The sequence below is a fragment of the Ciconia boyciana genome, chromosome 12, assembly GCF_034638445.1.
Source record: "Ciconia boyciana chromosome 12, ASM3463844v1, whole genome shotgun sequence".
NCBI lineage: Eukaryota > Metazoa > Chordata > Aves > Ciconiiformes > Ciconiidae > Ciconia > Ciconia boyciana.
Window position 1 is genome coordinate 2,547,040 of NC_132945.1, and position 72,089 is coordinate 2,619,128.

The 72,089-nt window shown below is 43.4% G+C and overlaps 1 protein-coding gene across 1 annotated transcript; it reads left to right on the plus strand.

Annotated features, from left to right (window-relative positions):
• Positions 1-684: 684 nt before the first annotated feature.
• On the plus strand, positions 685-16,670 carry LOC140658760 (transmembrane protein 182-like). Its single transcript, XM_072877544.1, has 5 exons — positions 685-852; positions 3,419-3,536; positions 5,597-5,695; positions 8,438-8,575; positions 16,441-16,670. Exons 1-5 carry the CDS (start codon positions 700-702, stop codon positions 16,668-16,670), a joined length of 738 nt encoding a protein of 245 aa, XP_072733645.1. The 5' UTR covers positions 685-699.
• The last annotated feature ends 55,419 nt before the right edge of the window (positions 16,671-72,089 follow it).

Genomic DNA, 72,089 nt, shown 5'->3' on the forward strand with positions numbered 1-72,089 from the left:
CCTGATTTAAACGTGTTTGCATGGGTTGATTGCATCATTTCTGAGAGCACCAAGATATGTAAAAGATCACCAATGTTTTAATGTTATTGCTTGGATCTTTGCGGATTGCAGTGCGAAAGCTGCATTAGCATTTTGTTCAGAGGAAGCAGGAGCTGAAGGAGACGCATTTTCCAGAAGTGCCACTTCTATACTGCACTTGCGAGAACACGGCTAAAGGCATCTCAGAGCAATGGCTGCGGAAACTGCGGACTCCATGACATGGTAAAGATCTGTGAGTTCAGATCTGCTCAAGCCCTGCACAGCCTCTCTGCTGATCTCCTGCACAAACAGGGTTTTACAAACTTGCCAGTGTCCTGGGCAGTTCTGTGTCGTAATCACCTGTGACCTGCAGACGCTGCCTGAGCGGCCGAGGCTAAGGGCTCTCGGCACTGCTCTTCTGAAATGAACAGCCATGTGCTTATTTGGAAACCTTCCTGCTCTGTCTCAATAGCTATTTGTCATGTTCCTTAATGCCGCAGCTGTTTGGTTACACCAGGTCATCTGCTTTTATTAGTCCTGTTCCCACCACCCACTGAAACTCACACCAGCCAGGAGAAGATTATTATCTGTCTCCAAAAATAGCACTTCTCTCGTCCCCCTCGAAACTTCAGTGTTTTTCTGCTTTTCTGATCTCCAAGTCTGCTGCCTACCTGCTGCCCCATGAAGGCTGGAGTAGCCGCCCTCACAGCCGGGATCCTCGGCGGCACCGGCGTGTTGCTCTTTCTCATCGCTTTCGGGACGGATTACTGGCTTCTAGCTACGGAGACCTGCGGCGTCTTCCAGCATGGGAATAGCACTCTGCGGACCGGGGAGGTAAACTCTGAAATCTCGTCTTATTTCGGAAGAATTGACTTATTTAAATCATTTAAAATTTTAAAGTTTTAAAGTTTTAAATCTGTGATCATCTTTATGGTCATTGAAAGTGACCTGCTAATGTAAAACATCTGCCTGAGCTAACTTTAAAATCCAAACCAGCATTTCCATAGTATCTAGCATTTTGACTGAAGTAAAGTGCATCTAGGAAACATTCAGACAGCACCTCTGTAATCTGGCAGATATGAACATTAAGGAATGAAAGGCAAAAATGTAAAAGCTTTACTTGTTGACAGCATTTGCCTCTAAAGACAAAAGATATCTCCTGATATTTGCCATTAAAAGATTTCTCCCTCTGTAGTTTCTTCGTTTAAAAATAGTTCATGTTTTAAAGTGTAGGACTTGGCAATCATTTACATCTGGAGTGAAATGACTACAGCACAGACAAAACAAAAGTGAACATCAGATACAGAACAGAGTAGACAAGAATTCCTGCCCGTCTAACAAGAAGAGGCCTATATATTTTAAAATTAAAATGTATATAGGATTTTAGTTAGCAGGAAATGTAATTTTCAAAGGACAATTTCGTATTTTAGTGCTGACTACTGGTATCACTTGTTTATAGATCCTTTCGAAAGTTTGTTTCAGCTGGCCTTGCTATTGTTTAACTCTTCGATGAAATAACAACCAGATCAGTTCCCCGAGCCACCCACTCTTCAAAAATGTTTTTGCGCCGATCAATGTGTGGTTTCAATTACAAAATGACAGGAAGATCCTTGTTGTGTGCAGACTTTTTGTTACTTCAAAGTTCAATCCAATTAGGTTTGATTTTTTTTTTCTGGTGTGGTGAGTCACACCGGGTAAGCATCATGATGCCAGCAAGAAATATTTTCTTTCATTTCAGAATCCCATAATCAAATGTAGGACACCGTTTGCTTGAGTCACGTTTCCAGATGACTTTCTCTATTGAAAAAAAAAACCCAAAAAGTCAGAAAAACTGACACTTTCTTTACTGTTTAAAGCAGTGCAGTAAAGGCCTGGAGATGGCAGGGAGTCATGGACGGAGGAGTGCTGCTCAGTTTTTGTGCACTTGGGAAATGACAATATTAATTCTTTCAGATTTTTGTTTGTGCTGTTGTCTTTTAAAGTGGAGAGACTAGAGACGTTGCACTGCATGACATGAATAAGCATCTCAAACATTTCAGATACGCTCTTGGCCATGTGTTAGTGTGCCTGTCACTAAGGCAGAGCGACTTCAAAAGCGCCAGGCAGAAATAGGAACTGCTCTTACTCTTTCCTCTGAGCTATTTTATTTCTATTTCAGACACTTTTTCTATTATTTCTATTTCAGTTACCAGTTGTGTACAACGGGCTGTGTTTTTACCTTCTCTGCCCTTTCTTAAACTGGCAAATCCTGTCTCTTGCAGATAAAGATGGTCTCGAGTATCTGCCAAACAGCGATTAAATGTGCCGTAGATGCACTAAGTCAGCAGCCATCCACCTGACGAATTTTGAGGGCTGCAGGTTACCATTGTCATAGTTAGTATTTTATCCTGAAAGGAAACGGAGAATCAGGGCAGAGCTCTGGAATCGGTCATAACTTGACGCATAAAAACCTCGAGGCAAGGGAAGTATCTTCTAGCTCCTCCCCGTTGAGTCCTGTCTCCTTTCTCCAGTTCACAGGGTCCAATCCTGTATGGAGTTTCTCCATCCACCACAACATGTAGTTTTGTAACAGTCACGTCTCCTTTACCAAATTGTATGTGATAAAGGCAAAATTGATTTTGGCTATAGTTTTAATAAGTTTTTTGGTAAATAGTCCATGACTCAACTTTGCAATATCCTTCCTTCTGGAAAAACCTAAACCTTGTGCTCGCAGGTCTGGTCTGGGGGTTCGAGCAGACTCACCAAAAAAGGAAAAATTGTCAACATCCTGGTCTATGAGAAGACTGGTGTGGGCAAAGAGCGATTTCTGCCTCATGTAGGTTTAGCATAACTTCTACTGGGCTCAGCAGAGGGAGAGAAAGAAGAAAACCTTTGGGCTGGTGATTGGAAGAGGCTCAATGGGAGTGGTAGAGTTGGGCTGTCTTCTGGGGTGAAGCCAGACCTTACGTGGATCCTGCAGAGTAGCAAGGATATCTGAACTGTTGCATTGGGTCACCCCTAAAATTGCTTACCTGGTAATCAACCTGCTTCCAACTGGTTACCACAGCAGTAAAATTTACTTAAGGAGAGTATTTAAGGAGTAGAATACACCCAGAATGCTCTGCTGCCTGGCATACCTGTCCAGTTCTGGCAATCAGCGGTTTAAAGATATTAGAGAGAGAAGAAACTGTTTTGTGAAGATCTGCAGGATGATTTGTTATCGAAACATTTTGTAGCTGTGATACAGTGGAAGGTCAAGGACAGCAGCTGCCTCTGTGTGGCCCAAACCCTCCAAACCCAAACCAAACAGCAACAAATGAAAATCCTAATAAAAAATGAAAGCAACAACTGTCTAAGCAAAAAATACACACTTCCCACCATGATCATCCCCGTATCAGCCTGGGCTTTCATTCCTCCACAGGCTGAAATGCTGACAGAGGTCAGGAAGGAGATCCTCACTTTCCATCATGAGGGCTTCTTCTGGCGGTGCTGGTTCTTTGGCGAGGGCCACCCGGAGACCATCTGGACCTTCTGGTACAGTGAGTATGATGCCACCGCACCACATTCACAGCATTCGCTCACAGTTTGAATTGCAGACAAGCACAACAAGGGCTCCCAGGAACGAGGAGCCAGTTGTCTTTATTTTATTTCTTTTTCTTTTTTCATTCTCATCGTCTCTCTATCAAAAGCAAACTTGGCTCACCCTTTCTGTGCTCTTTTTTTGACTTGGATTTTGCTCTCAGAGGGTTGTTCACAGAAATGTAGGAACCTCTTGATGCCGTTTAATATATCACCTACAAAGTCTTATGGAGGGGTGGCTTCCACGAACAAGGACAACTCTCGCCCCATATCTCTTGATGTTTGTGTTCAGCTAAGGTCTGCAAAATTTGAGCCCATGCCTTTCCTGGCCCTTGGCATTGCTCTTCTGTTAGTGTTTTCAGCCATCGGAGTGTTCCCACCTCCCCCTGATTTCAGCACGGGGAAGGCTGGATGCGCACGTGTGTTGTCTCCCTGGGTGCTCAGGACCTCTAGCAGTGGGCAGTGGTGGGCCATAGAGAGCTGTAACCACATGTGTTCATGCTCCTAAGCACACAAGACCTTTATTTTAAGGTCTTGCCTGTTTTACTTTTTAAGGTCATTGAAATTACACGTGTGAATAAACAGCAACAGTTGCAAAATACTTTTTTTTCCGCAAGCTCATTCACTCTTCAAAAAAAATTGAAGGAGAAGGTGAAACCTGTTCTGAGACACCAGTTGGTGCTGACTGGTGGCCCACGTGCAGTGAAGTGTGGGGTCTTGGCCCAGTGAACCAGGTGCTCCCACCAGAAAGAGCGAAGGAGTGAAACCACCCCAGAAGACGCCTGGCACCAGCCTCGCCGGCGGCCGAGCCAGCAACCAGCTCGCCTGCATTAGTGCACAGTGGGTAATTAGAGGACAGCCTTTCCCTGGGATGCTGCAAGCCTAGAGAAGTATTGGGAATTAAAAAAAGAAATTTTAAATGAGTTCTGCAAAGCTTTTAAACACTGCAAAAGCCTTGACCCTGCACTCGCTGGTGCTTCGGTCCGCTCAAAGATGCTTACGTGCCTGCGGGGCAGCGCGATCGCCTCGTAGGGCATTTGGCTGCAAATAATGCAGGTTCCCACAATAAATTTACTCTGCAGTGATTAAAATTTCAGATGACTTTGCTGTCCCCTAGTCCCTGACCTGTGTTTCCTGTAAAATCTTGCAGGAACCATTACTGCCGCTGTTCCACTGAACAACATGAGATTTCTCACACAGGAATTTTTTGATAAAAAAGGACAGGCTTGAGAGAGGGAGTTTGCTATCTAATTACATTATATGGAAAAACATGATATAATATAATGTTACCTGAAGTAAAATGACTCTTTCTGATAACTGGCAAATTTGTGTTACTTCTTTAGGTATTTATTATAATAGGATTGATCATGGCAAATTAATTTGCTGCTCTCGTGGATGTAATAATTAATTCAATAGGTATTCCATAGTCAATTTAGCATGAACTAATGTCCACCTATTATAAAGTGTTCCTTTGAGCTGGGGAACATATTTAAATAAGTGGCCAACCATTAATTAATTCATTTAACATTCATTCTATTACCGTTAATCATGATAAGCCTCAGTGGTATTAATATTGATGGGGCACTTCCATTCTAATTGTGCTTTCCCTTCTCACAAACTGGAGGTCTTGTAAGGTAGCTTGTGCTGGTATCCAAATACCTTTGCCCCTTCCAGGCGATCTGACACATTTTCTGGAGGAAAATAGCAATGGGAATATTTACAGTAATTTGATTTGCTCCATCTTTCATGATTTATGTCCACCTCAGACTCAGGTTATGAAGATGAGAAGATGTACGGGTAGCAGTCTCAGATCCTGTTATGTCTCCCCTCTCTCATCAGTCTTCTTTTTCTTTTTTCTTTCTAGCCAGGATTTACTATCCTTCTTTACTCCCCAGCCTTCTGCCTTCAGTGAGGGTTTTGTAGGTTTTGCAGACGAGGGCATTGCCCTCTGAATGCTATAGCTGTGATCCTGCAGAAAATAAAAGCAAATGGTTTTTTTGTTGTTGTTGTTCTTTTTCAGCCAGCCAAGCACACCCCAAGTTCTGCATGCATGGCTACCTCTTTCCCATGCCCATTGCTCTCGGACCTTTCCCCCATCCTTCCTACGACACGACCGCAGGTGGGTTTCTTTCCTGCTCCCCAGGCGACCGGGCAGAGATTTACGATGTGTGTCAGCGCTGTGCTTCTCCCATTGCAAATGCATGTGGCCAAGCATGACCAAGACTTTTGGAAAGCTCCTTTACAAAATGGCCTTGCTTAGTTGACTGCCCCAGGCTGTGAGCACATCGAGATGTTCTCCCATGTCTTCTCCTGAGACAGCCGTGCCCGGCCATGAGCCGTGCACCCTCCCGCTGGGTGCTCTGTGCCTACTCCTATGAGCAAGGGAGGACGCTAAATCCATCCTCTCCCTTCTCCCACCTCCTCGCTCGCTGCGGGGAGCTGGAAGCAAAGGGTTTCTGCCCCATGGCCAAATCCAGACCCTGTGGGCAAGCAACACAAATAATTTCTCCTGCGCTGCAGGCTTGTGGCAGTCCAACGCTGACTCATTCCCAGCGTCTGGCTTCCTGGGAGAGCTCTAGTGTTGATTTGTTGCAAGGCAAAATAAACAAGCACTGGAAAAATCAGTTAAAGACCAACTTGTTAGAAGATCCACGGAAGTGACTGGCTTATTTTTAATACACCAAATACGACACAGTTGGAGAGCTCTCCTTTCAACTGGTTCCCTTTTTATTTATGTTTCTCTATATTTTCAGAGTTCTTTAATGAATCAGCTGCTGTTAGGAATTTTAATTTGCTAAATTGGTGACAGCAGCTAGAATTAATTCAATGATCTTTTTTGAAATGAATTGATTTCTTTAAATAGTGTGCATCACTCTGCGTTGCCTCCGGGGATCCAGGGCAGGCATACTGCACAAACAAACATCTTGACCTTTTCCTTAGCCTTTAGCAGTACCTTTTTTATTTTTATATTTTTTTTATGAGGAATTAATTAAAAAAACCCCCCAACATTTGTCAGTAGGAGCATGTGAGGGAGAGCAGCTAGTTTCTTTTGCTGTGCTGTGCAGGATTCCTGCCTCGGGGAACACGCCGCAGTGTAAAATGGATATAAGGGACCTGTCGATGGTAGAAGGAGGAGCCCGTTGCAGGCTGCGTGCAGCCAACATGCGGGTTAAGCAGTGGGATTTTTTCAGCTTAGGAGAGGCAGGCATGACGTCTAGTTTCTGAATGATCTCGCTGATAAACACACTATTTTTTCCGCACTAAATAAAGGGCCCTGGCGGCATCTGTCCCTGCCTGTCAGCCCTTGCTGTGAAACCCTCTTCAGCTGCCTCTCAGAAATGCCCATTGGGATGGGTGCCGGGAAGGTGCCGGGCAGGGGCTCTGCGCCAGGGCTGCACCCCGGGGTGCTGCGGGGCTCTGCCTGCAGGCTCTTGGCACCCACCCCGCTATGGTCCCCGGGGACACGAGGATGTCTCAGCACCCACATTTAGGGCAGCAGGAGCACTGGGCTTCTCTGCCGCACCAACCCCGCTGCAAAGCATTTGGACATCTGCAGAGAGCAGACGCTTCTGTCGTTAGCACTCATTTTATTTCAAACCAGTCCATCCTCATATGCAAATGATGACAAACCAGGAGGCCGTCCAAGAAGAGGGGTCCTCCAGCTATTACCTGCTCTAGAGATAATTCTGCCTTATCTGCATCCTCTTAGGCTCCCTGAGAGAAACGGGTGATGGGAGGTTAAACATGAAAATGAATTCTGTGGTTTTGGAGAGTTCAAGATACTTATCTCTCCCTAAGTGGCTCTCCTCACAAAATGGTTTCAAATGAGTAAAACGCATCCTCTCTGTATCATTTTTCTTTCAAGTGTGAATCATTTCAGCATTACCCACTTGCTTGTGCTTGGCTTAAATCTCTCTAACTAGTGCTTCTGAAAAACAACAGGCAGAGCGAGATGCAGTGGTCCGAGTGGATCAGATAAATCAGGGGAACAGGGAGCAGGGCATCAGAGGGTCTCTGCCTGAAGACCACCACCTTTGGCCAAGTTTTACGGCAGTGACGGGACGAGACTTGGCTACTGGGAGGCTGAAATTAGTGGGCTATGTGCCATCCCTGAGCAACCTGGTCTAGTTACAGATGTCCCTGCTCCTGCAGGGGGGTTGGACTAGATGACCTGTAAAGGTCCCTTCCAATCCAAAGCATTCTATGATTCTATGATTCTATGATCCCGTGGGATGTGATGGACGCAAGCTTGCTCAGCTCTGGCTGGTGTGGTTGCATGAAGTCACAGCAAAACCCCCAAATTCAGTGGATGAAGATCCCTTGCCTTGTTCTCTTACTTGGAGTCAAGCAAGGCCATTAATGGGGGAAATCATGAGCTCCTGTTTTCCCTGCAGTCCTGCTAACAAAAGCCGCCTTTATTTTAAACCAGGAACCTGGCACCTTCCGTAAGTGTTAATTAAAATGGAACAAAGATGTGGTCTGATTCCATCTCTCCAAATTTTGCTGTTTTCTTTCCTTTCTTGCCAAGCTCTTCCATCCCCCACAGGCACAGCTAAGCACGGTGTCCTTTACTCTCCCCCCCTTTTGTGGCGTGCTTCCCTGGCAAACCCTTCCAACCCCTTGTACTCCTTCCAATCCCATTATGTAGGGCATGACATTCAACCTGAACTTGCACTGGTTCCAGGCACATTGCACCCATGCCACGGCAGGGAGCTAGCAAAGCAGGAGCTCCAGCTCTGCCTAACACGAGCAGCGTTACAGGTTATTGTTGTTAGCATTGCTGAAGCAGGAGTTAAGCATGGACTTCCGAAAACCGCTTTTCCTCTCCTTTCCCCTAACTTTACTCTTTTTGACTGCGCAGTGTACAGAGGCTTCTGGACGGCGTTCATCATGCTGGCTGTCGTCGCCGGGCTGGTGGGAGGGCTGCTGCTGGTGTGCGGCGTGCCCTTCGTCAGCCCCCGGTCCTACAAAGTCGGAGGTGGATTCCTCCTCGCCTCGGGTAAGGTGCCAAGCTGCAGTAACGGGATACGGCCGGGGCAGGAATGCAGCGGCTCTGCTCCGCTTCGTGCACGCAGGGGAAGGGGAGGCAGCCGGGGATGAGGCATTGCTGGAGGGAGACGGGGGCTCTGATGGGAGCCGCGCTGACTTGGCGTAAATGATTTCCCTCTTCCCCAATGAAAATAAGCCTCTATGCTAAGTCAAGCTTTAGCAAGATAGTCCTTAGTCCCAGGGAGGCTGGGGTCTGGGAAAAATATACTTTTTTTCCCCCCCTACTCTTGTATTCAACGCAGAGGAGCAGAGCCTTTTATTTTAGTGAAGTCCATAGCGGCATTAACCCCCGGCAGCAATCAGCCACGCTCTGTTCCCCTAAGTCAGACTTTGCATTTGGGCCTCTCCTGTCTCTGCTGTTAACATCTGGTAGAGCTGGAAACCCACTGAGCGATGAAAGGCATACCCGGCGATTCAAAATGGGAGGGCTGGCTTAATAAAACCTGAAAAGATAAAGCGGTGGCACAGCAGGAAAATGAATTAAAAATAGGCATTTATTCATTATTCCCACTGCCATTACAAATGATTCCACTGAATTATCACTTGGGCTTTTTCCTTTTTCGTATTTGAGAAGGAATAACTGGCTTAACTAGTAGAAATACTTGATTTAGAACAGTGAATCAAACTCAGAAAAAAGCTTTTTTGCGACTCAAGCAGTTGAAGGCTGGAGCTCAGCTGAGCCATGTCAAATGAAGAACTTCATAATGATGTCAGGCCTTTCTCTGAAAAAAACAGTGTTTACTTATGGATCCTGCACCCGGTCCTGCTTCCTCATGCACGGCATGAATCAAACACGAGCCAGTGTGTTTGCTCCCAGTTTGGGCTTTGAGTGTGCTCAAGTTTTTTGGGGCCAAAAACATCGATGAAAAGATTTAACAAGAGAGATTCCAACACCGACCCTGGAGGAACTCCGCCTAAACTCCTTCCAATCTCACCATGCCCTACCATCATTACCTTTTACTCTTTTGCCCCATTATTTAGCTCCCTATCTATTTTATAGCTCCTTTCCTAATTTCTATCTCCTCCAGATGTACTAATAATTAACCATGTGACGCCAGCTGAGCTGCTTGTTAAAATGAAGCTAGATGACATCTATTTATTTGTCTAAAAAATCTGGAAGGCACTAAATCAATGTGGCCCTACCTGCCTCTGCTAATTTGCTTTGCATTTTGTCCAATTTTCCATTTGCCTCCGGGTCTTCAGTTATTGAAGTGAGGGCAGCAAGCCTATAGGTATCTCTCTCATATAGTTTAATAAATGCTTGGTTGGGCTTAATTTTTCTAAAGGCGAATTTCAAGTGGTTTTACACATGGATTTCATTTGGGAATGCAAGACATCTTACTATCAGATCTCCATCAGGTACCAAGGCCTTCTGCCGAGTAGTGTTGGCCACTTGACAAGTGTGTATGTTGAAGTCATCACTTCGTGTGAGACTAGGGCTGAATATTTGAATCCTCTCAGATGTGACACTCCGGCTTCCGCAGTTAAAGCCCTACCTCTTCAAAAAACTCAACTTTTAGCCCAAATGGAAAAACAGAGACTGGTCATCTTCTGACACTGGCCAGATAAGTAAAATATCACACAGGAAAGGATGTTGAGTAATATTCAATCACTGTGTTCAATTTTTTTCATTGTTTTTGCACTTTATTTGACTACTTCTTGATTAAAAGGCTGGGGCATAGAATGTGACACTTTTTAGAAGAGCTGATTATGCATCACATAAACCTCTTGGCATTAGACAAAGATGCTGCTGTTTAAATTGAAGTTTGTATTAATGCAGTTTCAATCTGAACAGCAATCATTGCTATTAACTGCCATTAGGAGGAACGAGTTCAGCTGGAAGAGACTTCCTGCTATATTTCAATCTAAATGATAGCTAGGAGAATGCAATGGTATTTCAGCATTTTCAGCAAAGTTTGCTTAGAGTTTCAACCGATCCTTTTTTTTGGGAGGGTATCCTGAACTCAGACCTCTGGATCCTGCTTGGCAGTGGCTCCCTGATGGATTCGGGATGCATCCCTCCACAGTTATTTTCTCACTATCCCTTCTAAAAATATTTTGCATAATTGCGCTAAGCAGTAGGAACAATAGATTTAATACAGCTTCAACTCCCTAGCCATCCCTTTCCTTCAGATAGCGGGATGTGGCGAGACGACGCAGGAGAAAGCGCGTCTTGTCTTCTAATCATGGCCTGCGGGTCAGTGTTAATTAACCTCCCTTGCAGAAATGATCTCTCCTTGAGGAAGTGTGAAAGTGCTGGCAATTTGTAGGGTGGGAACGTGGTCTGGCAGTTGGATGGTGAGACGGGGCACCACGGCTGCAAGATACCCCGGCCTCTCAGGGCATCCTTTACATGCAACTTCATTCTGTCCATAAACTCCCTCTGCCCCTTTTGGTAGCAGCCCACGCTGAGGTCATGAAATCACAGCCGTGGTTAATCATTGCAAAATGATGCAACATTTGCCACCAAAAGGCTCTAAAGATATTATTGGTGCAAATGCACTTCCAAGCGCGTTTATGGATAACCAGCCTGACATGATCTTGAGGAGTTACGTGTGCCTCTCCGTTGCCGGGGGGGAATTCAACGCCTAAGGGTGAAGATTGTTATCGCTCAATTAGATCCCTTTGGGTTTCCCCTCCGAGATGCCTTTTATTTACTGTACTTTCAAGAGGACAAATCTGACTGTCTGCCAGCTACCGTAACAAATGTAGTGCTCGGTGGGTGGCATTTCTGAGAGCCCTTTCAAAGGACCGGAGCCATCCTCCTTGATTTCCTCTGCTGGGCGACTTGGGAGATACAGCCGGAGCCCATCTGACGTTTGCTGCTGCTTGCATTTGCACATCTACCGCCCCAGCTGAGCAGTTAGCCTTGCCAGCCTGCTCCCTAAAGCACCCGAATTGCATGAGCAAATAGCCAGCGTGCTGCTTTCCTGCTAACGTTTGCCACCTCAGACTTAGCTTCAGTGCTTGCGAGGGGGAGGCAGATACTGCCCGGTGACTAATTGTCCCCTTGTTTCAGTAGTCAGATGACAATATGATTAATTATCACTACAATGTCACCGAGAGGGCCGGGTGAACACTGCACTGCAGCTTCTGGAAACTGTTTGAATTGCTGAGACAACTTTGCTTGTGCTCCTTGGTTTTCTGTGCTTGTGCTCCTCGGTTTTCATTTCCTTTGGGCATCTTAGTGACCAAGCTTAGAAGTGAGCACACACTTCATCCAGACCTAGGGCAATTGCTGAGCTTGCAGTGCTGCCCTAATACGTCCGGACCAGCTGCATAGCTGTAGGCTTAAGTGAAAAAATGACCTGAACTCTACCTGGTGGCTTGCTCAGGGAACGCACAGGCAAAGCGTGAGCGTACGGCGAGTTTTCAAAGCAAGCAATAAGGATGCGTGTCCCAGGCAATGTTAAGCAACCTAAAAAGGAGCTTGTTATCAGCTTGCCTTACACTGGAAAGCCCAAATACATGATGAACCATGTACAGTCTACACTTCTTCCAGCCGCTGTGGTCCTGGTGCTGTTTCTGCAGCATCTCCACTTGCATGGCACGCACGGGCATGCTCGCACCGTCCCGCAGCCGCAGGATCGCTGTGGCCGTGGGCTGTTTCCAGCGGGCAAAGGCAGCACAAAGCCGCTCCTGCGCTTTCAGAGCCGTGTGGTGGTCCTGCGAGAGGAGCACGGCGTGTGCTCAGACCAACCTGTTCTTCAGTGTGAGCCAACTACATTTTAAAAAAAAGGCTGCTTTGCCAGTCCTGTGACTAAAAGTGCTGAATTTTGTGCTCAGATTCCTCTTCCCAAATCAAGCATCTCCATTTTGGCAATCTCAGGCTCCCCACGTGCAGTGAAGACTCACAGTTATGGAAGGGCAGCTGAAGATCACCCCTCCATTTCCTCGTTATTAACATCCTTGAGAGGCAACTAGTGAGAAAGGCGAATGAGTCAAAGTTCATTTTTCTCGTAATTAGCAGATTACACGAAAGTTCAGTAGCTTCCACAGAACAAGAGTTAAAGATTGAGTTCACTCACCTGTCCCTACAATTAGCAGCTATAAAGGTGTCACAAGGATATAAAGTGAGAGAAAGAAAAAGCCCGACTCCAATTTACTCACACTGAAGGTGCAGCTCTCCTGGGAGGGGGAGAAGGAGCGCCGGGGTTCGTTGTCCTGCAGTGAGCAGTGTACGAAGGAGAAAGATTTAATACCCCGCTTCAATTTTCTTGCAATTAGCCCCTCCCCAGAAGATGCCGTTGACCTCATCAGCTATGAGACGGAGTTTCGCAGTTAATTTTTTCCATACCATCCTAATGAACAGAGGCAGAGAGGGAAAGGGAGAGAAAGAAAGAGATCACTTGGCTAGTTTTCCAGCGGTAGAAACCACAGGGGTGCTGAGAGGGAGCGTGGGGATGGTCTGGTTTGATGAGGTCTTGACTTACACTTACCCAAACCCAACACATGTGCCGCGTCTCAGGCGCATGTGCCGACGCCAGGCTCATTTCTTGGGCAGAAAACTAGATTTGTTTCAGTTTTTCATTTTGCTGCCCAAGGCAGGAAGCAATCTGTCTCTGTACATAAAAAGCCATTTGGGGCTGGCAGGAAACAAAGATGTCTTTCTGCTGCAGCCGAGACTAAAAGCCCCAAAAAGGAGGTGGTAAAGTGAGACCTGTTCAAAAGATGAAAAATCCAAAATAAAATAGCATTTTAAAACAAAAATGCCAAGCACTTACTTTGGTAATATGGGAGTGAAACATCCTGATATTCTCATTATGAAGACTCTACTAATGTCTAAAAGTGTGACAAATTTTAGGCAGTTTCATGAATACTTGTGGTTGTTCCAAGTAAGCATTTTTTTGCTGAACAGTTTTCAGTGAGCTGCCCTTTCTGCGCTTCCACCGTCCTTCTTCGGCTGCACCTGCCCTTTTGATTTTCTTTTCTCGCCGAGGAGACGGTGTAAATCACAGGGACTCCTCACCACTCAGCTGTAATTATTCCAGGGAAGAAGGCTGCTTACTTTACATTTTCTTGTCATTTTCCCAGAGTGTGAAAATGTTCTTAATTTAGATGCTGTGGCCGTGCCATCACCTCCAGTACCTGTTTAATAATAAATCCTTCCACACCGAGACCTGGCACTTCTCCTGGGGCGAGGGGAGGGACCGTTTCCCCATCCTTAGCTCCTGGTGAGCTCAGGGACGGGGCCACACGCTCACGGGGCTTCCCCGAACCCTCCTCAACAAGAACTGGTAGGCTTTAATCTGATTTCTTCAATAAATGAGGCTTAGGCCGTCTAAATTGTCCTGGGACAATCCAACGCAGCCCCCCTGGTTATTTAAAGAAAAGTAGGAGAATTCAAAAGTACAGTAGCGTACCCGTGTCCTCCGTCCCGCTGGGGCTACGTTTTTATTTGCGTCTCTTACGGTAGGTATTATAAGTTAATGAAATAGAAATTGATCTTTGAAAGAGCACTTTTCAAGGTTCAGTTGCTATCTAATTAATTTAATTTTAAATTACATCAGTAATAAAGCCTTAATTGCCTTCTTATCAATATATTGTATTTTGTAAAGGACATGTGACTATTTAAACATGCAATCGTTTTCTTATAGTAGAATAATTGGTATTTTAAGCATACAACTATCATATTAAGTGTAAAATATTTATTTGTGCACTTAATTTCAAGTGGTATCAAAATCTCAATGAACATGCAAATGTTACAACAGCTGCTATTTAACTCCTAGCCTGCCTCTCCAGCAAACACAAGGACTTTTCCATGTAAGGGAGAACGGCTTGAAAGAACAGCGTGTGGTGAAGTAAAGTATATTCATATGGTTACACCAATTTTTGATTATTAAGATTCAATTTGCAGTCTGAGGGTATAGGAGGCAGTTTAGTAGACATGACAGCTTAGGATGGGTAGCTTCAACTTCTACGTAACATGTAGTGAGGACTTTGAGCCCTCTGTACCTTCACATAAGTCTCATTTTTGGCTACAAGATGAGAAACGGAGGTTTGTAGCAGCGGATGCGCTTATATCTGCTATAAGCAGAAACACAGTTAAACCTGACGTGTTTTCTGTGACTGAGGTTTCAGGAACCACCATTGCTAAGCAGATATATCAATGTCAAGCTTTAGCCGCTTCCTTTGCTTAGCATGGGAGTTGGATTTTGTGGTGTATAAGCTGCCAGGAAGAATAATTAAATAAAGTACAAGCTACCTTTGATTTAAAAATTGCAAGGGGAGAAATTAAATCCAGCAGAAGCCACAACACATCCACAGAACTGTGTGGTAACTTGTCAACTAAATTAGTTTTGACCTGTTCACTTCTACTATAAAAATATTATCATCTGTGATGTATTTCTTTCATATATGTGTGTGTGTATGTGTATATATCTATATGTTATACGGCACCATTTAAAAATAGCAAGCTTCTAGCTGTGGAGTAGCAAGATCAGATATTACTGAAGCGCTTTCAGATCTGTCATCACACCGTCACTATTTAGTTTTAATATATGTTGACTTTAAAATGCAGTATATATATTCTTTAATGCGACACAGTAAATAATACTGGGGCCACTCTAGTTTTTGTCATCTGCTTCATATGGGGGAGCTAGACCTGCAGCCTCTGACCACCATCACTTTGAATTATGGGGAAAGGAGGTTCCTATTAAGGCACCGAAGCCCCCAAACCTGCCGGGGGCTGTGCCAGGTCCAGGAGGTGCCTGTTTGCCATGTGCTTTTCAGATGTGACCGAGCTCTTCCTGCAAATGCTGACCTTCAACGGGCACGCATCTGGAAATACGAGATGGCGAGGTCTCGCGGGAGATCTGCTATTTGGGTCACAGGCATCCTGCACGGCTTGGGAGGCTCCGGGGAGAGCGGACCCTCTCTAAGCGAGATGCTGACCTTGCACTCGCTGCTCAGGCTTGAGTGTGGCCTCAGCCCTCCTCCCGTCTGGCTCCAGGGGAGGGCAAAGGAGGTCTCACTTGCCAATAAAAAGACTTTCTAGCCTCATAGTATAAGCTGTTTATTATTCTTTTTATTATTCTGTTATTTAGTAGCCCATCTGAGACTAATATCTCATGGCTACATGCCTTTTCCACTCTATTACATGTTATTTCTTTGCAAAATAGGATACTCTATACTCCTTGCCATGTGTTTTAATACTTGGTTGCAAAGCTCAGTTTGAGGAAGGGTAACACAAGACGCGAAGGGGAGCTGCCACGAGCTGCGGCAGCCGCTCGGCGTCAGTGCTGGGGAGAGCAGGTTCGCTGCCGGATAACGCTTGCCATCAGCAGGACTGATTCCCGTATCTTTGCATTTCTGGTGGGAACTGGATCTGACGCTACATGGAAAGGTAGATAAAAAAAGGAAAAAGTAAGTCTTAGTCTCGCCTTCTCACTCATCTCAGACAAATTCAAAATAAAAAAGGCAAAACAACCTACCTTTAAGACAGGAATGCAGAGTGAGCCTCGTGCAGATCCCGGCTGTGAACATCAGCCGTGTTCATGACGGTTCCTCCATGGCCACATCCAGCTGCAACGGAGCCCTTGGTAGCGCCCGCGGTTAAAGCACGAGGCGTCAGCGCGCTGGCGGCTGGACAGGAGCTGGTCGCGGTGGTGTGGGTCTCTCCCACGGCGAGTGGGCTTGGCTTTCACAGGAACCTGCAGAGCAATGTCATGAATAATAATTCTGCAACATTAAGCTTTGATGCAAAGGACCCGCAAGAATAGATGGAAACCTGTTGCGATCTTTTCTCACTTTTATTTCTGCGTTTTGTATGGTGGTTGTAAGCAGAGAATAACTCATCTTTGTCTCTCTTTCCAGGAGGCTTATTTCTCCTGCTCATATTTCTCTTCGTGATGTGGAAGGAGTTTGTCGCTGATTTTCAGAAATACATCCTTCTGGAGAGAAGTGAGAAGTGCCTGGACGATGTGCCTGTGCACGTGTATTACGGGTGGTCGTTCATGTTCGCCGCAGCGGGGGTGCCCCTGGTTTTACTTTCCGGACTCCTCTTCTACCTGATCGGCAGAGACATTATGAAGTCTCTGGAGTAAGAGAAATTTGGAGAAGGCCTTTGAGAAAATTGGTGATGAAACCTACACAAGTGAATGAAACCTACACAAGTTTTGTAATGAAACCTACACAAGTTTTGTAATGAAACCTACACAAGTTTTGAGGACTAGATTGTTTTTGTAGCTATAATTGTCAGCATAGGTGCGTGATTACACTCACTCTTACACGGAGGCAAGGATGGAGCACTGAGCATCCGACCACTGTCAGTCCAAAACCAGCCCCAGCTGAACACCCAGCTTCAGCGTTTTTACACTTGGGAGAAATTTAGACGTGTCTATGGGTTTTGCGTTAGTTTTCTCTGCAGCCCGAGGAAGAGCCTTCGCTGTGAAAAGCAGCTCCCCCGGCTCCCCCGGCTGTCAGCAGAGCCCCGCATCCATATTCAGCAGAGCTGGAGTTTTATGGCGTTCCCAGCATCCTTGTTTCTTGTAAAAGGTAATCGAATCTGGCTGCGACGGTGTACGCTATAATGTCTATTTCTGAAAAGCAATTAAGGATGATTTTTTTTTTAGTTGGCTCTAATTGACGTCAAAGGACAACCATTTTAATGGGATGTCGGGAAACATGAGAAACTTTTTTTCGTTAAAAGCCCTGATTCTGAAGATACAAATGTACCTGGACCTAACCTAACTTTCAATAAGTGAATAAACCAATTTCTGTGGCATGAAACATAACATGAATTAATTAGTATTTCTCTACAGCACCACATTACTCTGCATTTAATATTTCCCCAGACGCAGTGTTGTGGGGATTCTCAACCCCAAAATTGAAATATGGTCAGAGTTGGGGGAAAGGGAGTGGGAACAATAGCACTACTAATTTTTATTTTGTTTGTTATGGTAGACCATGGGATCTTGTTGTATTCTACAGATGTAGCACAAGAGTCAGCTCCAAAAAGACAAGTTATATACCATTTAGATACTTTTAAATTCTTGCAGTTGTCTGACAGGCTACAGTGGTCCCACTAAGAGTAATGCACGCTAATTTTATACCAAACTATCGAGGTACAGGAGGTGAAGGAATGTATGCTGTATATGCGGAGGTTTGTAAAGACACTTGAGAAATGACAAAGATTTGATCTTGTCATGTTTTTCGGGCTGGATCTTGATGCTTTGAAGTAGTTTGTTGGGCCCTTGCTTGCTGAAGTCATTTGCATAAATTTTAAATCAAACTTCCTAAAAATGCACACTTGTCTCATGAATGTCATAGTTTGTGCTAAACATATATCTCCCCAGCTTTATGTCATACTATTGACTCAGTATAGTTAATTAATAATGTAATGTAAATCTCTTCTAGAAAGCAGTGAAGATTGTTGGCAGTATAAAAATGTTTGTTAATGCTCTTCCTAAAATATTATTCAAGTCTGGCATTTCTTTCCTTTTGGAGCAAGTTCTAATTATTCTTTTACAAGATTCATGGCATACATAGACTGAGAAATTGTAATTCCCACATGTAAAGATTAGTTCTTTCATATGAATAACAGGCTTGGTCTACAGTTCTTAAGCAAAATTCACACTGTTTTCCCTTAATAGAAATTTTGTTTGAATAGAATTGGTATATACAGGTAAAAATCATGTTTTTTCCCAGTGAATAGATGTTTCATGACATTTATAAATACAGAGATATTTCAGTATTTTATTTGGCCATTCTAAACTGGTTTTTTTTCACGATATCTCCTTGGGTTATGCTTGTGCCCCATCAGTTCTTCAAGTGATAATTTCTCACTATAAATTCCTTTTGAATAATTTTGTCATTTAATTATCTATTCAGTGTAGAGATGAACACTTATGGTCACAAAGAATAAAAGTATATAATCCAGGAGCAGAAGAGGTCAAGATTTACAGTCACTTGCCTTTCACTGATCCCATAAAACAATCCAAGCATGCAGAAATGATGATCCCATAAGAGACACCAGGGCAGAAGAATGAGAATGCAGCAAGAAATCCATCAGACTTATTGATATCTGTGAAGCTGAGGATCCCTGAATTTGTGAATATAGAAGTGAGTTTTATATTATAGAATGAAATATTTATTAACTTTCTCCATCTGTTCTTTAAAAAATTTAGTTTAATGTCATCAAGGCATTTATGGAATACATTTAGCTTAATCATGCATTCATGCCTTAGGGAGTAAACCATCCCTGGAGACTTGCTCATTCTGGATCAGCTCTAGAACAAGCAATAGTTTAAAACTCCATCATTCTTTTGAAAAACGCATGACTTCGAATTATTCTTGAATGGAGGGATTTTTTTTAAAAAAAACCCTGTGGTATTGAGCATACTCTAATAGTCACAACAATAAGGATATAGAGAATGAGATTATAAACTAGCATAACTAAATTAATTACTTCCTCCATTAAAATGCAACAGTTGTAGCCAGCACAAGTGTTAACCAAACACATCATTTTGGTGGACTAAAGAGTCTAATTCCTTAGCTTTCAAGTTTCTTGTGGCAAATATAACTCAAGAAGACAAAATTTTGTGTGGGTATCATCAATTCTGGAGGAGAAATTTCAAAAAAACAGCTAATGGACTCAGTGGTAGGGTTTGAAATTGCGGAAACCGCCGCCTCTTTCATCTGTTGAATGTGAAGGAGTTTGATGAAAGGATATTATAGAGTAGTGACAAGCACCTAATTCTGATCCAAGTTTTGTCATTATAAATCATGAGTAATTCCAAAGACTGCAGTAGACCCTTATCACTGTTAAACATCTGTAAGTCAGATCAGAACCAGGACTAATAAATACATTCAAAAATGCATAATTAAAACAGTGATTTCACATCACTCTGATGAATTTTAGTCAAGGATTTCTTCAAGGATGCTTTTCTCACATTAGCATTTGACGTTAGTAAGCAATGAATAATTCCATTTTTTCTTTCCAACATCTGGGACACTTCCTGCTTTATTTGCTACTTACGGAACACTCTGCAGGCAATATTAATGAATCTTGGGTGTTAAAATACAGGCCCTGTAGATCATGCTCAGGAGGCAGTGTTATGTAGTGGAGGCTATATGTCTTGAGATTAAGAGGTTTGATTTTGGTAAAGTAAGATATTGGGAGATTTGCCAAACCTGTGGGAGATACAGGGATTTGGGGAGGTTACCCAAAAACCAAGCCCCTGCCACTCCTTTGTTCAGCTGTTGCCTTGTACCAAGGAGACAAAAATTAATGATAAAAGTTATTCCCCTTGGTCAGACCAACTTTTAAACTGGTGATTCAGAAAACTAGGACGCCCCGAGGCTGGGAAGGTGCTGGGCGATGAGCAACAACCCCAAGGAGAGATGGACCAGGAGACCAGCACGGCATGAGAGCATCACTGCTGTGCCCAGCTGCTTTCTCACACCACCGGAGGCCTGGAGGTTTTCTTCTCTGTTGGTAAACTTTACGGTAAAAGTCCACATTCGCAGAGGTCTGCTGGCTCTTCAGAGCAACCCGTGGAAGAGAGCTGGGCTGAGCACCAGAGGCAGGAGAGCTTCCAAAGGAGGAAAGAAAAGTCCTCCTCTACTAGTGTGAAGTGGCCTTGGCAGTTCAATATCTGACCAGGAGGGTGAAAGCACCCTCTACTATGGAAAACAGGTTAATTGGAACTTAACCAAGATTCATTCCAGCTAGCTCTATAAAAGCCCCTCTGGGATCGTTTACTTTTACCAACAGGATTTACAAAACTTTCTACTTTTTCTTTTTGTCCAGAAGAATCCATCTTATCTGGACAGGTAGTGTTTTCTCCTTGGTTAGACACACTTCTGCTGCCTTGGTGGACTCACATAACAAAATGTGGAGGTCTGCAGAACAAGTATCTGCATCTGAGCTGCTCCCCAAGGCTCCCTACATTAACCGGGCAACTCATCCTTGCAGCCAGCCCATACGATGCAATGCAAAAATGACGTGCTCAGGCTTTACATCCCTATGGAAGATAACCAAGGAAGATTCCCATGGCTAGTGTCCGTCAGGCTTCCATTGGGCAGCCCAGCCCTCATCCTGCTGAGTCAGCGCCTTCTGAAATGCCTCTCGTCACTCATCCTGAGCAAACATTGCCTGGGGAAGTGCTGGTGGAAGAGGGCACAGATGCGGTGTGGCAAATTAAGACACAAACAAAATTAAAATAAATAAGAAAATATAAGCTAGCTCCATGCTTTGTGCACCGGGCTGTATATTACTGCAGGATTAAGTCATATCAACCAGAGTACATTTTACAAGAGTGCACAGCACCTCAATCCTATAATCAATAAGCTGTACATGCTGCAGCACAAAGAGCTCTTATCTGGAATACCACTTTGAATTTAGTGAATTTATTTAATCCCTGATGCCTGCAGAGCATCAGTCCTGTCTTCTGGGTTAATTTATTTATTCCGGTGATCTATTTTTAGTCTTTCAAGTACTTGACATTTGAGAAGCAGATTTTTTTTCCCCACTTCCTAAAAAAACATCTGAATTGGCAAAACTTTATTTACAGAAATGTATTTGTTTCCTAATTCATTCACCACTCTTTCTCTTGGGAGCCAGAGCCCTGTTACCAATACTAATAACCATACACTGAATGGTTGTGGGAAGGCTCCTTTTCACCCTTGGCAAAGCCTGTTTCTAAATCAATGCTGGACATTCAACGATCTTCTCTCTTTCTTCTCATCTTTTTTTTTCCCTATGAATATTCTCTCCTCCTCTTAAAAAAAAAAAAAAGTCACCTATTTTTGAGGTATATCCAAGGTGCTGTGCTGCATTTTGGGAATTGTCATGAGTGCAGGCGATGCCCTTATCTTCTGGAACTTGATATTTCCAGGTATGGTCACATGAGCCCTTGGCTGAACCCAAAAGAACCAGTGGTTTAAACAGTGTGACTACATAAATGCTTACTGTTAAAAACAAATAACAAATGAAAAAATAGTCTACAGCCACTGCTATGATGGTGTAGTAGTGATTATTATCAGAGCTGTAAAGAATGCACTCTAATTAACCCAACCGGTAGGTACTAAACATTTGGTTATGGAAGAGTAGATTGAAGCTTTATAAGCTTCAGGGTCTGCAAAGAAGAAAAAAAGTCTCGCCTGACCTTGGCTGACTAGATTAATGATGGCTTCCTAAAAGCTAGAAAAAATAAAAATAAAGTAGCACAAAGGGCAATTGTGTGAAAAACACAGGGTTAATTATATTTTCCCTCTCCATTTTCCAATATTTCCCTGTGTGGCTTACATTAAAAAAAGCAACAAATGCTGAGAAGAAAGAACCCCTCCTAGAATAGGGACATTACCCTGGCAAAATATATTACCAGCGCTCAGAAATATTTTTGTAGAGTCACAGAATGTAATTGTTTTTCCATTTCAGATGTTGTTAGAAATCTTTTGTACTTTTATTCTATTTGAACACCAGTCCGTGGGAGAAGTTGTTCACCAAACCATTCAGAAATGCTGCACAAATAACATAGGTTGAACTGGCTGCTTTAAAGTCTGAGGGTTTTGTTACTGATTAAGCCTCAGCGGTTACAGGCTGGAATAATTGCAGTGCATGGTGAATAAATGCAGCTCATTCCGAAACAGGGGCATCAATTTTGAATCTGTCCCTGCCAAAAAAGTAGGGAAATTTAACATTTTAGACAAATCAGCCACCAAATTAGTCCTACTGCTTGCTGAGGTGGAGCCTTCACATCAGATCATTTCTTACGCAGGCAGAGATGCTGCCTCTCAAACCACACACACCTCATTTCCAGAATCGAGGTCGTTACCTCGTGAGTCAAATAATTAGCTCCAAAACCCAACCATTACTCAAATTTATTGCATTGCTCTTGCATTACATCCCCAAAATAAACGCAGGGCAGTTATGTCAGCTGCTTTGCAGCTCCCAGCCGGGGCGGGCATTTGCAGCCACTTTGCTCCTGGTGTTTTCGTGCTTTCTTGGTGGCATTATTTCCTCTAAGCTTTAAAGGAGTGAATCCTGATGCTGGGAGAGGGGATAGCGAGCGAGTCCTCTAGGCGCAACTAAATGAACTGTTTCAGTCTCTCTGAAGGTCAGCCGATAGTTTCAGTTGGATGTTCAGGACGACGCTGAAGTGACCTGGGCTTGGGCAAAAGGCACCTTATGGATGCTCTCAGCAGGGCCGACGGTGTTTTCTCCTGCCATTTTGTTCTGCAAGTCAAGAACTCTCCTACATCTTTCCATATGCATTGTGAAAAGCCATGTTATACTAACACAAACACATGCACGCACACACTTTACACTTTAAATATCTATAAAATGACTGGCTTTCTCTGCAGAGAGCCTCTGCCTGTGCCACAAACACTTCAAAGGCTTCAAAGCAGAGGTGCCTGCAGCGAGGGCTGAAGCTGAGAGCAGAAGTGCCGGTTTCAGCTGACACTGGAGGTTTCAGGATCTTAGGGTATGAAGCATTTTTCACTCATTTTAAATTAATTTAATTGGAAAAAGATTGAAGGAGAAATAACTTGAGACATTTTTTTGAAGGTGTGGTTTTTTTTTTTTTTAAATTGGAAAATGCCATTTTGAGATTAAACCTGCCTTTAAGTAGATAATTTTAAATGAAAATATCTTCAGTGTTTAAGAAGGGACTGCAGAGATGTACTCTTTGCAGCCATTTTGGAGAGGATTTTTTCCTTTCTTTTGCAGCAATCCCACCACCGTGACTCGAGCGGCATTTCAGCCCCAGGGCGGGCAGACCCACGCAGCCCCACGGCAGCGGTCGGAGCCCCCCGAGGTGGGTGGGTGGGTGGGTGGGCAGCGACTCCAGGCTTTCGTTCTGGTGCACTTCTCTGAGTTAATGCATTGGTTCTGCAGGCGAAAAATAGACATTTTTAGTATTACTCAAGCCAACAGGCTGTCTGTTGGGTGGATGGATTTGTTGTGCATGACAGATAGGAGATGAGGGCTGTAAAGTGGATGCAAACACAGTTTTATACCAGGATGCAGCACCTTGTGCCCAGCGTCGTGGCAGCCGCCTGCACTCGATGCTGCCCACGTAAGGGTGATATGCAGGGAGGAAATTCTGCATTTTTTTACTTTTTTTTTTTTTTTTCTAATGAAAGTGATGAAAGAGTAGAAATACCTTGCTTTGGATAGGGATGGCATGGGAATCTTCTCAAATATCTGCCTATTTAGCTGCTGACTCAGGGGTAATCCCTACCCTATGAACATTTCAGCAAAGAATACACAAGGTTTGGTCCTCTCTTTTCTTTTTTTCAGATTGCTGGATGCTCAGGGAAAGGAGGTGAGTGACCCTGGTTTTTTGGATGCTTTGAAGTGGGACAGGTAAAGATCTGCCCGGGACACACGGCTGCTCAAGGAGCTCAGCAAGGGCAGTCCCTGCGAAGGAAAGACCACAGTGGAGTTTCCCTGGACTAACCCAAAGCAGCTCTTAAAAGAAGGAGACAAGCTATCCACGCCTAAAGCCATCATTTAAATAAAAATATAACCATTGAGATAATAAGAAGAATAATTAACAGGGTGTGAGAACGAGTGTGTGAGTATCACGGGGTGCAGTGCCTCCCTGACCTGGTCCAGGGCTCCATCCCATGGTGCCCATCAAAGGGAAAGGAGGACCCGAAGCAGAGCTTTCCTGTTTTTCTCAGCCTGACTGGCAGCCACGTTATCTGTGATTCCATGTGTCCTCCGTAACGCTGTGTACACTGCCTTTTAGGCCAAATCCTTGGTTAGGGAAAATCGGTGGAGCGTCACGACTGCATTGATTTAATTGATTGAGAGCGTCGGGCTCTGCCCAGCATCTCATCTCCACTCCCAGGCAATATTAATCGGTGCAAAAGATAACAACGTGTGCTCTAGTTGCAGAAGGAATAAAGAGATTTCTTCCATAGGACTCCAAAGAGCGCCCTCAGAAAAGAAAAATTATTACAGTGTATTTTCTTTCTAGCCTTGGGTTTGCCAGCGGGCACCGAGCTCAGCCTGTGAAGCTCCCTCTGGACCCGCTTGCCTGCAGTGCTGCGAGGAGGCTGCCAGAGTTCAAGCAAGTACAGCTGGTTTCCTCCTGATGGCCGGGCTGCCACAGGTTTGGGATTTTATCCGCCGAGTTTTATTATTTTCATCCAGAAATGCTACGGAAAATCACGGAGAGGTTTTCCAGCCAAGGCAGTCACTGAAAAAACAGTAGCAAAGACATAAAATCTTATGGTCAGTGGATTTTGTTTTTCAGTTTAACAAAACTTGAATGCTTCCTAGTGTGCGATGACGACATTATCCATTATAACTGGATATCCATGATAAACGGACCCAGAAAGTCGGGGGAAGGCCTTGTTCAGGGAGGCAGGGCTGCTGCAGCAAGCCGTCCTGAGCATCTTGAATAACTCGCCCTCCTGCAGCAGCTTGCCAGCCCGTACTCTCCAAACTGTTTTACCAAAGGGGTGGTGTTTCCATCCCATTAATGAACGATGCACACATAGGTTCGGTCTTCTAAAATCAAATCAGAGTAAAGAGTGTTCTTTTGTTCCCTCCTTGCTAAGGTATCGCTGTACTCCTAGTTTATGCTAGCAATAAATCATTATCTCGGAGCTGCCTAGTGCTGGCTTATCTGCCTTGGCTTGAGAACAGCCAGGAGGGCACGTACAGCCTCGGCTCTACCTTTTGCATTTGCCGTTTCGAGGGTGAGTAAATACACAAGGAGCTTTCATCTTCCTATGTCTTGTACACACAACCGAAGCAGTGCTGGGGCTGGTCAAGGAGAATTTGGCCATCCCCTTCCCACGGGTGCGGAAGTGATGGGAGCTGCCTTTGGGATGGAGAGCTTGGGAACAGCCCCAACAGGAACAGGTTTTGTGCCTTTCTTCACCTGAATGTGGTTCTGACCTAAATTAAATGCAAAAGTAAAACTCAGGGCAAAAGCTGAATCACTCGCTTAATTTAGCGGTGAAATCATAAGCAAAGCACTACAGTACCTGGTGAAGGGTGCAGTGATTTCTAATTATGGATTATGCAGCTAATCAGTACCAATCAACATTTTATGATCTTGACTTAATATTTAATATAATGTTAATTATAATTGCTTTTGCCACAAACTGTGTCAAATACTAGGTGTGATTTCCACTCCCGGCATGCCTGGTGGTGCTGGGTGGGCTCTGGGATGGGGGCTGCTGTAGGAGGGAGCATCCCTCCCCAAAATCCCACCCAGCAGCACAACCCCACCTCCCCACTCGCCTTCCTGCTCGGTCTGCCTTGAGTTGTGAGGCTAATTAAGTGGTGGTGAGTCTCAGCATTATTGGAATGGAGTTTTTATCTCACATAAGTACCTTCCAGCTACAAACAGGGGAAGTTCATTTAATTAAAAATAATTTTCGTGTAAGTTAATGTGAGCACAGTTCAATGACTCTGAAATACGTTTAATTTTTTTTTTCCTTTTTTTTCTTTCAAAATCTAAGAAGAGGCTGCAGAGAAAATCCAGTAATCCAGACGATGTGTTCAGGCCATTTCTGTGCATTTTGACCTCCACATTTGCCTGTTCTGATTCCCTCCCCTTTCCCCCTAAAATGCTGGGTATGATGTTTGGGAGATCTGTCATCGCAGAAGCTGGAAGTTTTCAGTCAATGAAAACATGATATTTTTAAAGCTTTTTTTTTTTTTCTACATTGCTCTTCTTTTCATCCTTTTATGACCTAGAAAGATGCAGAGCTCCTGCCATCCCCAATGACCATTTACTTTATGATTTTCAGCTTCCCTGGGAGAGACGTCTCAGGAGGGGCACTGCTTGCTCAAAGCGTGTCCAAAATTTTGCAGCAAGGGACTTAGGCAAAACACATCACCTCCAGAAATCCCTTCTGACTCCGAAGCTTCCACTGCCAGGCTGGGTAAATCAGAAGCACTTCTGAAACTCAGAGTCCCTGATTAAAAAAGAAGAAGGAAAACTGGGTGGGGTATTTTATAGGAGACAGTGCTTGGTCATAGGGACATTGTTTTTAAAAAGGGGGATGTTTTTCTTGCATATTCCTTAAAGCTTTCAGTGTACTTTAAACTCATCCTCTTTTAACATGAAGCTCATCGGATGTATAAAACTGAAGGTCTGCAAGAGTCAAATCCCCTAACAGCCGAACTGACCACCACTCACATCTCATTACAAAGAAAATTCACAGAATCACAGAATCACAGAATCGTATAGGTTGGAAAAGACCTTTAAGATCATCAAGTCCAACCGTAAACCTAACACTGCCAAGCCCACCACTACACCATGTCCCTGAGCACCTCATCCAAACGGCTTTTAAATACCTCCAGGGATGGCGACTCCACCACTTCCCTGGGCAGCCTGTGCCAGTGCTTGAGAACCCTTCCAGTGAAGTAAAATTTCCTAATACCCAGTCTAAACCTCCCCTGGCGCAACTTGAGGCCATTTCCTCTCGTCCCATCACTTGTGACGTGGGAGAAGAGACCGACCCCACCTCTCTACACCCTCCTGTCAGGCAGCTGTAGAGAGCGAGGAGGTCTCCCCTCAGCCTCCTTTTCTCCAGGCTGAACAACCCCAGGTCCCTCAGCCGCTCCCCATCAGCCTTGTGCTCCAGACCCTTCCCCAGCTCCGTTGCCCTTCTCTGGACACGCTCCAGCCCCTCCATGTCTCTCTTGGAGTGAGGGGCCCAACACTGAACACAGCATTCGAGGTGCGGCCTCACCAATGCCAAGCACAGGGGGACGATCACTGCCCTAGTCCTGCTGGCCACACTACTTCTGATACAAGCCAGGATGCCATTGGCTTTCTTGGCCACCTGGGCACACTGCTGGCTCGTATTCAGGTGGCTGTCGACCAACACCCCCAGGTCCTTTTCCGCCGGGCAGCTTTCCAGCCACTCTTCCCCAAGCCTGCAGCGTTGCATGGGGTTGCTGTGGCCCAAGTGCAGGACCCAGCACTGAGCCTTGTTGAACCCCATACAATTGACCTCAGCCCATCGATCCAGCCTGTCCAGGTCCCTCTGTAGAGCCTTCCTACCCTCCAGCAGATCAACACTCTGCCCAACTTGGTGTCATCTGCAAACTGACTGCAAAATTGATGCAGGTGAGCAAAACCCTCCTATATCATTACAGATCTCAGCCCGGGCCATGTAACATGGCTATGGGGAGCTGCGGCTCTGAGCTCGGACTCTGATATAACGCTCTCCTCTCTACCATAGTATAGTCAACCTTAAAGTCAAGCACCAGAAGATATATTTGGGCGCTTAATGCCATGCCTTGCTTTGCCAGAAGACTGGCACTCCAGGAGCAGCTGCTGAGCATCATGAGGGAGATTAGGGGACAGCAAGAGCCACAGGAATGGGTATGTTTTGGTGCAGTGCTTTTTTCAGCCTCAGTGTTTTTTCTTACCCTTCCCTCCTTCCATTGCATACAGTCGCCCATGCCTGTACAGTCTCCTTGAAGACTGTATTTCCACCCTTTACTAGCAGGGCTGAGTGAATAAGTTGAAGTGAATAATTCCTCCAGTGATTTTCACCTCTTTTTCAGTATACAATTTCCTTTGATAGATTCATTATTCCCAATTATTTGCTGAATAGCTTTAGTAAATAATTCTCTGGCTGTAGATGGATGGTAAGTATTTTACCGTAATCATTTAATGGCCAAAATTTAAGCTCTGCTGGATAAGTACAACTGCTCACATGAGTTGTGCTGATGCTTTTCCCCCCCTTCACTCTCCAAGCAGATGTGTGGCATTAGCTGATGGGGACATCAGGCTCCAGGCTGGCAGCAGACTCAGGCAGATGGTCCTCTGGTTTTTTTCAGGCTTTCTGTGGTAGTTTGAGGCTGAAAAACTTCGCTCAGGACTTGCTTTCAGGGCAGGACCCAGGGCTGGGGGTTGGTGGCACCCTCACTCTGCTCAGGAGCGTGCCTGCCAGTGACACGGTGGCCAAAATGTCACGACAAGCAAATGCAGAAATGTGTAACGGTAGTGAAGGTGCATTCACACCACCGTTCCCGTGAGTGTTTATTGGTCATCCTCAGGGTTTCACCCAGCTCTATGTTACCCAGTAAAAGAGGTTTCTGTCCTTAAGTGCCTTCGTGCCTTTTCAAAGTTCTTTTGCCAGCTCTAACCTGACGTCTGCACATGAGAATAGCGCAACGTCCTCAGCTCCACCCTGCACAGACCACCTAAGACCCTCTTCACAGGCCTGACAGATTTTGATCTAATTTAAACTTTATTTTAAAAAAACCTAAAAGGTAAACCCAAAGCAAATCCAGAATGTTCAATGAAATAATTACCACTCAGGCAATTTTTAATACCCTAAATACTCTGTAAAAATACCAGAAGTACACTGCTGGGCCAGACACCTTATTCATAACCTGCGTATTCCCAAAACCTATTTCCAGGTGGGGTTGGGCTCTGGTCCCCCACCTCTTCTTGTCCCAGGGTCTCTCCTGGGACTGAGTTGGGGTCTCCTCTGGATATTCCCTCCCCTTGCAATTAATAATACATCAGCTTCTACTTAAAAAATAGGCATGATTGATTGATTCACGTTGGTGTGACTGCTTAGCCCAAACTTGCACTGAAGGGGAGAAGCCCAGAGGCAAAGGAGAAGGTCGGGGGCTTTGCCAGTGTGCAGCGAAGCTACAGCCCAGTGTCAGCTGCTGGAGCTGGTGGTTTTGTCCCTCCAGCGCTACCAGGGGCTGTGCAGAGAAAGGCAGCTGCAGGCAGGAGAGGAAAGAGTCGTGTGATGTGGGGGTACAAAAGGGGCACGAGCAGAGGAGCCGTCTTTGGGCTGCAGCCCCCATAAATCAGCTGCGATTTCCTTAGCAGCTGGGACGTTACGCCCAAAGCCTCCGACCCTGCACCTCCTGATGAAGTTAAGCACTGACCAAGTAAAGCAGCTCTTGAAAGTTTTTGTTTAGTCTTTATGGCATGAAAGCACCTGAAAGAAAATCTGTCTTTAATTAAAAAAAAAGAAATAAAGCAAGCAAGTAACCACCCAGGCTGGTCCCTGCAGGGATAGAAGCCCCTCGGGCAGCAGCCTGCAGCCCCGCCAGCTCTGGTGGGTTGAATCGTCCCCTCCATCCCGAAGCCTTTTACATGGGTTTGATCTCCAGCCTCCTGATTTGGGAAAACAAAGCTCGAGATAGGAGACAAGGTCCTTATAGCTAATAGCTAAGCCCCTTGACTTTCAAATACAATCTTGGGGTTTTTTTCTATCTAAAGCTATTGTGTTGCATCCTTGTTTACTTTCTCACAGCCCCCATTACTTAAGTTAATATTACCACAAAGGAAATTAATTCCACCCCCAGACACACATGGAAACACCTCCCATCAGAGTAACTTAACATCACTCACGTGGTAATGTAAAGTAATTATACCACCATAATACCTCTGGTACCACTACATCAGGGACTGATAGGTAAAGTCCTTTCAACCATTAAAGATCTTATAACCTCTTGTTACATATGTAGTTACATATGAAGTCCTATCCCCAGAAAAGATTAATTAAAGCGCGTAATTCCGGTATGAGCTGAGTGCGGTGAGCGTCAGGCAGGAATTTCTCCTGTGCGCAGCCCCTTATGCTTTACTTAAATAAAAATTAACCTCCCAGAAGGACCCAGAAGCCCAACCTCTCCTTTTGAAAGGAGGTATTTATCAAACCTCCACCCTCCGTCCCTCTGCTTGTACAGCAGAGACCTAAAATACCTGTGTAAAAGCCTGTTCAAGACCTGGAGCCCAGCCTGGTGACCTGCAGGGACATGTCATGGAGGGGTGGCATTTCGCACTCCTATGCGTAGTAATTCCTCAGACTGACTGGGCAGCTTAGGGACAGAGGGTCTTTTCTCCCTTAAGAAGCGTAAGCTAAAACTATCTGAATCCGGCCATCCCAGCACTGAATTTTTAAAAGCAGATGGAGTGGCTGTCCCACCACCCACCTCTTCAACCCCAGCCAGAGGAGCATTGCGCAGCGATAGCCGGGCTCTTCAGCCGGCGGAGGGAGTTTAGCTGAGCATCTTTAACGGGCTCACCTATTTGCTGAAAACACACAATCAGTGAAAAGGGCTAACGAACGTCAGATGCCCCCAGCTGACTGCCTCTTTTAACACATCTTCCCTCAAATAACGCTGCTGCGAGGAAGGTGGACTCGTAGACCAACCGTAACCGATACGTGGAAGCTGTCTCGGTGGGAAGGGTCCCACTTATTTATTTATTTACGCGGCGTGAGAAACGAAGGGGAATGTTCTAATAAACAAGAGAGTCCTCAGAAATATTTATACACACAGGCACACGCGCACAAGTATTTAATATAAAATAGCGGAGTCGGAGGAGACCACCAACCTTCAAGCTTGGTTTTTGCCATCTTTCCTGCGTGCTGGTGGTGGAGGGAATGTGCAGGGGCTGTGATAAGCACGGCAGTGCGGTATGCCATCAGTGCTACCTAAAAGCAAATGAAACTGGCATAAATAATTGTGCTGTAGAAAGCCTTTCTGTTGCACCTTGCCTATCACTGACAATTTACATATCTTAGGAAAACCTTTGTCAGCTTCTGTCATTTCTGCACTATTATGTGCCTTTCTGGATAATTACCAGTTAATGTGAAAAAACAGATGGAAAAAACCTTGAAATTTCTGATAGAGAATCCTCAAACCTCTCCCCTTATCTGTGCACAGCAGCTTCCTGATTTCAAAAGAAGTTTGAAAACCTTTGTTAAAAATGTCCCTGATTCCCAGTTTGAATGAACCAAATGACATTCAGCTAAAATTATTCAGCTTTTTCCACAATTAAATTCCATTATCGTGAACTGCCAAAGTAAAATGGAAGGTCTCTTAACTAATGTGTCGGTTGTTTGCTTGTATTTTTTCGTTGTGCGTATTGTATAAAGCTGTGTGAAGTAGAAGGAGGATAAACAATAACTGTAATTTTGCATCAATGAGTGGGGCATTTTTAGACCCTTCATTATGGGAACGCACTGGGGTTGGTGGGTTTTCTCTCTTCCTTTTTTTTTTTTATTTTTGTTAATTCCTTTTCCTGCAAAACCCCACTGAGACTGATTGGATATTTCACCAAACTTAAGGAGCAGTGAGCAGTGACAGTTTGGTTTTTAGTCCCAGAAATGATTTCTTTATGCAGTCGCCGCATACCGTGAGCGCTCGGTGTTGGGCAAGCATACACGCTTCTTCTCTCCCTCTAATGAAGAGGCAGCGTAGCAGTACACAGGGGAAATAATTTCATTTAAAAAATACCATTCCCACAAGCAGGGGAATTGTCGTCATGTTTTCTCAGTTGGCTTTTCCCCCGTTCTTCTTCAAGATTTAAAATGAAGCTGCCCATGAGAAAGGCAGCACAGTTTGCTCGTGTGCAGGATGGAGTAAAGCAGAAATTACCCCTAAAGCCATGGGGCAGCTGCACCCGCCGTACCGCCCGGCTCAGCCATGGGGATGTTATTTCTGTGAGCTCCCATTAAAAAAAAAAAAAAGGAACTTTCTGAACACTGAAGACAGGGATTCGCAGTGGGATTTTTCTATACAAAATGCATTTAACAGGTTGGTGGGCTCCGGTTGAGTTTTGCTCTGCAAAGCGTTCCCTGACTGTAGGTAACATCCCCATGCAGATGCACTCTGCGGTCATGGGCTACTCAATTCTATTTTGCTAAGCACTGCAGACTTCTGGCCTTTGTAGACCCTCTGGGCAAATGCATCTTTGCTGAGCCATTCCTGCCCTGGAGCTCAAAAACAGCTGGAGGAGCACAGAGGACGTGTGCTGGGCTTGGGAGGGGAGAGAGAAGAGCAAGGAGATGTCAGCCTGGCAGGGCAATGGCACTGGGGAGGGTAAGAGAAGTGGGACAGTGAAGAGCCGTAAGGGTAGTTGCGTTCCGGCTGGGACACCTGGTCTCCCGTGCTGTGGTGGCTTTGCACCAGGAACAGAGAAGAGCGTGTATGTCCCTATAGCGTAGGCAGCTTTACATTCACACCAATCCCACTGCCGTGGAATCACTCCTTTGCTATTATGAAGAGGAAAACACATAAATAGTCTAATGCAACCCCCATTTCTCTTCAGTTGTTTAAACACACACTGAAGTCCTTTTTAAAAAAAAAAAAAAAAAAATTGTATCTCCATATTGGGTGACCTGAGCAAAAACTGTTCTCAAAACAGATTTCAGTTTGCCCTTACCTCGCGGTTCCTCACCGGAGGCAGAGATTTGCACGGTTGAAGCTATGAGTGTGTATGCTACTACAGGGAAAAAACTATTTCCTTTCGAGAGTACAGAGAATGAAAGCAAAGACATGTTAGTGAGGATCACTATAATGGGAGATAAAGTGAGTCGGTATCATGATGTTGTATCAGAAAGCTCTATAGACAAAGGCCATATAGCTCTCTGGCTGCCCCGCTGGCTTACAGTGATGGTGCTTCTCTTCCTGACTGGCATTTAGCATCTACATCCCCATAGAATGACATTTCAGATACTGATTAAAATCATTGTCTTTTATGGCAGAGAAAGTTTGTTCTTCAAAGTCAAGAAGATAAAAAAAATGCTGTTGCAAACAGTGATGAAAAACAGATGAATAAAAACAACCAGAAAAGGTTTTAATTCCATTATTTTCAATTAGCTCTTTAATTTGATTTAAGTCCTTTGCACTTGTTGCTTGTTTTACATCTCTTATTGTCCAGCATTTTATTTCACACATCTAACAGTATTAAATCAAACTGTTTTCTAGTCTTTGCCTTCTTTTGAAGCCTCTTGAAAGTCGAAAGCAGACTTTAAAAACCAGATATTAAAAGCGAACTTTCATCTCTCTGCAGGTTATTTGTAATCAGACCTTTCTCATCAAGGGCTCGTTTCATACGTGTTTGGGATCTGGGAATTATTAAAACTGTCAATCCATCTTGTTAAAAATATTGCCCAGGCTTCAGTGTTTTGAAACTTCAGCATCACGCTTGAATTCATTAGCTGGCATAGGAGATGGGGTGCTCCTGGTTGGAGGTACTTACACGCAGTAACGAAGCAATAAGTCTACATGGGCTTTTATTTATTTATCATACTTGATGTTGCAAACTCCTATTTATTCACTGCTTGGTTCTGAATGGCTGGTGGCTCGTGCTGAGGACTGGGATATAAAATAATCTATTATTAAAGGGACAATATTGCTTCCCCATCGCAAATTAACAAATCTTGCTCTGTATTTTGGAGAAACCGATCACAGTTCCACAGATGAGTTACTTTCTCATCTCAACGGGAAGGTAACTAGCATGTTGGGCCCAAGAAGAGCTTTATAAATCTCCAGGTTAGCATCTCAGTGCCTTCTTTAAAAAAACGTACAGTTAGGTCTGATGCCGGTTATCACTTAGACCTTTTGTTTTCTTCAGCTCTTCTTTTGCCTTTAATTTTGGCCATCTTCTTTCCCCATATATCCTACTCACTTTTCTCAGTCCCATGTTTATTATCTTGTTGGCATTTGAACATTCTCACCTACTGCTCACAATGGAATGACTTTTTTTTTAGAGATGGTGATCCTTTATTGAGATTTTGACTGATTAATGCCTGCCTTGAACCTCTGATTCTTACAGTAACCCCAACCTTTGTCTCTTAACCTCTCGTCATCCCTTAAAGACTTCTAAAAGTTTTGGGGTTTTACCAGTGTTCCCGTTTTTCTTCCAAACATGCTCAACAAAGGATGAAAAAAGTTCACCCTCCCATTTTCAGTTTCTGTGCATTTTTGTGGCACTTTTCGTTTTATCTGTAGACCCGTTTCACGCTATTTTACCCAGCCACGTCACACCAGCAGGCATTTTGGAATGTAGCACCTAGCTCACAACCCTTCATGGTGCTGGCTGGGAGCGATTTGTGCATGTGCAGCAGCAGATTGCCCGAGACTGGTCTTTTTCTTCCTGGCCCTACAGTAGCATGTGAGTTAGAGGGAAAAGAAGCAAGTGTATTTAGGACTCACTCAGAAGGGAAGTCTTTTCTTTTTAAGCTCCGTTGTTCCTTGCAAACTATGCATCTGGATTTTCACACCTGCAGCTGAAAAGCTCAGAGGTGCAGGTACTCACTATTTGATCATCCTTTTGCACATGTCTAAATGGGAACACCCGGTTTGTAGGTTGTAGAAAGGAAGTTCCTTCTAAAAAAGTGAATGTAAGAGAGTTAAGCAAAGCTGAGAATTTGCTGAAAGAAAGTTTGTCATTGCAAGTGCCTGCATGTTCCCACCGAATAACACACGTAGAGATTTACCTTCAATAACTATCGGTAATAATGTTTTTACTCTGAGTCATGACAGGAGCCTGACTGTTGGGAAGAAGAAGAAGTAAAACTCCAACAGTGTCAGTGACAAGCTTGGAAAATGCCGAGTTACTTTTTCCCTTTCAGAATGAAAAGGCTTCTCAGAAGAGTCTTCATTCACATACAGACTAGAGGTCCCTCTGCCATGGCTGTTTTAAATATACTCAGTCATGTAAGATGGAATTAAAATAACAGCTCTAATGAGCTTGATTGGCTTCATCATTACAATTTTCTGTTCAAATCTTCTGCTCCCAAATGTGATTCCCTTTGCCACTTACAGATCCCACCAAAATAGCCCCCGCCATTTACATGCCGCTCCCACTCAGTGAGTGGTTACGTTCATCTGTGCAGTTAAGATACCAGCAAACATATTCTCTAGCTCAAACTTGCTAATGAAAGTCTCAAAAAGACTACGTTAGAAAAAAAACAACCTTCATCACAATCTTCCTTTTGGCTTAGGGATGCTATAAACATAGGATTACAGGATGCTGTAAAACTCTTGGTTAATTCCAAGGGTTTTGAAGTCCTGCTGCTGGACATGGTGATTTAAAATAAATAAAAATCAAAACACCAAAGTCTCCGTACCTGTTGATTCAAGCCAGACAGGCTATAGTCTGATGGATCCCAGTTCCCTCATAAGCTCTTGCTCCTGTTTGTAAATATTTGGAGCCCATCCTGTGACGCCAAGCTCCCACTGCAGAGCACAGCCCTGGGGACAACCACCTCAGCTTGAAGCAGTCAGATATTGCCAGAATGACCAAAGCTTTGGTCTTGGAGAACGCTAATCCCCTTCTGCGTATACAATTCAATGATAAAAATCTCTTCACCAGTAACTGCTGCTTACCTTTTCTCTCCATTCCATTATACAGTGAAAAATCCCGTGCTCTTCTGACACCTTGTCAACCAGCATCTGCAAGCCAGGATGCTTTCAGAGCAGGAGCCCTTCCAGGCTCTCAGCCATGCCCGTGGGGCTGGGGATACTGCGGTTTCCAGATTATTATGCTAGTCTTTACCAACTGTAAAACTGAAGTAAATTTGCATGCAAACACAAATGAAGACAGAATGTGCAGTCTTATTAGTCTTCAGCACAAACTGATTCTGTTATCCTTCTCCAGAAAGCCTCAGCAGCTTAAGGATGTTCGTGTAGGTTGTCTCACACTGCATGCCAGGACATTATCACTACTATTAGGACTGATTTTGAAAGTACCAAGTAATGCAGATGGAGAGAGCTGATCGGAACATCTGCAGGAGCCAGTCCACCTTCTGTATCATCGGATTTTACCAAAATGCCCACAAAAGTATTTAAATACTTGAAGTTTTCACCACTTTGACACATCAATACTGGAAGGTAGAGTGAGGCAAAACTGTTTATGAACTGCCCCTGGACAAGCATGGCAAAGTGCTAGGCTTAAAATGACAATAAATCTGCCTTAGCAACTCAGCACTGGGATTCACATCTGCTAACGCTTGCAAATAAGTAAGTTTTCAGTGGGGTTTTAGAGTTTTCCAGTTTTAAATTATGTAGCTTTGAGTTTAATTATCTGTCGAGAAGGTGGAGGCACATCGTACACAGTCGTGCTGCCCTGCTCGCATCTGGCCGTGAAGCCGGGACGGGTCTGGAGAAGGTCAGGCCCAAAGTCTCACTTTGACAGAAACATCCAAAAATTCGACTTTGCCCCCAAGGTTAAGCTCACTGGGAGCAGGCAGAGTAGGTACTTTTCTCCTCCTGTGTCTCTCTTAGGAGGAGGTGTCCCACCCAGAGAGATGTTCCCCGGTGGGTGGACATCCCACTGCAACACTCCTGCACAAAGGAGAAACCTTTCAAAGCAAAGACATCTTTATCTCAAAGGCAGCATTCCCTCTTTGATCTCCTGATGAATCAGGCCGGCTTTGCTCTCCTCAATGCCTCCTTAAATAGCACCTCTCTCCAAATAGGAAAAGCCTGAATAGATGCAAGACTTGGCCATTTTAAGACTGGCAAGAGCAAAACTGGGTATTTCACATGGCAGGAAGAAACCCTCATGTGCTCACCTCCAGACCCTTTAATTCTCCCAGATCATGCAATTGAATTTTTTTAGGTTTTTTTTCCATGACGGGAGGAACAGTTTAGCAACTAAAGAAGCCATCGCGCTGCTGCAGGGGACGGGGAAACTGTGTGGTGTCACAGTGGGTTCACCAAAGTTAATTCCACCACAAGCAACGCATAGATGTTACCTTCTCCTGAGACATCCCCGGTCCTTCTGTTTCATTACTGCTCCATCCATAAAAGGGCCCCGATTAAAACTGTGGCCTGTTGTTTGATGAACGAGGAATCCATACATCCTGTAATTTTCCGTCCTTCATCCTCTTTCCCTGTGTTTATATGTCATATTCAGTAAAGTCTCTCTTTTATTGAACATCTGTTTGGTACATAGTGAGCTTATTCAAACTCGGCAGGAAAGCACCTTTACTCCAAAATAAATTAAAACAATGTATGTGCCGCTGGCCAATAGATCATTGGATGGGAGTCATGAATGTACATTTGTGGATATTTGATGGGAAGTTTATCATTTAAACGATGAAAATACAGTACTTCAACATATGGATCATTCAGAGCTACTCTCTTTCCTTTCCAGTTGAAGAAACATTGTGCATTTAGAGGAATTAGCTAAAATTAAGAATTTAAACTGGGCTGCTAGTAAAAGCTATTATCAAAGAGTGGAAATGTAAAAGCAAGATGTAGGGATGCAGTCTGACTTTGAGATGTATGTGGATTAAACCGGTTTAGCTTTAGGTGGTGCAAACAATGAGCAAAGTGGTGTAATAAATGAGCAAAGGGGGAATTCAAAAGAGAATTAGAGAATTAAAATAGAAATTAAAGTACAGAAAACCCCTCTGCAAGATACACTAGTGACCACATAAAGTTGGCATCTTAACATTTTGTGTCTTCTTTGCTGTTTTATTCTGATTATGAAGATGGGTCCAAGTGGCCTCTTTGGTGATCTGGAGTGGGCCATTGCCACAGCTCTAAAATTATATTTTTTTTTTCCCTCTTCACACACCATCTATGATAATTTCCATAATGAGAGATGTTTTCTGCTCTGGAGAGGTGTGCTAGCAGGGGAGTCCTTCCACTGCTCTCAAAAACATATCCTAATTCCTGAGGCAATTTAGCAGCAGCAAACTCTTAGCACAATTATCAGGAAATAAACACAAGTATGTTGAACTCCAAAAGGTGGCTTAGAGTAATCAAGGAATTCAAGATCATGCTGCTGTTTGATTTCCACTTATTGAGACACCTTTCAGTATTTGACAGTGTGAAAAAGATCTGCCACTCCATATCTGACCAATTCATACCACTGTCAGCATCATGACGTTGAAACATAAAACATATACTACAATACGTTTATTGTAATATACGTTTTAAAGCAGACGTAACTAAAATTTCCTCGAGACTAAAAGATATTATCTGGCCTGAATTTTCTGCTGCCCATGCTGTACAGACATCAAATCTAGACCAATTTAAACTATTCAATAAAACGTATTCTCTTCTCAGAATTAGTTCCCCCAAATTTCTCACAAAAAACCTGTAATGGGAGATTTATGAACCATCTTTTGCAGCTACATTTAAAACATAAACTATTACCTTGTGTTCCTTTAGTGAACTTAGTCCATTAGAGAAGCAAGTTCACTACAGAGTATGTCTAGTAAATAGAAATATATACTTATATATGTGAGTATAAACTAAACTGCTACCATGGAAGGAGAGGTAATGGTACAATGGGTTTGTAAAATCACACGTCTGTGCCAGGAACAGAGCTGCTAATGACACAAAACAATATCGGAGACAGAAGTGGAAAATACATGTTGTATTGCATTTCTCTCTTTAATGTGCCATAATTTCTAAAAGACAATATGTCAAGTAAGATTTTTGCTTTTTTTAATGCAAGCACATGATCCCAGTCACCCTCTCCGTGATTTTTCATCCCTGCGGGACCCCAGCCCAGCAGGACGGGGTGCCAATGGGTGTGGGGAGACGAGCTGGGGGGGCCCAGCACCTCCATCCTGCTCCCAGGCTGCAGTTTCAATGACTCGTGTTTTTGCAGTGAAACAAGAGTTTTTACTGGCAGAATACTGCAATCTCAGGCCATGTTTCATTAACGCTCCACCGTAAATTTGTGTTTGTCTCTTGAATACAGTTCTGACCGTGGAAAGCTGCCGCTCTGGCATGGGATTTATTGTCAGAGGCATGCAAAAGCTTCTACCAGCCTTTTAAAGAAGACCTTGTCTGATAGTCATCTCTGCTGTAATCACTTGCCTGAGAGCAATCACACCTCTGTGGGGCAGACACTTAACAATCTATTATATCATAATTAAGTTGGGCCATGTTTACACCGCTTGATGATGATGCATAAAGATTAATTTACCTTTCCAGCCCCGTTGCAAGAATGTACTGCCATAGTACCCCATTAAAAATGGAAATAGCAATAAAGTCTCCAATTATTTTATATTGCCTTAAGTCTATGAGAATTCATCATTTTATGCACCGTTACTTTAATTTATTGGTTTATCATCTATTGATGTAGTAGCAGTTATCACAAGTCATTCTATATATGTTTTCAAGTATGGTGATAACATCTTCTATGGAGAAACAAGCCATGATAACACCTTATTTACAGTTTGTCCATTTAAGGATGCTAAAGAAAGCTAAAGAATTGCTTTTGACTAAAAAATATCTTGCAGAGAGGCAACTAAAATTGGGTTCCTCTGACTGTCATTGGAGCTTAAAATTAAACAAGCCTGAGCTCTTCAGTGTGACCCTGATGAAATGAAGTGCAATCAGGACGAAGATAGCAACACGAATATACAGGTCGATCTTTACACTTTGATTTTCTTGAAATATTGATTAGAGATCTGAATATTAATTAAAGATCTTGGCTCTGTTTCAGCAGAAGACTGAAATTTGTAACTAGCTTTTGAGCGCATTCATTTTCTCATCAATTTTAGAGGGTTTGCAGTTTGCGAGTTGAGCATGGATCACTTGCTCAACCGGGTGCCGTGGCCAGAAAAAGCGACGGTCACATCTGCTGTTGGGGGCTCCTGAAGGAATTGCCATGCCAGACGAGTCCTTCAGCCTGGAACAAAAAAAAGTTCACCTTGATGCAATTACCCTGCTAGGAAGATCTTATTTATGTTTGAGCATTCTGAGAAGTGAAAGAAGCTGCTTCTGGCAGAGGCTGTCTCTTCCTTCCCACCCGTGGGGTCTTGAGCTCTTTCTGTTTCTGGTCTGGGACATCTCAGCAGGGTCTAGCAGGGCTTAGCTTGGGAGCTCCAGGAGCCAGGGAAAGATGGAGGCTGCAGATCTTTTTCATCGCCCCAGCTGGGATAGGATTTGCTCCCTTAAGTACAGCTGTCTAAATTTGCCTGAGACACCTTCTAAATACCTTGGGGTAAAGGGGTACTGCCAAGTCCAGTGCCATGACCCCATGTATCTAAGTGATAGTGATGAACGTACCCAGGGCTGTGGTCACCATAGCTGTGCCAAACATTCAGAGGGTTTAAACCTTCTGTGTTTGACAGAAAGGACAGAATCCTTAGAGAAAGGAGCACCATTACCTCATATATTTTGATTCTCACTGGTCATTCCCCTACTGCTCTCACCTTCCATGTCACAGCACTTGTGCTTCCTCCTTCTGTGATTTCGTACACGTCGTTCGCTGGGGTAGCTCAGAGAAATGGTTAACAAATTGTCACTTCTGAGTCCTTGAGTTGTTCTCCCATAAAGGCAAATTTACTCCACACCATTTCGCGTGCTTTCTGAGGGAGACAGCTTGCCAGCTTTATCCTGCTTCTAAAAAAATCTGATTAACAATTGTGTTGAGTGTCATAATGGTGATTGGCAAAGTCTCGAAGAAAGGAGAGCAAGATGTGCTGCACAAAGCAGGCTGGTTATGAAGCAACATTGACACCACGGACCCAAACTTCATTACCCAGCCACCATCTCACCACCCGCACTCCTCCATGTTCGAGGACTCCCATTACTAGGAGTTTGGGAAACTGTGACCGATTGTACTGAAATATGATTAAGCTTCATAAAGACGTAGAGGTTGTTTCCATGCTCGTGTTCTCCTCTAGTGGAAATCTGGTTCGGAGGAGCCCATCTCCTTTACGTTAGCAGAGCGAAGCAAATGGTGGCTATACCAGCATTAGCACTCTTGTAGGGACAGGTTTCTTCTCCTGTCCGTCACCATTTACCTTGTGCTTTTATGCACAATTTTCCTGCTGGAAAAGGAAGAGAAAAGCTTAAGGTATATTATTTATATATCCTATAGAGCACACACACAGGCTGCTTTACTTATTTTTAGGGGGCTGCTCCCTACAGCCACCCCTTTTTTGCCCAGGGATGCCAGCGGGAGATTTCAGAGCGGGTCAGGTTATTTAACAAGAAAACATCCTAACAAACAGCCTGTGTTTCCACGCACGTTATCCTCGGTGGTTTATGGGGTCATAAGCAGCAGTACATGGGCAATAAAGTTTTTGACCATTTGTCACAGGTTTTATGAGCCGGTGCCGCCGAGCGCTCGATCGGCTCAGGTGTCCCCGCGGGGTGCACCTAACCAGGGCCAGCAGCACTGCAGAGCCATGGGCACCTCTTACCCCAGCACGGGCAGCACCCAGCACCTCACCGCAAGCTGGAAACCCTAAGACACCTCTTTTTATCCAGTCGATGCTTTTTTTCCCCAATAAGGCAGAGTCTTGGCTGCCCATTGAGTGCAAGAAGGCACTCAGAGCTTCGGGTCCACAGGATGAAACCTGCCTGATCCCACAGCTCCCAGAGCATCACTGGATAATTACTGGTGGGATCATCCCAGCGTTTCTCTGCTCGCACCCTTCTGCAAGGGGTGGGCGATGGTTTGGCAGCCCGTCCCTGCACAATGATTAAAACTGGGACCTGTCATTAAATAATGAGCAGGGCGATGGAGGAAATATAAAATACTATCCACGGTATGCACAGTGGGGTAATAAATCCAAGGTGAAATAGTAAATCTCCAAGGAGTTACAGAAATCCAGATAGATACCCTGGTGAAGGTGCATTTATTGTGGAGCGCTACAAGGTTTTTCTCTTATCTCTAATTTTATAGATCTGTGCAGCTGCAGCAGTCCTTGGATAGGGCACATATTTGAAAATACTATAAATTTCACCTCCTGTTTATTTCAGATTCATTGGCACTCTCTGTCTTTACTATCTCCTGGTATTTTATGCCTCAGTACTTGGAGAAAAAATGCTTTGTTTGCACTAGATGTAATATGAAAACTCTCTCTGACATTTAAACTTTAGTATCAGTTTGCCTACAGTGTTAATATCACTGAAACTGCTTATATGGATTAAATTGCCTACAGTATATAATGCCAAAATATGAACATAGCACATTTACTGATTCAAGCCCTTGAAAGAATTATTACCATTAAAATATTTAAGGTCACCTTTACAAATGCAATAAATCAGGAGGATGTCAAACAGAGAGCATTTAAAGCTCCCAGACTGGAGTAGCCCATTGGGAAAACGATGGTTGATTCATTGTCACGTGGAGACAACCAAGGTTTGGGGACAACCTTGGGGCTCGTGCCTCTCTGGGTATGTGGGACCAGGGGTGTCTGCCTCAGCGTGCGGGGACGAGGGATGCTCCGCTCTTGGGTGTCCCCAGCATGAGACGTGACCGCTCTGCAAGGTGGTTCTCACCCAAACTCTGCTGCTGTTGTGCAAACTCTCAGCCCAGTTCCACCACCTCGGAAGGTCTTTCAGGAGGAAAGAGCAGCAAAACCTCATTTTTGTCATTAATGTCAGATGCAGCAGCTCAGTGTGCCCTCGGGAAGCAGAACTGATGAGTAAGAAGATGCCATTTCCATGCAGTCACTTTTCTGCACAGGACAGCCTATTCATGCTACGGGTCCAGTTCTGCAAAAACCCTTATTGAGGTCAAGACAATTTACTGACAATTGAAGTCAGTAGAAAGTTTTGCGTCAGTGAGAACTGGCAAATCAAACCTATCAGACAATTATTTTTAAAAAATCATCCTTTATTATTCTTTCATCTTAAATCTTAGGATTCAGCAAATTTCCTGAGAACAACCACTGTGGAAAACTTTAATCTTTTGAGAATGGATTGGGACTGTAATTGCAAAAACCAACATCCTCCTCCTGCACCACATTCCCTCTCTCTGAATGTCAGCATTTACTAGCACGTTATAAATGGGGGATAAATTTGCATTTGGTTATTACTCATACTTTTATTTGTTTCCAGGTGACTGTTTTTTATGTTTAGCTCAACACCCGCATCTACAGTGGCCCATCATAATTTACAGATGAGGAGACAGACTAATGCTCACCATCATTTCCTAAGGCTGACTAGTATGCTTAAAGATACGACTTTCTTTTTAAATTCCACACAAGCAATTAAATGTAAGAATTGATCAATGCCTCATCTATAAAAGGCTTGCCAACAGGAATTGGTGGGAGGTGTCTCAGAGCTTTCCAAACCAACGGTCAGTGCTTATTTAACCAGCTCTGCAGGCACATCATTTTAGGAGGACTTATGTATAGTCATACCAAAAAAAAAGCTGCAGGAATTTTTGAAGAGAGGCCTTTAGCTTACATGCATAATTCCTTACTTGTGCTGGTTGGCAGTTTCATTATGCATTCAGCAGAGCGCAGCAGTCCGCATTGCCGACTGTCCCGGCGTTCCTGCTCCGCTTGACAGGCGATTCCTTTCTTCTTCCTGCTGCTGATAACATCTGTAATGGGGGCAATTAAACTAACAGTGCTTATTAAGGACGGGCACTCCTGTGAGCAGGTATTTCCAAGCCACCTTGCTACTGCAGCTCCCCGAGCAGAGGTGCTGGAGGCTGTTACCACATACCTTTTTCATTTTGTGCTGTAATGCTAGAGGGGATTCCCTCTGCTATTGCCGGTAAAACATTCTCAAAATTCGTATTTTTGGAGGGGAGGGGGAATGGGCAACCCACCTGTACTGCCTTGTGGATTTCTCTCCAGCCCCAAGTGCCTGTTCCGCGTCCCCGAGGGATGCAACTGGTGACCGGTGGCCCCTTCCCTCTGGTCCCGTCTCCTTCCCCTCCTGCTAACCCACCCTCCCACAGCTCTCCTGGATGCAGCAGTGGCTCCTGCTTTTCTGAAGAGAGCACAGTTTTCTGGTCTGCTCATATTTCTGGTCTTTGGGGAAACCTGGTGCTTGGCTTCCCGTGCTCTCTCTGCAATCTCCCAGACCGGCTGAGGTCCGAATCATGGCACCAGGTGCCGAAAAAGTGGGCAGTAAGGGACATTGCTACCATGGCTGCTCACAGACCAGACGGGAAAAAATACAGGACAGATAAAATCACAGTGAAGTGGGATGGTTTTCCCAAAGGGTCTTTCAGGTGAAGATGAGCTTTTTGTACTGGCTATTAGGAGACAGCGTAACACCTGATTTACTAGTTATAAAATACTGTTCAATGAAGGTAACTTGTCTTTTCCTCCCAAACTTGGGGACTTCATTTAGGCACATAATCTGTTTTCTGTATCTTCAAAGAGACTGATTTTGGGGAGCACTGGGCATATCTCCTTCCCATTGACCATGAGTGGAAACTCGGACTGCACCCGGGGAAACTGGGCAACAACGTTTGTGCTCTTCTTTCCAGTTTTCTCATACAAAGAGCCAGAATTTCCTAAAAAATACTGTAAACCCTAAAGAAACTCTGCTGTCACAAGCCAACAATGAGCTGCTCCTGAGCTTCAGCAGATGCTTTGCAGCAGGAACGGAAGCCGAGTCTGACCGAGCCTTTGCGTCTCTGGACTTTCGACTGCTCTATCCGTTAGATTTAACAGTTGGCTAACACATTTGATAATTGAGCGTGTTAATATTTTGCAAGAGTAACTGACAAGCAGATTGTTGTCAAATCAAGGATCCATCAGGCTGAGGATATTGAAGTTGGCAGAGCCCAATAATTTACAGCTTTCTCCTTCAGCTTCTCATAATTTACGTTCCAGCCACTGAAGGGAAACCTGCAGCCAAAGAAAATTGATGGACTCATCATCCAGACATGACACTCCTGAAACTTCAAATTGCTATTTTATACACAAGTTGCAAAGAGGAATGATCAATGGGAACTTGTAAACTCCTTGTTTACGGGAACCCTGGTGAAGCTGCACCTAACCTGTCCGCTCCTGTATTTTGCTGGGACTTGCTGGTGTGCTCTGAATAGTTTCAGTTTAACATTTTCTCTAACCCAGTGGCCTGATGATAGCGCAACTACGGAATCTAAGCTATTAGTTTATATTGCTACAGGGTCTTAGTCCCAGGTGGGTGATATTTTGGTCAGAAGACACCAAGAAGACACCAAGTCACCCCGGTTCAGCCCATCTCTTGTTGGCTGTATGGTCTCATTAAATGGAACAACCCAGATGCTTATGTTCAGGTTCAGGCTTATGTTTCTTACTAAAGCTGTGCCTTGACAAATTGTTTGGAAGTTTCTCTGTTGCACATCATGACCCCTGAATGTTCTCCATCAACCAAATATATGTGGAAGTCATTTCCTTTCAAATGCCATAATGCATAACTGTAATCATGGAAACACAAGGTTTAAAAAAAATCCTCCGTTCCTTCCTGAGAAAATCAAGAGTTGTTTGTATATATGGAAAAAAACAGCAAACTGCCAGATATAAAATGTAGTTACTGGGACATAACAACAGTTTACTAAGGGCAGGATAGGGCAGGGGCTGATGTTTCCCAAGTGAGTAAAGTGAATTTTAAAGGCATTATGTGCACATAGTTTTTAGAATCTGTGTACCCAAATTCATCATTATTGTGTGCAGATTTATTTGAGCTCTGGGTAGAAACCTGTCTCAGGCTCCAAAGTGAACCTTGGTGTTGACATCGGGAAAGAACTGAAGTTGGTGTAAATGCAGCCAGGCTCTACCCAAAGCCTCCATCAGGTTTGGAGAGAGGCTCAGGCAGCACTGCCATGGGGAAGGGTGGGGGAACTTGCTGCCATTCCAGAAACACGTCCAGAACCTAAAGAAAAATACCTCTGAAAATATTTTCCTAAGAAAGGAAGTCCAGAGAGAGGCAGAAAAATCCCTTATTTGCTTCAGCAATAAAATAAAGTGAAGGGAATAAAGGCTTTGTTTTGCTTGCCAGCCCTCAGCTTGGCAAAGTGCTTTAGTATATGCTTAGTGCACATAACTGTGCAGGGACGTAAATATACCTAAATATACCTATTGACTTCAATAGGACTATGCGCGTGTTTAAATAACCTCAGGCTGAAGTAGCTTGCTGAACTGAGCTTTAAGATGTATTTAGGTTTGTTCATGCTGCTTGGGGCTTGTGTCAAGGTGTTCGTATTCGTGCTCATTGCGTGCAACCGAATGAACCTGCTGAAACGGGCTGTTTTGCAAGTTTGCCCTCTTTTAACAGTGCTATTCACTCATTGGCTCTGTGGTAAAATTATCATGTATTTCTTGGGACTTTTCTACCCTAGCAAAGATGGTATAGGACAGAAAGCCCAGGTCACCACATGGAAGAAGAGAAGGATTCTTACTGTCCAAGTCAGCAGAAATAATAAAGAAAAGTAACATTTCTCTGAAAAGGCAGAATCACTCCCAGCCTGACAGTACAACCCAGTACCCATATGGGCACAGTATATTATGAAAACAAAAGGAGGAGTTTGGAAATAATGTGAATGCACTTGGAAATAATAGATACTTAACCCTTATTTCACTGAGCAATTTCCATTTTACTGTGATGATCTACACCAACAGCCGAACTGAATCCAGCTGACCTCAAACTTATAATGCTGCACATTTAAAATGTATTTTTAATAAACACTACCCCACATTTTTGCAGTAGTTCAAAAGGAATAAAATTTATATTTTTTAAAAATTTTTAGAGAGCAACTGAGGTGAACCTGCTTCAAAAACATGGTAAGCTTCAAATCAAATACCGCAGTCCTAAGAAATCCATTAACCGTTCACATCTAAAACTCATCCTTCAACGCTTCGCCCTATAATGCACATTGTTGTCAATTTTTGTCTTATTTACCCCCTGCTAATAGCTGGGCTCAATTCCAAGAAACTTAAGACAATTGCGGAAAGATGCAGATCTAATATTTTTCAAGTTGACAGCCAATAGTTCTGAGCATTTAATTCCCGAGACGGAAGAATCTCCAAATCCTGCTTTTGTAATTCACCCAGGAAAACACTTCAGAGCCAAACTGTGTCTGTGCAGCCTGAGTAAAAATGTTATTGTTTGATCCAAGTTGTATCTTTCTTGGCAGATTTGTAGGGATTGATCCTGGCTGACACTGGTATTTTAATACGAAGCTGAATACTCAACAATTCTTGATAAATTAGCATCTGTATTGTAACCATAGGCATTCTGTCCTCAGCAGTATGTCTTAGGTAAAGGTTCATTTAATTTACCCCTTGTTAAAGTTTAAACAGCTATGCCAAATTCCACCAGACTTGGCATGTGTGACATGACTAATGACTCTGCTAAACTTTGAGTCAAAAGCTTCGATTTTGAAATGCATCATCTTTATGTATTTGCCCCTGAGCAGCAGCGCAGAGTGAAAAATAAATAAATAAAATTGTTCCATTTACTCAGGTTTGAAATTTAAGCAGCTAAACACAACTCTAAAAGTTGTACAATATTTATGCATGAATTTGATAAGGGGTTTATGCTCAAAGCAGAAAGCACGAAGGGTCAAGGATACAGACGGCACTAGGGATCTTCCTCCTCCCTTTAAGAAGATAACACCAATGCAATAGCCCCAAAACGTTTGCTCAGATACTCCGTGCCGTGGTGCAAAGCATGTGCCTCCGGGCTGAGCTCCAGCCAGCGTGGGTTTGCCTGAACCTCTCATCGTCCTTCTGCTCGTCTTGCTTCTCTCCTTGTCTTTCTAGTCCTCCTGTAGGTCTTGAGCCACCTATTTGGGTTCAATATGGTTTATATAGAATTATTCATCTTTCTTCCCAAGCCTGACCAGACATGAGTACCTAACCATTGTGGAAAACACCACCACGCTCTTCGCCTTTTGATCCTTTAGCTTGTATTTATGTAATACTGACTTTATATTCACTTGCAAATCTTCCTGTATGTAAGCCTCCAGGCTATGCTTAAGTCTCGGGGTTTTTCTTCCTGCATGATACGGCTAATACGTGGCCTTCTCTGTTCATCCATACAGCAAACCATTAGCATTCTGTGTCTTGATAGGACCCCTACGGACCTCCAGAAGCCACCCAGGCCAGTCTTCTGCTCACAGCAGGTCCAGCCAGAGCAGGCTGCTGAGGAACTGGTCTAACCAAGCTCTGAATTTTTCCACCTCACCCAGTTCAATGTTGGGGGGCAAATATTTTCAAAAAAGCAATTTTGCACGTTCATCCAAACAACCCTACGTGTGTGGGAAGAGCGACTGGATTCTTCTTTAAATCATTCTGTAAAATTTTCCTTTCTTGGAATGGCTACAGAAAAAGTTGTCACAGGTCAGATTTATGATGTACAAGCAATTAATATTTTCCTCGGTATTTTCTTGTACAATGCTAATTGCATCCCTGTATCTCATCCCATATTGAAGTTTCCTTTCATGCAGCACTAACACAGATCTGTCCCAGGCGGTAGCTAGAGCTGTAATGCTAAAAAATAACTAATCACACCATTTTGCAAGTGAATCATTAACTGCTGACACAGGTTTTAGTCCAAATCCTGTGTTTCTGGGACACTTCATATCAGCAGTTGGAGACTTTGATTGGCATTTTCCTTATTTCACTATCATGGGCTGTATTAATTTTGCATGCTTTGCTCCTTGTACAATTTAGTATCTAGAGAGATTGGACAGGGGTTTTTTTCTGTGTTTATGCAGGTCCATGCTTGTCTGAAACATCTGTGCAGTGCTGTTATCACGCTTGCAAACACAGAGGTTTAGTGTCTCCTGGAGGAGCATCAAACTCTAGCTTCCATTTCTATCATATGGTAAAAATAAAATATTTTGAAAACTTACCTAAATTAGGGAAAGATTTTATAATGAAATATTCAGGAGCCTACAAAATGTTTTGCTTTGACTGGAAACAAATGTTTTGCTTTGCCTTATAACGAAATCAAACCTCTGGTTTGGGGGAAAAGAAAATCAGGATAAATCCTTTCTAGAGCAGAATACGGCCCGTTGTGTTTATCTATGAGAAACTTGCCCTTATTCCTGGCCTTTGCAGGAGACCCTCTCTTCAACAGCTACCGACTCTTGCTGACTGCACAGCTTGGAAAAGGGTGTACAAAAATTAATAAACTGTTGAAAACCCACCAGCTGGATGCCTAGCCCACCTCTGGGACTTCCTTCCTTTGATGAAAAATAAATATTTACGATTAAATAAAGCCTTAAATGATTTTTTAATAATTCTTCTGAACAGCAGTGCTACTGTACAGTGTGAAAGGGCTCCAAAAACCTAACTGCTTCATTTTTTAACTTCAAAGTTTGATGGATATAGTCTAAGTCCAAAATAAAGTACATTCAGGCCAAAAGGTTCGAAAGGTGATCTCTGATCTTAGCGTAGTTCTCCATCATCAGTTAATAAAAATACTTGGCAAGGTATTCAGTATCTGTTGGTCTGTTCCTTTCCAGATAACTGCTTTTATGGGGCTGATCAGGTTCCTAGTAAAATCATAAGGGAATTTGGCGCCGCCTTACTGCAAATTTTGTGTATGAAGCAGGAGAGAAAGGGCTGAAAGTTTCAACTGGTGCAAATCAGCATCGTTCTGTTAAAGTCGGCATTTAGAGTCTGTTCCTGGGTATTTGGGGTTTATCAAATAAACTCTTCATTTCCTTGAGAAATGCCAGGACTTCAGAACCGAACAAAAATAAATCTGGTTTCTGCTGAAAGCCAGCATTTGTAAAATCATTCTTAAAATCCAGTATTGCAAGGTGCAAAGATATTTAAGTACCATCAGCTATGCCTTGGCTTACATTATACCACAGAAAATATAAGCAATCCAATTGATCTTACTATCTTGATTTAACCACATATACTGCTGAAAGAGTTGTTAAATTTGCCCTTCAGCTCTAAGTATGTTGGCATAAAAATCAAGAAGATTAACTTCTCTATAAACATCTCATTTAAGATCTTAAAATCCTTAATAAACCTAACAATACTGAATAGCTTTCTCTGCTCTTCAGTAAATCACGAGCCAAAAGAGCCGATATAAGGGTCCCGAGCCCGCTGTGCTGAGTGAACGAGAAGGATGCCCCATGGCATTGGTGATAAACAGTATAAAAGACTTTCTGTCACCGCAGTGAGATGGCTCAAGGAATCGGGTGCCAGATAAGAACTGCAACGTCTACTATTTTCCCCTGAAGCAGTTGTATCAGGGGTTTTTTTATGGCTTTTGCTGACCACAGCATGTTCATGGTGGTTGGGCACCTGTTCCCATTAAACAACCTTTGGTCCTATCAGGTCTTTACTAAAACTAAGATAGGTTTTCTGTCTAGGAACATGAATGCTAAACTTGGAAATATTTCTTGCTATTACAGACAGGCTCCCTCTCTTTATCTCACAGTAGCGTATTCTCATAGCAGAATCATCATTAAATGAAGCTCGAAGATGAATCACGAAGAAAAGGTCAAATTTCACTTCCTGGAGATTTGGAGGACTTATATATTTCTTACTGTTGGGTTAAATGATCGAGATTTTATACAGGTGGTTTCTGAACAGCATTCGTGGATCTCTGAAAGGTCATCAGACTCACGGCTTGCTGGGTGTACAGATTGTTTGTGAAATAATTGCCAGTTTGAAGAATTTATAGAGCTCTTGCCCAAGAAGAGAATCAGTTTGTGGGGCATGATGGTTAGATATGGCTGTAGGGAACCATCAGCAGAACTGGATCGAACAGGAAAGCTGACCAAAGGGAAGGAGCCCCTGCTTTGCATCTCACTCCCCTCCCAGCAGCAGCGATTTCGTGTTTCTCTGTTGGACACTGGAGAGTCTATCACCCCAAAGACAATGTCCGTCACCCCAAAGACAGTGCCCAGACCTAGTTCTTATTACCAAAGGCTTGGAATATCTCCTTATTTAATTACATTTATTAAATACTTGCCATGTAATGTGAAAACAACATGATGACAAGACGTTATCTAGGATGAGAACAGCACGGCCGTCTTGGATCAGCTCTGTTGTCCTAATTCATAAACATTGTATACCCATGGCTTGATCCCAGGGCAGGCAGGTAATGTGGGTGAGCACCATCACATCAGTCACACCGTGGCATCACTCTCAGTCTGCATTAGGTGCAAAGAGATCAAGGCGCACCAGCAACAACACCCTTGCAGCAGAATAACAAATATTAAGCAGTTTCAAATGTTATTTTTCAGCTAAAGGAATGAAAGGGGATGGCTGACCACTGACTTGTTATGTCACCATGTCACACGCAGCAGTGTCTCTGCAGGACGTAGCCCTGCTGGTGACAAACAGCTTTGCTGTTCAACGCCAGCTGCGAATCTGGTCCTCAACACTCATGGTTTAGGTTTCTTTACATCCACCCCTACATGCTGGCCATTTAACCTCTTGGGGGTTTGCTGTAGTTTTTTCCCCTCAGGTTCAAGCAACCAGATTGAACACATGTAAATGAATTTAAAATTCATATTCAGGTTAGTATATATTGCTTGCATGTGTATACATACATGTACAAGCAGACAACATATAACATAAATGTATGTGTGTGTGTACTGGAGACAAAAGACACTTGCAAAATGCATGTAGAGTTCAATGCTCTCTTGCACAAAAAAGAAATTTCCTGAAACAACACATCTGAAATACCCTTACAGATGTTTCTCTGCATTACCAAAAAAACGTCCCCTGAGCTAAAATGAAAATTGATTTTGAAAAAAAGCTGAAGGATATGAGTGGATCATCATAATTGGATCAACATGCTCCAAAAGCTTCAGGCTACTTCAACTTCATTTCTTAGCTGACAGCTTTCTTTTGGAATTCTTCAAACCAAACACAAATGGTTTGATTGCAATATGTGAAACATTTGACCATCATATCCTTGACAGTCAGTCCGCTGCAGGGGAGATTTGATAACTGTTGTCAAATTCATAACAGCCAGTCTAATCCAAAGAACCAACAAAAAAACACAGGAGCTGCTTCAACATAACCAGCGACGATATTAATGTAAAATGACACCATTTACAGGGAAAATATAGAAAAAGGCTGCATTGGGTCTTTTCCAAGCAGTGTTGCGACTGCACGAACGGATCTTATTGGTTCTTAATTGGTAAATACAAATTAGAGATGTTAAAAATCCACTTGGTTTTCCATTCAACAGTCACGTGAGACATTAAAGCAGCAACAACAGCAAGTCACTCAAACTGAGCATGCGCTAATTTATGGACAGTACCGTCCGGGTAGATGACAGCTAAATAGTTCTTCCCCAAAAAAGAGGGGTTGCAGGGTATATGTCGGGGCGATTGGCAAAATTCCACATCTCAGTACAGCTTCCAGCATTAAATGGATGAAAAAGAAATGGGAAAAACACGTAAAAAAGGTAATAGAATAAAATCTAATGGTATCTTCTCTGTTTCTTTCTATGACAGGCAAAAGTGAACACTAATTGAAGAATTGAAGGCAGAAAAGAATTGAAGGCTATCATGGATAAACTAATTACTGGATGTCAATATTGTATTAAACATCTAGTAAGAGGAGTTTTAATAAGTACATGCTTTCTAAAGTTGAAGCTTCAAGATCTTTATCAAAATTTTATGGATGATTTAATTCAGTCCTGAAAACAGCATTTTTGGAGAAAACATACTTGATTCTCACTTAGGGTTAGGAAGGACTGCAACTCAGGAGCTTGTTCTCCAGCAAGTAAAAATTAACTTTGAAAGCAAGAACCTTTTTGCTGACAGATCTCCATCTCACAGTCTCAATCAGAGCCAGCTATAGGGAAAGTGATAACTATTAAACAAATCTCTGTCTGCCGGGAGTTTTCCAACATTTGGCTTTACCTACGCCAAGCTTCTGCAAGACGTGGTTAATCTCGCTCTTCAGTGCAATGATTGTACTCCCAGGCCTTACTCTTGCACCTTGCCTCCTTTTCTCTTTGGCCATACCCACAATAAACATATTTAGTCCAGAGTTTTCCCTTACGCAATTATCGCTCAGCAGTGGTTTGGGGTTTTTTTCACATTCTTTTATCTGTTTCTCCCTCTGAAAATTCAGGAAGCAAGAGGGATAAAGTTTAACGACTGTTCACAGTTCAGTGTCCTGCAAAATTAGAGAAACATCTGGAAGTTGTTTTTGCTTCAGAATGATTTTTAACTGACTAAATGATCTCATCTGTGGTGCTGTGTAGGCTTACTGAAGATAGAGAGCTAGCAGTAGCTACCTCCTCCTACCTGAGATATGCCACAAATCAGATTCCAAGGGTTTTTCTAGCTCCTTAAATCCTCTGGATTTTTTTCTTGCAGCATTCATTAAACAGCTATAAAACTAAATTAAGAGAAAACAATAACATCTGATTAGAGCCAAGAAAAAAATCAATAGCTCAGCATGAACAACTAAGTAATAGAAAAATATTCCAGACGCTTCCAAAAGAGGAGTTTTAGCATAAAAATCTTAGCTCATGGGCAAAGAGATGTTATCTGAGCTGGAATCCAGTTTGAACGACTGGGATTAATAAATCTGCATTCTTTAATTCCTTCTCTAGCTCTAACTGTCAAGCATTTTTCATTTCTAGCCCTAAACTGCTGTGCAGTATGGTGGTGCAACATCACCCAGTTTGCTTCTCCGCACCCCGCTTTGGCTGCACATCACTGGTGAGGAAAGGATGCATTTCTTGTCGGTGCTTTGCCCGTGCCCTGCCCCGCAGAGCCGGCTGGATGGGCTCCTCTCTGCTGCCGCCAGCAGCACGCACCGGCGGGGGATCCACCACCACAGTCAGACTCTGGCAGATTGAAGATTCACACTGGCAAATGTAAATACAATTACGTTTTGACATTCCTTGGGAATTTCAGTCAAGAATACTACCCAGGATAAAGGATGGTAAGGAAACAGGGCTATAAAAATTAATTTTCTTGAGAAGGCTGTCTATACTTTATTTAAAAGTGTGTAGCCAAAAATTTGGGACTGCAGCTTTAAGCATTTGGGGATAGGAGTATGAGGCAACTATTTTTGACGCGATAATCCTGAGAAATAGTTTTATTTTGGGAGTAAAAAGAGATTTGTGGGAGGAGCTGATTTTTTTCTTATACCACTGAGCCATGAGGCTGGAAAGCTGTGCATGCAGAGTCAAGTCTAGTATTTTCATAATCTGTCTTCATCTGCTCTACTGGATATATTTTCCCTCTTTTCCAATACTCACGTTGTTAACAAGATCGTCTTCCCTCTTTGTCCGATTCCCTTACTCTTTGCTCAAGTTACCATGGAATCAAAATAACACTTACTGGCTTGTCTGCACGTGTTGGAAATCTATTTGATGGCCATTACAGGAGACACGTTTTCAGGTGTAATAAGGTGGGAACTTCTGCCTGGATGTATAGGGACAATAGATTTACTCTGCTACAGAGTTTATTCTTACCAGATGGCACTAGAAAGGACGATGTCGTGTTTCTGCTCTGGAAAGGAACTTTCTTCCTAAGCAAATGTGATGGCTGTGTGAACAGCCCCAGTTTAGACCATGTGCAGAACACATTGCCATGCCACCTGAAAATTGTTAGTGTTTCAGAGCACGTTGTTGTGTGAGACTTCAGGGAGCAGATGCAGCACATGACTGGGATTGCCCTGCAAAAACATATATCAACTTCATGATAAACGGAGACCAGCAAAGGGTACCTGGAAGAAGAAGGAGAACAAATGAAAAGCAGAGGTGGTTTTTCACTGGAAGTCCCAAAGAATCTCAGTGAGCTTTGCTTGCCAGTGATAATGAAACTGTCTGACCAACAAAATGGTACGTTTTGGTAGATTCAGTCTACTGCACGCTTGGGTTGGTAGATGAGGAAACTTATTTGCATTTCAAAGCTGGCCTATATTTTGCTGATAGAGAGTAAATAATGCAACATACATATGTATTCGTTGCTCAGAGGTAACAGAAGATCGGATCGAGATACGCCGTTCTGCAACGACTTCGACTACGTTGGCTGGTTTTCCCCTGGTTTGTCGGAAGATGTCCCAGTGTCCGGCGAGGTGTGAGATTGCCTGGAGCCGGAGCAGCCGGAGATGTGTAAGGTGGCAGTGGGTATGGCTGCTGGGTACCAATGCCTCCCTCTAACAAGTCTGGATGCAGGAAGATTCCCAGTGCCTCAAAGCCCAACTTAGGGCTGTTCTCTCGACAATGGCCTAGATGGATGATTATTTATCCAGAACAATTTATCACTTGCATTTTGATGAAAATTAATGAATTTGATTATAAACTCTGCTATGAAATTAATTATGCTAAATCCCAGATATTAAATGTAGACCTTGAGAATCCATGATTAAAAAGCTGAGAGATATCTTTATTTTTGTGGCCTAACAAAGATACATAGTTATCTATATTTCTCCTAGCTTCAGTTAGTTTTCCTCCTACTCAGAATGTAAAATTGATTTGTTGTGTTGGGAAATAAACAACAAAAAATGATGCTTATCTTAGTTTGGTTATATGGCCATGATAAAAATTAATTGATCACCAATAATTAGTATTCAAAACACATAACACTCAGTATGAAAAAAAAAGACTGCTAAAACATCTACCAAAAAATGTACATTTGGAAGTCTTATTCTAGAATGATAATTCACAGCACCAAGTTTACTAAAGTATTATTAAGGTACTCGATGGAGATGGATGTGAGGTCAGGTATCACAGGAGCCTGAGCAAACACTGAGCGGAAATTTAACAAAAGGACTTTAAGTATGAACTCAGCACACCTCTTTTTTTGCTTAACCTGTTTTCACCGCCTCAGAAAGGGCTTTGGGTCAATTTTGATATTTCAGATCCAGGATCTGACACACATGGCACAGACTCCTCCTCCCTTCTGTTCTCCAGCCCTCAGAAGCAATTTGGTCTCTGCAGCTCCCTCACTCAGTGTATATATAACATCGAGAAGAGAAAGCCAGACAGCCCATCATGGTAAAAGGAGAGAAATTAATGCAAATGAAATAATTCCTCTGGCATATTAATATACCTGCTTAGACTTAAAAACAATATGTAAATCTTATCTAAAATGTCCACATTTTAGGATCTTAGGAACTAAAACTGGACGTCATTGGGGGGGGGAGGGAGGAAAAGACAAATATCCAGAGATTGGTCAACATGTACACCAGGCATGCAGCCCTTAGGGAAATTATTACAATAGATATCAAAGATAGCTCGCTCCAATTATACTTAAGACAGTATGTTAAACCTGTATTCTATATACATAGTGGGAACACCCTACGAGCTTAAATAACAACAAAGTTAGTTTTGAAGCCAAGGAAATTTAAGATCTCCAGAGAAAGCCAAGGTGGCTCCAGGGGTGGTCTCAGCAGCCGCTATGGGAGTCTGTTTCTCTGTCCATAAACGCTGGTATTTTTCTTTAAATTTGGAGGAAGTTAGAAACAACAGACTTCAGGGGGAAAAAACCCTGTAACTCATGGACCCGCTCTGCATTTTCTCTTTCTTAAACTGAGAAATTAATTATTCTTCCTTATGCCTATGGCGCTCACTCATCTGTACTGCGCCTACCTCTTCCATCCTACCCCACTGTCACCGTGAGCATTCAAACAGGGAGACGTCAGCATTTCATTTCACTGTAGGAGGGACCTTATTCATAAAGGAAGAAGTACATGAGGGTGTCGAAGCAGTGCAGCAGAAGCTAAGACACCTGCATCCGTCAGCTAGGAAGGCTGGAGGAGCTGGAAGCTTTTACCCAAATGGGAATAGTTGAAAGAGTTGATACATCTGAATAGATTTGCCTATAGGAGCAACCATGAATAAATTGGCTGAATTCAAATGCATGCCAATCTGTGTGAGCCTAACGAGGCGGTTGTGGTTGATAGGCACCCCTTGCCACTAACCCAAGACCCTCTGGCTGAATTTCAAACCTTTGCAATGAATTCAGCGCTGGACTTTAAATGCTTTTATTTGGAGTAATAGTATCAGAATCCAGCCCATTGTTGCCCTTCAATAGCAGCTTTCTGCTGCTCAACAACTCGAGTTATATTTATTAACCTTTCATGATTACTACTTTTGCATGCTTGTGGCAACATAGCTGGTATTATAATTACTCTTTTAGGGTATTAAAGAAAGATCAGCCAGAGCCTGGTCTCATTCCTAAATTTGTCCATTTAAAAATTAATGTAAGAGAACATTATTTAATAAGTATTACTTAATACAAAGCAAAGGAGTTAAGCCTTTCACCTGGAACCTGACTTTCATACATGTATACAATCATAAATATCTGTTTTGGCATTTAAATCTTGTCACCCCTGTTGCTGCTCCATGAACCACACAGCAAAGGATTGCTAAGAGTTGCAATGACCCAGCATGAGGGACAGCAGATACTTGGTCTGTCAGCACTGTAAAAAACATACACACACACATATATATATATATACACGCACACTCACGTACACACACAAAAAAAGAAAACTCATGCAAAAAAGAGGAAAGGAAAAGAAGAAAAATTATGGATTAGAACAAAGCCACCAATGCTGGGACCCATCAGAGTTCACTGCCTCTGCCTTGTGTCATCCCGTGATCCTCCCTGCTGCTCCTCCTGCCGCATGGCTGGGAAAAAAATTTTTGTCTGAGAGATATTTTTTAAATTCTGAGAAAGGTTATAGTGAGAATGTAATTCAGAAATCTGTAAATGTGGAGCATACAGAGTTTCTTATCATATGTTTCTGTTTTCCCCACCACTTTCCTCTCTGTACAAGAGACATTATAGGATGAGAAGATCCATTCTGATTGCAAAGATAAGGACACACACACATACATACATATATATATATTTATATACACATTCACGATATATATTCTACTTTTACAGATGTGATCTCTTGGCACTTATTTTACTAAGAATTTCCACATCTCTTTTAACGCAAATTAAGAATTCCCTAATCCAGATTAGCACGGAAAAGCAAAAGCAAACGTAACCCCAAGATGTAATTTGAAAGGTAATCTGCCAAAGTAAAGGCCCTGTTGCACTGAGAGAGCAAAGTAAAGGGCTTCACTGTAAATGAGAAAGGATTAGGCCCACAGAAAAGTATTGCTATAGCAACAAAATAATTTATGAGAATATGTATAACAAAGCCAGAGCCACAGAAATGTGATGGGAAGAAGCTCACACACACTTTAATAACATCACGCTTCCCTTTGTAATAACTAACACATTGAAAGAAATGAGCGCGCTTTCATTTTACGATTTTGTTTTTAACCTCCTTTTATCAGCACCATTTGACAGCTCTCAGTCACTGAAAAAATATCGCACCCATCCTGGTCGAAGAGAAGAGGCAGTGTAATTAACAGACACAATCCCCCGCCAAAAGGCATCTCCCCTCGGATGGGTAACAGGGGCTTGGCGACGTTTGTGTGGACAATTCACAAACAGCCTGTTAGACCCCGTGCAGAAACGCGAGCGATGGCGCGGGGTGCGCAGCCATTCATCACGGCCATCACAAGCCCTCCCATCCTGGTAGGCAGCCTCTTTTAATGTATGTTTTGCTAATTGGAAGTTACAACGGTGGTCTGAAGTCCCGGCGGAACAGCTCTTCCAGCTCTACAATGGCACAGGAAAAGCTTTCTGCATCTTACTTTGGAAGATCGGTTTAAAAGTTAGAAAAATTTATTATCATCACCATTTATCCTTTAAGGCTATAAAAATCTGCCAGTGAAAACCCCCCAAAAGGCTTAGTGCATTACCAAAGCGCTAATTTTATTCTTCGTTATTCCCCCAAACCTACATTTGAAACTGAAGCTCCTGCTCTACAGAGAGCTGTTGTTTAATGTATTTCTGTATGTAGATCCTTGACAGAGACCATTTTTCTTGCCTCTCAGGTGGCTCGTATAGCGAGATTTATGTCCATTATGCATAAATTCCTTGCAATATTGCTCCAGCATAATCAGCAGAAAATCTGAGAGAGCACCCACAGCAGCCACAAAACACTGCCAGAAACACTTGGACTCGGGCCACCTTCTTGAAGTCACAGGGACTCTGTTCCATCGAAATCGGAGGCTTATCATGGCCCTGACAGGTCAGAGGGACCACGAGGGTCCCCTCACCCTCCTGAGCCCCAGTGCTGGCCTTGCCTGGCCTGAGCGCAAGCGTCGCTGCCGAGCAGGACAGCCCAGTTTAGTTACTAAACCCAGTTCAGATTCTAAGCCTTTTATTCGATCTGGCTCTGAATTTCTGTAACTAAAAATGAAAAATTTAAAAAGTCACTTTCCATCCCTAACGCAATGCCAGCGTCATTCTCTCTGGCTTATATTTATTACCTCTTATTCACACATCTCTGACTCTGACCATGTGAACGCCTGGCTCCTTCCTGCTCAGTGCTAGAGGGCAAGCGCAGGCTTTTCTGAACATGCTGGCGGAGCCTTTCCTCTTGCTGCTCGCCGCTTGTCAGGGTTGGTTTCAAGGCACATTCGTCTGCCCGTGCCCTGCCTGCAGCACGCTGCCGCTAACCTGCCGAGCTTTCCCTCTGTACGGACTGCCTGCCCTCAGTTCTGTGTCATTAGCTGTTTTCATCTCCTTCGAATATGTTCCTTAGCTGATATATAAAGAGAACAAAATTAATTCTAATATTTCTATTTCAATAGTCAGGGCACAGCCAGGAGCCATGGGCGACCTCCAGGTTGAGACCTGGCAGCCAGGACTGGTCCCACCACCCCAGAGAGGGGACCTCAGCCAAAACATCCACACGCAGGAGAGTCAAAATGAAAGAAATGAAAATTTAAGAGCTAAACTCACCCTCAGCTCTTCTCTCTGGGACAGGCAGAAGAGAGACATGTGACCAGGTAAAACATCTCCTGCATCTATGCTTTGCTTCCCTGGTGTGGAGCTGCTGAAGGTGGCACCTGGGGTGGGAGGAGGACAATTCCCCCAGCACTTGCATCGCAACCCCTGCCCACCGTCCCCAGGTCTCTGCTTTCCCGGGAGCGATTACCTGAACACGGAGCTTCAGGGCAAAGCCAGAGCATCTTGCAGGGCTCACGGTAACAGGAGATTGCTTTTATAGTAATAACACATATTCAGCAAAAACACCAAATAAGGATTGACTTCCTGGTAATCATGGAGTATTTTTTCCTTATTCTAGCCCCAATACAAGGCTTTTACAGTCAGTTGCCTGTCTTTCCCATTAGGCTGCGAGAGCTCGTATTGGAGCAAAGTCTTTCATTTTGCAGCACAGACGTGTACATAATATCCTCAGGTCCCCAAATCAGCAAAATCCTTCAGCTTCATTTTAAGCGTAACTATATTCTTCGATTAGGATTAATATAAACAAGCAAGTAGGAATTATTATGTAGGGGTTGCATCTACCTGACATATCCTGGTTTCATAGCATCAGTGAAGTTATCCTGCAAGACCCAAAGGCTCGTAAGCGTTCTATGAGCTGCGTGCAAAGTCTTTGGTATGCAAGCTGGCTGTTCAGGAGCTATTCCTGATTTACTCTGCAGTTGATGAAAAAATAATTGTACCCAAATTGTTTTTGGCTTTTTCAAAAATGTGTTAGATTATTTATCAGCAACACTGCCACTACATCTTTACAGAGATCCTTAGTTTTGCTGACTGAACAACCATAATTTTAAAAAGATGAATTACTTTCAGGCAATGGGAAATCATCTTAATGTAAATAATTGCTGTGGTAAACAGGATTCTTTGCTACTCCTCAGGGAGCGGCTGTAAAGGCCCACGAAGCAATTGTCAAGAGGGATGAGGTGAACCGCACCTAACTTTGGCCATCTAAAAATCAGGCACCAACTGCCCAGATGATCACGTACCGCAGCTAACGAACAGACTCCTCCGGAAGATGATTCATCCCATCTCTCAGCTGACTGTTGAGGAAGCCTTAGTCTAAATTTTAGATGATTACAGTAGGTGAAATGAATCTCTGTGCCCCCTAATTAAAGTGAGATCTTTGAGAGCTACACTTGATTTCTCACACAAAACCAGCAGAGTCATTGAAATTACACGGGCTGCCTTTCAATTTCTGCAATTCCCACTTGTGCCTCTAGGAAGACTGTCCTTTATATTTTGATTGAATTTATTGATTTAAATTTATTTATTAGACCTCTTTTCTTTGCAGACTTTCAGATCAATATCAGGTCAATGGTGGCACAGAACGATTATCATGGCTGCCTGGCCACTAAAGAGGGGAAAATTCCCACTGCTCTTGTTACTGTAAAAACAGAAAACACAAACTATCCAGAAAGTCCACAAAGGTGTCAAATTAAACTGCAAACTCAGAATTCACCTCGATGAATTCTGTTTAAATACTGTATCATACCAATTAGACTTTTCTGGTTTTCTATTTCAACAAAACATTGAAATAAAAGCCTGATGTTCCACCCAATTTTCTTCTTCACTCTCTGCTCTGGGGGACCATGTCCATGTCCCCATCTTCTCCCCTGTCCCTATGCTGACTGCATCAGTGATCAGCAAAGCACCCAGCAACACCCTCTGGAAGAGCGTGCCTCTCCCCAGTAGACAGCAGCATCCGCCTCCAAAATGCCTAAGGATGCCGCAGAGGAGGGCGATGGGCACCCAGTGCGGGTCTGGGGTGCGGGGTACGGCCAGCATGCACCCCCTGCCCTGTCCAGAGGGTGCAGGAGCAGCGTCACCGCTGCCCAGGCTGGGGCCATGGCACAGAGCACAGACAAGACCGCTTGGACCTTCATCCATATAGCAAAAACACGCAGCCCATAGTTCAACCTCCTCATAACGCCAATAGGAGGCAGAAATTTAATTTAACAGAAAACTTTATTAACATAAAACTTTTAACCTGTATTTTCCATGGGTACGTGCTCTGTATTGCATTACAGCCTCTACAAGGTTAAACACCTTTTTCTCTGACGTAGGCTCGCCACGGAAAGACTCGCCGCGCGTGTAAAGCCTCCTCTGGCAGGGGAAGGTGGGTTTCATCCTCGTCGTGAGCCCCTAGAGGGAGACATGACCCCGATTTTAGGAGAAGGCACGCACGGCAGCCAGGCAGCAGCTCCAGAGACCCCAGCTCCCCGCTGTGACCGAGTGGGAGAGCCACGGTGGAGGGAAGCTCTCGGTCACAGCTCCGCCGTGAGCCCTCCTCGCCGTGCGACGGACGTGCGGTGCTCGATGACCTCCTGGAGAAGCGACGGGCAGCGCTGGCCTGATCGCCGGGTAGCCACGAAGGATGCAGGAGGAGCCCACGGCGCAGCACATCCCGCGATGTACTGGGGCAAACACACGGGGAGGCACACGTGGGAACGGGAGGAGACGGATGGTGGGAAGAGCGGTTCCCAGCCAACCTGGGGACACAGCAGCTCCAACTTCCCCCTCCAGGGAAACTATGGCTATAGTAGCCTACAACGTGCCTCTTTTATAACTAAGTGCACGACGGTCCCCTTTATCTCCTTGTTCACGATGATAGTAATATCAAAATTTGAATAAAGAAAAATGATTTTAAAATGCCACAAAAAGAGCAGGACTGTAACATCAGTGTATTTGCATGGACAATAAAATATCACCCATTCACAAAGATAAACTACAGGGAAGATTAGTCTGAACTGCCAATTTCTTAAAATGTTTCTCATTTCTTGGTTATGGCTATTTTTGCAAATTTCCCTTTCAGAAATCACATTTCTTTCAAATCAGATCGTTGCCCTAGGGTTGTTGACCTTTATTTCGCCCATCTGGAAAACAAATGAAGCAGGAAGGATAACAATATGAGATACTAATCAGAAGTGCTGTTTGTTTTTTTGGAAGCTTGATTTCCAACTTATGTATTTCCCCCTAAAGGCACTGCCAGCAATACACTGGATAACCGCTCTGCAAGGAAAACCAGCAGCTTGGCCAGAAGTCTTTTTGTGGCATCTTATCAGTAGTGAAAAGAAGAAAAAAAAAGCTAAATGATAGTAAAAATGAATGCAGATGTAGCTGCAACAGAGTGGCTCAAGGGCCAGGTGAGGTACCTTGATATTGCTACTAGAGCCGTGTCATTCCAGATTTGACCTAAGAAGTTTAATGGGAGGTTAACTAGAGTGACAGGCAAGGACAAAACAACCTCTTATTGTAATTTTGGTCAAAGACATGTAACATAAGAATATTTGTAAATAGACTTACGAAAATAAGTATGCGTGGGGAGGGGTTCATTAAGATGGCTCAGCCAGAGGGAAAAAGAAGAGCAGCCAAAGACCGAACAAGGCAAACCAGTTTCGGTTTGTTTTTCTCACTAAGCAATGCCGACTCCCAAGATGCGGGTGGAGATGAACGGCGCGTTTTGTTAGACTTGAAGAGGGATTTGTTAATTTGGAGGATCTGAGTCCCATAGTTCTAACTGGTGCATTTATGAGTTCAGTCATGCTGGAAATAAACCTGATTTGGGGGAATGATAGTAAGGCTTTAAATTTTTTATTATTAGAAATCTGTGGGTAGCGAAATCAATAGTTTTTAGGCAGCTCTGTTAAAAAGGGAATAATACATTTTAGTGTTCATTAAATGCTATTCTTTTCTCAATAATCTCATTGTTTTTCTCACCACTGCATGTCACCCAGGTATTGAATTAGCCTTAAAACACTGTGCAGGTCTTTGTGGAAAAACATTGCCCAAACCCCACGCAGCAGATCCATGAAGCAGCTGTGGCTGAGCGAGCGCTACCTGACCACAGATGGAGAAAGGTGGTTTATCTAAAGAGAATAAGATTGGACCAAGGAAAAAAAATGGGGAGACCAGCACAGACTCCTCCACTTGGCTGCCGTTGGGCCACACCACTTGCTAACGGGCAGAGCCAAAGGGACCAGCGGTGGTTTGCAAGCGCTGATGGAGGTCTGCACCGAGTCAAACCCGCGCAGCTCTCGGGCTGCAGCGCCAAACAGCAGAGCCATTATGTATGCAGCTCCTGTGCCTGCACACAACCTTGAATATCAGAATCTTCTTTGATGATAAATAGTATAAATGGTGGCTAGGACACCGAAGTACCAGGGGATCGTTAGCGTCCCCCTGTACACGCCACTAAAGATGAGCAGACGGGCTATTGGTGCAGAGTCTCCTCTGAAGGACAGACCGCTTGTATCCCATAATAGTAGATTCCATTTAAAAATAGCAAATGATAGTCAGAGGAATAATAAAACCTAGAAAATCATACCAAAACCCAGCAATACATCAAAGCCATTTTAATAGCTCTTAATACAGTCACTGACATAGCTACTGTACTTGCAAGGCTGGATGATGGAACAGGCAGAGGTGTCTGGTTTTACATTCATTTTATCCTAAAAGTTTCTGTTGCTTCTTGCATGTAAATTATAGATAATGATTGTGCTGATAAGAGGTTGCACTTAGCTGACTCTGCTACGAGGTAAAATTGGAAGAAAATACCTGGTTAAAAGAACTTTTCTCATTTTTTCCCCTTGGAAATAAAAAAAAGACAAGATGCAGGAATTTAATTGTATAGGGCTTCTTATATTTCTTGGCTGGCTACTGAACCAGTGCCATAACTCAGTGCTTCTGGATGCTAAGAGAGGAAGCGTTATTTGATGTAGTAGGGGCAATCCCATGCTTATCGAATCATCTTGCTTGCCTGTAAAGCTAAGCTCCAATTTATGATGTTTTATGAAGCCACAGATTGAACTAAGGCTATAAAAATTGGAACTTAATATTCAGGAATAAAAATGCATAGAGTACCACTGAAGCGACATTTTTTTTAAAGGACTCGTATCCTCCTTGCATTAAATATAACCAGAGAGTGTGACAATAATGGCATGCTGTCCACTGGAGAAAACACAAGACAAACAGCACAGGTTTGCGATTTCTAGAACATGGGTACTTGCTGCTGTGCATGTATTAAGGCAGAATGATGGGTCATATAATAGAACAATGGCTAATAAAGCACTGTGCATCGTATGGCCCTTAGCAAGTTTATTTTCATTTTTAAACATTTTCCCTCTGAGAAATCACAGAGAAGTCTCTCAAAGCACATCTGCCTGCCAGATAGATTTTTTTTTTCTTCAAGTGACCAAACGTACAGAAAGAAATTGAAAATTTACATGCAGCTGTTTTGAAAGCAGTCCTTTCATTTACTCACCTGAAGAAAAGGATGAGATTCCTTTTTTATGTGCTTGAAAAATGCAAGTAAGAGAGATGGAAAAATTTTCTAATCCATTCCTGCACTCTCCAGAACCACCACTGCATCTGACACACTTTCCCACCACCTTCCCTCACTGATCTTTTATTACAGTCATTAGGAGAAGACACCCATCTACTTAAATTGTATCTTTAAGGCTCTGGTGGAGCAAAGCACATAAATACCTGTTTAATGTTAGACATCTATTGAGCAAAACATTTAAGCATTCACCTAACTTCCAAAGGTGTGCATATGACTTAACGGCTGCTTAAATTATTGCTGTGGAGAGATGAGGTTATTTACATGCTTAATGTTAAGTGCGCAACTGATGTAATCTTCTAAATCAAGGTTGAAAATCCTTAGGAAAAATTAACTAAGATAGCAATTATACAAGAATTGTTTAAAACATCCCTTGATTTTTACTTTGAGATTTTGGGATCTAATTAAGAAGCAGGACTGATGTGTTCAAATCTGTCCTGCTGGCTACCCAAGGGATTTGAGTGCTAACTCGCTTAAGCTCGTTTGAACAGTCCAGCCTTGATCATTAAAAGGATGCGCTAATGGCAGATGTGGGCACCATGCAGTCTTAAGGAATCAAATGACTTTAAGCAGTGCAACACCTGAAGTCACTTTTAATATGCTTTAAAGACATAAAAATGTTCAGTCTCTTAAAACGTCTTAAGGATATGCACAGATAGCCTCTTTAGGAGCAGCCTGTGCCAGAAAGAAGTTACTCCCCCAGCTGCTCATTAAAACCCGCTTGCTGGAGGTTTTGAATGGATCTGTTGGCAAAGCAGCTCAAATGAGCACTTTAATTCTCTTCAGGGGAAAAAAAAAAAAAAAAAAATCGGCTGGGATAGCTGGGACTGGTAATTCAAACAGTTTAAACCAACCTGGCTGAGAGGAATTAGGAGCATGAGCACACGCCACTCGATGCTAACAGAGGCAACCGCCGGCAGGGAGGATGGCACTGACTAGCCTGAGTGGCTATTGCCTCAGCCGGCACACATACCGTGTTCCCATTCCTGTTTCACTAGTCAATCAGTTGTGTACTTAAATTAAAAGTATTTACTACAACATAGGCCCGGAAACACTTAATATATTATTTTAATATTTTTCCTCATTAAATTATCATGACAGAAATTGCACAAGATCCAGGGGACATGGCACAGGGCTCAGGAGACAGGATCCTTTAGATGACGATCACTGTCCATGACTCGTTGTGCAATTCCAGCAAGATTGAATAGATTCCTTGAGCCAGCATTATGAATCTGCAAACAAAATTTCCAGGTAAAACCCCTGGGGACAAATCCTGTCTGGGGTTGCCATTCCCTGGATGGAGCCGTGGCTCTGCCATGAGACTTCGTTTGCACCAGGTTGAAACTCCACCTGCGGATGCAGAATCTGTGCCCAGCACAAGAGGCATTTGGGGCCTGAGGGTTATTTCTCACTAAAAGACAGAGAGTTACTGAGCAGGTGTCACGAGGATATTTCAGGTAATGGTTTTGTTTCCTACATTTTAAAATTTGCGATACAAATGTGCAGTCAGCATTTACAATCCACGATTTCCTTCACACTCTCTCCATGTGCTTCCCTGGATCTGACAGGGCTGGTAAAAAAAAAAAAAGAAAAAAAATCTAATCCATGCTAAGGCAGAAAAACAACTCACTAAAACACCATCTAAAACAGGAGGTTTGAACTCATTGAAACTCTATTATATGCTTGAGTAACTCCTGGAACAATAGAAAGCTATGCATGATTATGTAGGCAAGTAGAAATATGCAAGGCAGATGTTGTCCTTACTGCCACACACTGAAGTCTCATCACTGGCCTGGATACCATCTTCTCTGTGATTGTCCATTTGAAGCGGTCACGCCAGGATAAGATGGTAATGACGCATCTTTAATTCAGGTATTCCTACTGATTAGATGTTCAGTTTAACTAAATGTAAACTTGGTATAAAAGCAAAAATATCAGTGATGGAATATCCCTGCAGAAAGAGAAACTAAAGCTCTAGGGCTGCCTCAGCTCTGCAGAGTGAGTGCAATATTTAAGAGGAGAAAATGGGCTGTTGCTATTAGCCTGATCTACAGTCAAAGGGCATCTTATCTCATTTCCATTGGATACAGTTTGCTCTAGGTCTCCAGAAGGCTAATCACAGCATAGGCACTTTCACTCCATTTCATTGTTTTGATTTTTAGGTTTTTTATTCCTCTTCAGTCTCCTACTGCAGCAGGAGAAGCCTCTGGAGAAGTAGACTTCCACTAGCAAATCCCCACCACTGCTCTCTTATTTTGAGCAGATTTTCAGTTTGTGTAAACTAGCATAGTGTTATTAGATATCAGTGGATAAATACCAGTTGATAGCAGCTTTAGACCTCAGCTTAGATAAGAAAGTTCAGTAACAAGTAGTAGATATGGTTCCATTTGACACACCTGGAACAAGAGTCAGTTGGGCAGCTTCAACCGATGTTAATGAATTCAGCAAGTAGCAACACTTCGCCATAAGAGTGAAATCTCATATTAACCATCAGATGAAATAAATATTTTTTAAAAAACCACAAAACCAAACAACAAAAACCTTGGGAAAGGAATATAAAATATTGGAAAAGGTCAGAGTCCTAAGTGATGGGAACCGAAGAGACATTTAAGCCCACGGGTGTATGTTAAACACGCTGGAAGAGCTAGATCCCCAAAGTAGCTTCTCTGTTTTCTTGGGTTTTCCCCGCTGTACAAAACCAGGAGGGGTACCAGCTCCAGGCAGGGTACGGCTGCTTTCCAGACATGGTGAACTGGTGCCTGGGTGACACGACTGGAGAAGACCACCCAGCCAAGCACTCCTTTCTGCAGCCCACCCCAGCAGCACCACTGGTCCGTGGTGGCCCTAGCTGGGCTGGAGGAACCACAGTTGTGCTGTTAGTGCCCACCTTCCTCTGGCTTCTCTCAAATTTTATCCCCACCCTTTTTAGGCAATTACCAGTTCCTTTGCTGCCAAAGCAAACTGAGAAGGCAATGGTGAAATGCAACAAAAAAATGTAGAGCTGGAACAAAGGGGGAAAGAGAGGGGAAAGGGCTGGAAGAATGAGGGGAAGAGATTTGGGTTTAAAATGTGGTCTCTAGCATCTGCCATTTTCAAAAGAGCCTTATAATTACACTCTATAATTTTCTAGCAAGCATGCTGGATTGTCAGACTTGATAATTTTATCAGGAAGTTGTGATCATTAGTATTTTTCTTAAAGTCTCAGGTCTCTTGAGACAATGGATTTATGTTATCTATATGATCTCCATTAATCTCAGGTCTCCCGCTTTTAAAAAAAATAATTATGGCCCTCAGGTTTTCAGAAGAAAACTTTAAAATATGAACCTTTAAGGACAGGGAAGAAGGAGAGAGCAAGTAACTGGCTTTTTCTTTTTAAAACAAAGTTCTAATCTGGGGGAGACCTGATTAAACATTTCTAAGCACTTGGTGATGGGGATTTCTTACATGTTGTCAGCAACTGTAGCATTGGAAAGGCAAAAGGGTAAAGGGAAAACCATCAGTAGTAATAACTTCTCTAAATTCCCAAACAAATTTGCATGGGTATAGTGGGAGAGGTCGCAACCCTTTTATATAACTGATTATATATGTAGCTCACACATTTGCACCTGCAAGTCACACAGATACCTGCCTAGTCTCTCCACCTGGACATGGAAGTGCAAACTGCACAAGCACACAAACTCAACGGAGCTTGCATGAACTCTGTAAGGAATAAGGTTGGGTCCTGGTTTTGGCTGGGGTAGAATTAATTTCCTTCCTAGTAGCTGGTATAGTGCTGTGGTTTGGATTTCACATGAGAATAACGTTGATAACACACTGATGGTTTAGTTGTTGCTGAGCAGTGCTCACACTAGTCAAGGACTTTTCAGCTCCCCATGCTCTGCCAGGGGCACAAGAAGCTGGGAGGGGGCACAGCCGGGACAGCTGACCCCAACTGGCCAAGGGCTATTCCAGACCATATGGCATCATGCGCAGTATAGAAACTGGGGGAGTTGGCCGGGGGGGCAGCGATCGCTGCTCGGGGATGGGCTGGGCATCGGTCGGCAGGTGGTGAGCAATTGCATCGTGCATCACTTGTTTTGTGCATTCTTTTATTATTATTATTATTTTCTCCTCCTCTGCTGTCCTATTAAACTGTCTTTATCTCCACCCATGGGTTTTACTTCCCCCCCCCACAATTCTCTCCCCCATCCCACTGGTGGGCGGGGGCGGAGGGTGAGCAAGTGGCTGTGTGGTGCCATGACAGGTTGTCAGGCTCTGTGTTGTCTCCTATTGCCTTGTAAAAAGGATGACTGATGGCCACACCAGCAACGTCACCGGTGGAGTGACTGCAGAGCTGTCGTGGAGGCAGAGCTCTGCCCTGGATGCTTTCATCCTATGGAAAGAGCTGTATAGAAACCCTGCTCATGACAGAGTGCCTGTGCCACCTTGCTGTGGTTGCAGCCCTCCCCAGCATCTGTAATTAGCAAAGAGCAACGCTGAGCACAGCATTTGCACAGGCTGTTTCCTCGGGTAGTTCAGACGCAGCTCGCGTTATTCTTCTCTTAGGTAGAAATCTCCGATCGGGGAGCAGGTCCTGGCGTGTTTTTGTTTTTAGTCACTCTCACGTCTTTTATTTCAACTAAGGAATGAAGTGCAACTGCTCATCAGCACGGTGTACGTAAATATATGTATCGCCTAGTTATGCAAACACCTGCCTGCAGCCGTTCAATAAACCAGAAAAGCGCTACCTTCATTCAGGTAGTCCATCATTTTAGAAACCTAAAGAGTTTATAGAAGCGATTGTCAAAGACCCCATCATTTTGCAGTTAGTATAATTAATAAGGTGTGCACAAAATCTAAGAGTGTTTTAACACGTTTTCAGTTGAATTGCATTATTGTTATGTTATAATAGAAGAGAGCCACATGTTAACAGAGCACCAGGGACCCAATCTGATGCAACTGTTAAACATCAATAGGAAAATCAGAGGCAAAATATCAAGTTTCCTTTAAAATCATTTTGGTTTTCAAGAGCTGTGACTTTTATTTAGTAGATTTTGTCAAAGAGCCTCTGTTTATAAAAATTATTGGGTAGTGTTGGCTGTCAGAAAACATAAACAGGCAATTAGTGCAATAAGTAGAACGATACAATGAACTCCTCCTGGCAGTCTCCTATCTGGAGCCAAGCAAGGCCCCGATTCAGTGAACAATTAGGCATGTGTTTAAGCCCACAAGATCACCCTAGGAGTCTACTGGGACTATTCACACATTAAAGTGCATGCTAGTGTTTTATGAAAGCTCAGAAATATCTTTGGGAAACGGTATTGCAGGGACAGTCACTGATTTCGTTGCGATGTGGCACCACCTAAAAGCCATTTCAGAAAGCCTCCTGGAAGTGTAAAAACATTCTGCATGCAGTTTGGATGAAGTTTAATGGATATAGCCTATTTAGTGGCCTCGGAAAGACTGTTTACTTCTGTGTCTCCCTACTCTCCACCTGAATTCGGCACTGCATTTTCCTGCCAAGTTTCGGTGGTGGAGATAGCTGGCTCTGCCGTGAAATAACAATGAGTTTTGGCCTTTGTAGTGAAAGTGGGTTTATGGTCTGTGGAAATACATGAAGGACAAAACAACCCTCACAAGAGAAATGCGATTAACTGCACAATGTCACCCAGTTATCTTCATTTCTTCCACTCTACAAAAATCAATGGACCTAATTTCTTGCATTAAAACCTGACCATCGGTGTATTCTGAAACTGCTCTCATTATCTTTGCTCCAGACCTGCACATCATCTCCTGCACATGTGCAATCCCTAAAGTTACTGCGATGGACCCAAAGGCAGCAAAAACCCCTGCTAAAATTAGCTCCCTCTGTGATGTCTTAACATGTTTTTGGAATTATTTTGAGAATGACTGGGCAGGACCAACCTACTTGGCACTCTGGACACCTGCTCTGATACTACTACCAAAGGACAGTTCTCCTGAGCTTGTTCTCAGCAATGGGAGTTGTTGTGGGAGGCACACGTGAGGGATACTGAAACAGATTTGGGGATGGATTATTCTGAAACTGAGCTGTTCCTAAGGAGTTCTCACAACAGGGAAGTGTTCTGGAGGAAACTTCTCATCTGTTGCTGAAAAAGTGGGCAAAATTCATCAACAGAGGAATAAAAGCTGTCAAGAAGGATGTCCTTTGTCTCCCTCTCCAAATAATGCATACAGCTAGATCTTCTCTTAACACAAGTCCACCAAAGTCAGGGCAATTATTCCTACTGGCACCTTGTGTGTGCCAACACAGGTCTTGGTTTTTATTTGAGTTGAAGGGAAGCACTGACACTTAGATCTGACAATAACAGCAATAACAGCAGACTCCTTGCTTCAGTGACTTCTTACTAACTTGAAGCACTGAAGAACCATCTTCTCAAGTCTATTTGATCAGACAGCTATACCTCCTAGGCAGGTAAATCCAGGAGCAGGACTCTGCATGACCTTCATTAGCCGGGAACCAGAAGGTGGGCTGATTTTTGCCACCATGCTCCTTCCCATCCCTCTGTGTTTTGTACATACTAGAAGTTGACCTAACTGGTTCATCCCGATTCTAATTGGAGCCTTTATGTTAAATGAAAAAGTACTTATAACCTACACTTAAAAAGGATGCGAGTCAGGCAATGAGGCACAACACTTAAACTCCGCTCATCTATAATATATATTCCTATGTACAGAAAGCATGGACAGTGTCAAATGAAACACGCAATTAGTCCCCCTCTAACAGTGAGCAGTTCAAACTGTAACATCATGCCAACCGTGATTAAGAGTGATACAGCACATCATCATTGTCAACACTATTCAACCAATGTAAACCTTAGTTAGAAATGTACTTGTCAGAGAAAAATGCGCCTTTGATTTCTATTACACTTTCCCCAGTAATTGCTGTCATC

What these genes read in the sequence shown, in the direction of transcription:
- LOC140658760 (XM_072877544.1), top strand. Translation starts at nt 700, where the DNA reads ATGAAGGCTGGAGTAGCCGCCCTCACAGCCGGGATCCTCGGCGGCACC. An exon ending in CATCTGGACCTTCTGGTACA is followed by an intron (nt 3,537 to 5,596) that starts GTGAGTATGATG and finishes GTTCTTTTTCAG; the next exon opens with CCAGCCAAGCACACCCCAAG. An exon ending in TTCCTACGACACGACCGCAG is followed by an intron (nt 5,696 to 8,437) that starts GTGGGTTTCTTT and finishes TTGACTGCGCAG; the next exon opens with TGTACAGAGGCTTCTGGACG.